The sequence below is a fragment of the Capra hircus genome, chromosome 17, assembly GCF_001704415.2.
Source record: "Capra hircus breed San Clemente chromosome 17, ASM170441v1, whole genome shotgun sequence".
In the NCBI taxonomy this organism is placed as follows: domain Eukaryota; kingdom Metazoa; phylum Chordata; class Mammalia; order Artiodactyla; family Bovidae; genus Capra; species Capra hircus.
In genome coordinates this window covers 58294257-58366345 of record NC_030824.1, presented here as the reverse complement: position 1 = coordinate 58366345, position 72089 = coordinate 58294257, and the positions used below count along the sequence as shown (strand labels likewise).

Sequence of the window (72089 nt, the reverse complement as noted above, 5' to 3'; positions counted from 1 at the left end):
TATATCCAATTGATAGGTGGTAGAGTTCAACTATGTCCTTACTCACTTTCTGTCTTCTAGATCCGTCTACTTCTGATAGAAAGAGGCTGGAATTTCCAAACATGACAGTGGGTCCATCTATTTCTCCTTAAAGTTTTATCATCTGTCACCTCATACAGTTTGATATGCTGTTGTTTGGTACACATGTGTTAAGATTACTATGTCTTCTCGGAGAATTAATCCCCTTATCATCATTATTATTATTCTTAATCATTATTATTGTATCATAATCATTATTATTAAATGCCCTTCTTTATTTCTGATAAATTTCCTTGCTCTGAAGTCTGTTCTGTGTGAAATATACTATTCCTGCTTTATTTTTAATTGGTATTATCATAGTATAGTTTTTCCATTTATTTACCATTAATCTATTTGAGTCTTTATATTTAAAGTGGGTTTCTTGCAGATAACATATGATAGGATCTTGTATTCAGATCCACTGACCTCTGTCTTTTAACTGGTATATTTAAACCATTCAGGTTCAAAATGACTGTCGGTACAGCTGGATTAACCTCTACCATATTTGTTACTGTTTTTTTTGTTGCCCTTATTCCTATTTATATCTTCCACTTTTTCTGCCTTCTGTTGCTTTCACTGAGCATTTTATATGATTCTATCTCTCTCCTTTCTTAGTATATTTCTTCAGCTTTTTAAAAAGCTCTTTTAGTAGCTTTCCCTAGAGTTGTACAACTATACATTTACACCCAGAGAAGGACATGGCAACCCACTCCAATATTCTTGCCTGGAGAATCTGCATGGATAGAGGAGCCTGGCGGGCTACTGTCCAGGGTCACAGTCAGACACGACTGAGCGACTCAGCACTAGTGCATACATTTACACTATAGCACGATACAGGCCTACCTTATAATAATAACATATTCCTATTTCCGCCTTCCTTTTACTTATATCATTCATCTCAGTTATATAAGCATACATACCCACACATATTATTGAATACATTGTTACATTATTTTTGAACTGTTATCTGTTAGATCAATAAATAAGAAAACTAAGTTTCATTTACTTATTCCTTCTTCAAGGCTCTTCCTTTTTATGCAGATCCAATTTCTGACCCATATTATTTCCTTCTCTGTAAAGAACTTTTAACATTTCTTGCCAGACAGACTTACTGGCAATAATTTCCCTCAGTTTTTGTTTGTCTGAGAAAGCGTTTCTTTCTCCTTCACTTTTCAAGGATAATTTCACAGGGCACAGAATTCTAGGTTAGTAGGTTTTTTTCTCTCAGCAACATTACACATATCACTCTGTTTTCTTCTAGCTTCCATGGTTTCTCAGGAGAAGCGGAATATAATTCTAATCTTGTTTCTCTATAGGTAAGGTTTTCCCCTGTGGCTTCTTTCAGAATTTTTTTTTTTTATATCTTTTACTTTCTGTACTTTGAAAATTGTATATCTAGGTATAGGGCTCTTTGCTTCTTTTGTTTGGTTTACATTTATCCTTCTCGATATTCCCTGAACTTCCTGGATCTGTGGTTTGGTGTCTGACGTTAATCTGTGGAAACTCTCAGTCACTATTGTTTCACATACTTTTTGTGTCTCTTTCTTCTTCTGGTGTTCTCATTACATCTTTTGTGTTTGTCTCATCATGTGTTCTCTGTTTTCTGCCTTTGTTCTCCTTGTCTTTCAGTTTTATACTGAGGTGGCCTCAAGTTCAGAGTCTTTATCCTCAAGCTATAAGCAGTTTACTATTAAGTCCAACAAAGGCATTCTTTATTAATAGTATACTGTTTTTCAACTCTAGCATTTTTTTTTTTGTTCTTTCTTAAGATTTCCATCTATGTGCATGTGTGTGTGTGTGTGTGTGTGTGTGTGCATGCACACACACGCACACACTAAGTCACTTCAGTTGTGTCTGACTCTTTGCAATCCTATGGACTGTAGTCCACCAGGGTCCTCTGTCCATGGGATTCTCCAGGCAAGAAGACTGGAGTGAGTTGCCCTGCCCCCTCCAGGTGATCTTCCTGAACCGGGAATTGAACCCAAGTCTCCTTTGTGTCCTCATTAGCAGGCGGGTTCTTTACCACCAGTGCCTCCAGGGACGCCCCTATATGAACATATTGCTCATCTATTCTGTTTTACCAGAGCCTTTAGAATATTAACCATCGTTGTTTTAAATTCCTGATCTGATAATTCCAGCATCCTGCTGTATCTGGTCCTGATGCTCTTAAACTTCAGATTGTGTTTCTGCCTTTTAGCATGCTTTGTGATTTTTTTTTTTTCCTGATAGAAGGACAAGATGTACCAGGCAAAAGGAATTGCTGTAAATAGAACCTTAATAATGTGGTGGTAAATTGTGGGGGAAGAGAAGCATTCTGTAGTCCTGTGATTAGGTCTCAGCCTTTTGGTGAGCCTGAGCCCCTGGGCTGTGAACTTCACAAGTGTTTCCAAGTTTTTTTCTCCCATCTTAGGTGGAACAGCATGGCTGAAGTGGGCTGGGTCTTTCTCTTTTCCCACATAGAAGGGTAGAGTAGACTGGAGTTGTCAGTTTTCCTTCTCCCTGCTCAGTTAGGCCATGCTAATACCCTGGCAGATTAGGCTCTGGTTGATGGACGTGAGTCTGAGTGAACTCCAGGAGTTGGTGATGGACAGGGAGGCCTGGCGTGCTGCAGTTCATGGGGTTGCAAAGAGTCGGACACGACTGAGTGACTGAACTGAACTGAACTGAACTGTCTTCTCCTGAGGGTTGTGTGTGTGTGCAGTCACTCAATATTGTCCAACTCTTTGCAGCCCCATGGACTGTCGCCCACCAGTCTCCTCGATCCAGGGAATTCTCCAGGGAAGAATACTGGAGTGGGTAGTGATGCCCTCCTCTGGGGGATCTTCCTGACCCAGGTGGATTTTTTACCACTTGAGTAAAGAATACTCTGGAGTATTTCAGAATGGTTCTTTTCCCCTTCCCCCTGCCGGAAGCACACTCTGATGTTTACTGTGGGTACCTGGTCAAGTTCCTGGAGGTAAATTTCATATAATATTGTAAGGATTACCCTACTCCTGGGTCTTTCTAGAATTTTTAACTCTCAGATTTGTCTACATTGTTGACAAATTGTTACATTGCATTGCCTGCATGCTCAGGCTTGTCTACTCTTTGCTACACTGAGCCTCCAGCAATCTGTCAATTCCTGTTCAGATATTCCAACCCTAAGCACTGGTTCCTGTGGCGGCTTCACCCGTGAGCCTCAGCTCTGGTAAGCTGTGACTCTTTGTATTCATCTCTGTCTTCAATCTTGGGAACCGTGGTTTGCTCTGGGTCATCACCTCCCTTATAGATCCAAGACAGTTGTTGATTTTTCAGTCTTTTCATCTCTTTAGCTTTTGTTAGGATGGAGTAGACTCTTTCAAGTACATTAGGTACAGAAATGGAAGCCAGAAGTCAGGGTAAACTTATACCTGAAGCATCCTTCTATGTCCACACAACTTATACTCTTAGAATCAGCAGGAACACCAAGACTAAACTAAAATTCTAAAGCTGTAAATTTTTCTCAAGGTCTAAAGAAGCTCTAGCATACTTTTAATAATTTTCTTGAGGTATAACTTACATGTCATAAAACCGACTCAACCCGTTTCATGATTTCAAGTAAATTTATCAAGTTATACAACCATCATCATAATACTATAAATTAGTATTACAGCATTTACATTACCCCAATAAGATCCCTCATGCCCATTTATGGCTAATGTCCTTCCCTACCTTCAGACACAGAAGACTTTTAGCTTACTTTATCTATAGGTTTGCCTTTATTGGATATTTCATATAAATGGAATCGTACACTATATGATCTTATGTGTCTACCTTCTTTTATGTAGCGTAATGTTTTTGAGATTCATCCGCATTCCATATTTTGTTCTTTTCAGTGATGGGTAGTACTCCACTGTATAAATAAAACAAATTTCATTATCCATTCACCAACTGATGGATGTCAGGATTCTTTCCAATTCTCACTATTATAGATAGTACTGTAGTGAATATTCATGTGCAAATCTTTGTGTAGACATATGTTTTCTCTTCTCTTAAGTGAGTTCCTGGGTTTCCCAGGCAGCACTAATGATAAAGAAGCCCCTGCCAGTGAAGGAGACAGAAGAGACGTGCATGTGATCCCTGAGTCAGGGAGATCCCCTGGAGGAGGGCCTGGCAACCCACTCCAGTGTTCTTGTCTGGAGAATTCCCATGGACAGAGAAGCCTGGTGGGCTACCGTTCATGGGGTTGCAGAGAGCTGGACACAACGGAAGTGACTTAGCACACACACAAGTGTGTACCTAGGTGTGGAATCGCTGGATCCTATTGTAAATGTATGTTTAACTTTTAAAGAAACTGTTGAGGCATTTTCCAAAGTGTCTGTGCTAACGTTACATTCTCACCAGCAATGAATGAAGGTCTGGTTTCTCTACATCCTGGCCCACACATGTTATTTTCTATCTTTGTGATTATAGCCATTGTGGGACTGCGATTATAGCCATTGTGGGACTGCAAGGAGATCCAACCAGTCCATCCTAAAGGAGATCAGACCTGGGTGTTCATTGGAAGGACTGATGTTGAAGCTGAAACTCCAATACTTTGGCCACCTGATGTGAAGAACTGATTCATTTGAAAAGACCCTGATGCTGGGAAAGATTGAGGGTGGGAGGAGAAGGGGACGACGGAGGATGAGATGGTTGGATGGCATCACCGACTCAATGGACGTGGGTTTGGGTGAACTCCGGGAGTTGGTGATGGACAGGGAGGCCTAGCGTGCTGCAGTTCATAGGGTCGCAAAGAGTTGGACATGACTGAGTGACTGAACTGAACTGAACAGATGTAAGGAAGTATGTCATTGTGTTTTAATTTGCATTTTGCTAATGACTAATCATGTTGATTTCTCTTGACTATTTTGATTTAAAAAGTAAGGAAAAAATTAAATTTGATTAAAAGTAAATAAAAATTGACTTAAAAAGGAGAAGAGTGTCGGTTTGGCATAATATGATGGGGTCTAGTCACCAGGGATGAGTCAAGGAAGAGGAATAGCATTTGGCAAATACTCATTATCTGTGCTGTTTTATGCTGATAAACTTTTTAAAGCAGGGTATCTTAAGCTAAAATCAATGAGTTCGATAATTATTTACCTAAATTCAAGAAAAAACCACTTTTTCACAGTGACAGAGCAGGTAGATACGAAGTTTATCTTGCACAGTTAGCTCTGATTATTTCTGTAAATCCTTAGCCTTTCAAAGCTCTATAAGACTTTTATAAATCCCATAGGCCTGCCAGAGGCTTTCACTAGTTTTTTGTCATTCTTCCTTTCAAAAATTATCTAAGAGAATCATTAATTATCAAGTTATATGATTTAAAAATATAAAAATTTTATAGAAAGTGATTTTGAGGCATTTGATAGATTATGGGGGGAAATGGGGATTAGAATTTGTGCTGGACCACTGTATGAGGGATATGTTGGGATTTTATGCCCATCTTTTAGCCAAACTTGTACATTTTTCTCATCAAGCTAGAAACAGCTCTCATTTTCTTCAGTCGTTTGTGGAGAAGAATACCAACAAGCTCGCATGTGCTGGTGTGTGGTCTGCTGATTTTTTTCTTTGCAAGGTAACAGTTGACAAAATAGAGCCCACAGTTCAACATTACCCTGGCAGTTTCAGCTGGCCTTTCAATAAAGGACATTTAACATTCCCCTAAATTGCCAGCGTGATCCGCCTCCCTGCTTCCGCTTCCTAGTCCTAGAACTGTAACCAAATTGGGTAGTTTTGTTGATGAAACTAACAATGTCAGTAACTGCCAGCAAATTCTATCTTACGTATTAGGTCCATAAATCTTGTGCCAACCCTGATGGAATGCTACAGGTATATGGTTTTAAAAATAAGTTACCAAGAAAGCAGGTGTGGGTTTGTGAGCACCTGCTCTTGCAGAATCTCAAGTTTGGAAGTATTCTGGGTCTTCTAATCATGGAGTCCTCTACTAGGTGCTGTGATAGTACAGCTTTCAGCTGTATTTGTGAATCTGTTTTCTTTTCTTAGATTTGGGGATCATGTGATCTTTGACCTTCCCATCCCCGTGTCCCTTGAAACTTCGAGTTCCTTAAAATGAAGCATCATGAACACAAAACATAATGTTGGAAAGTAAAGAAAAAATTGTTTTTAACCTTTTCTGAGTGCTGTGGTCTTAAACTCCTTTTGTAAAAGAGGATAATTTAGATAAAAGATTAAAAGACTTAACCAAGAGTCTGTGGACACCCTGGAGAGATCTAAGGTGTATGCATTGGTGGCTCGTAGAAGTGTCTTGATGGATATTTTTCTGAAGATAGGGCCTAGAGCTTTCATCAGACTTTTCGAAGTGTCTCAAAAAATATGAGGTGTCTTAAAGAAAGAATTGCTAACCATGGGGATAGATGACAGAGTGAATCTTTTCCTGACAGACCATTAAGAATAAAGCATTTAATGGCCTGAACATTAGGTGAGAATATCCTATCAATATGAAGTTTCTTGCATGTAATAACAGTATTATGGTTATATAAGATAATAATAGTATGGTTATTAGCAAATAGTATTAAGGTTATAAGCAAACATTGTTGCTCCTAGAGGTACATGCTCAAGTATTTAAAGATATACTGCTACTATGCCTGAAAATTTACACTCAATAGTTCTGCAGAGTATTACATACAAGTATCAATCAGGAGAGACTGCGATAAAACTATATGTTAACAAATGTGGGAAAATGTTAACAGTTGGTGAATCTAGGCAGGAAGTAGGCAAATACTGGTTCTACTATTCCTTCAACTTTCCTATGAAATAAAAAATTCATAAAGGATAAAGGGATAAGGCATTCATTTATCTGCTCAATTTCATAATGATGGACAAAGTGCTATTACCATATTTCATAGATGACTAAAACCAGGCAGAAAAAGATTCGGAAAACCAGGCAGCACCAGCTCAAATTACACTGAAGCCATGACCAAGAACAGCCCTAACAACGATGCCGTCTCCCCGTCTCCTCCCCACATGCTTGTAGCCCACCCCATAGGGAGGGCCAGGTTTGTTCCCAGAAGCCCGTGGTGCTCAGTCGTGTCCGACCCTCTGCGACCCCGTGGACTGTAGCCCACCAGGCTCCTCTGTCCACGGGACTCTCCAGGCAAGAATACTGGAGTGGGCTGCCACTTCCTTCTCCAGGGGAGCTTCCCCACCCAGGATCAAACCAGGGTCTCTGGCATCTCCTCCGCTGGCGGGCGGGTTCTTTTCCGCTGCGCCACCTGGGAAGCCTACTGATGTGCTCTCTTTTCCTCCTGGAGGTTATGCTTGAACAGTAAAGTATGCAGGGTAACAGATGGCATTTTGTGACCTTCTTAATAACAGGCTTAGCTGCCAATGTTCCCTTGTGTCCAGTCTCTGCAGGGAATTTGGACGCTGTTGCCTTACACTTGAATCTTTCCTGGCAAACACTTTTAACCATTTATTAGACTGTTTTCTAATTTCAAATTGAGCAAAACGAAATTCCCAACACCTGAAAGGGATGGTGGTAGTTCCTGGGTCTGGGGGCCTGTCCTGGGATTCGTTGGGGTGTGCTGGCCATCAGCTGGTGCACCTGGCATTTTTTAGTGTGGGGAGGACCTCAGTCCCAGGCAAACTGCTTTCCAGGCTGTCTAGATTTATGGGGTAGCCAACACAAGCTTTTTTCTTTCTCTAGTTTAAAAGAAACATATGCACTTCCCACGGCCAGGCAAACGAATTAGCCAGATAAATGAAGTCCTGGCATAGCAGATTCTCTGCCGTGACCGCCCACGCTGGAAGTGAGCTGGGGGACCCCGTGGCAGGGGAGGCTGGTTCTAAGGCATCTTCCCCCCTTCCTCGTATCCGTGGACAGCCATGCTGTCCATGGGAGGAGGAGGAAGAGGAGGGCAGGGATCAGGTTAACAGAGCGGTCCTGAGAGGAACCAGGGAGGACATTCGTGCTAAAGCCTGAGGCATCAGCCCTCTTCTCCCCCAACACAATGGACCCCCACAGCTTGTGCCTCCAGGGAGGGGAGTGGTCAGGTCAGTCCCCATCAGGCAACTGGTGTGTGGCGAGGTGAGAGAGGGGAGGGATGGGTGGAGAACGTGCTAGAACACTATCAGCACAGATGGTAGGAGTGGAAAGTGTGGAAACTCAGGGCGAGATGATCCAGGTGCCAGGCGCAGGATGGCGTGGAGTCACAGGCAGGAGGAGACAGAAATTACGTTTCTGTGAGGGCGAGAGGGTGGCAGGTGTGTGTGGCGGGGTGGAGGGCTTCATTCCGGGGAGGGGAAGCTCCCCCGTGCCTCTGCCTGGGATATGATGGCCTAGGTGTTGGGGAGCCTGGATGAGGAGCCGTGAGTCTCTCCCAGGACGGCTAGGGAAGGCTGGCTTCACTGCCATCTACCCACTTACCATGCCATCCGGGGCCAGCCTACTGCTCCTTCCCCAGGCAGACCAGCAAACCTGCTAAGGATTGCCGGATCCAGCAAACTGGATAAGCCCCCCTTTTCAGGCCTGCCCCTAACCCATCTGCCCCCACCTTCACTCTAGGGCCTCAGCCTCCAGGAGCAAAAAGCTTTGGGAATGATCCCTAAACAGCACAAGGATGCACCGTCCCTGTGACGTTATGGAAAGAAGGTGGACAAAGCTTGGAAGCAAGATACCCATACCACTAAGAAAGGGCCGGCCCTTGGACACCAACGTTTCTGCTCTCTTTCCTCCCTGCCACTCATCCCAGATCACACTCGCTAGCCCTTGCTTACAGGGCTGTGTCTGTTTCAGATGTGGGGTTTGCCTGGCTGTGCTTCCTTCCACTCATTACAGAACCTGGGTGCAGGGTGGAGGAGTGCATACGTCTAAGGTGGGTGCGTGCGTGCTAAGTCGCCTCAGTCCTGTCTCTTTTCGACCCGTGGACTGTAGCCCACGAAGCTCCCCCGTCCATGGGATTCTCCAGGCAAGAGTACTGGAGTGGGTTGTGGTGCCCTCCCCCAGGGGATCTTCCCCACCCAGGGGTCGAACCTGCGTCTCTTATGCCTCCTGCATTGGCGCCCCCAGGGAAGCCCCTACAACTAAAACCATATACAAAGTGCAACAGTGCCATATGCTGTTTTTTCACTCAATTTCTAAGGTATTTTATATGTAATACTTTAGAATCCCGCCACTAGACACACTAAAGCCTGCCACTGGAAACACAAGCTTTTGAAAGGTTGCTTCTATTAAAAACTACATTATAATTTGTAAAAGTACTTTTATAAATTTCCTTTGGAAAGATAAATTCTATGTAAGAAACTGTCTCTATAAGGAAATATATTGTGGGAAAGAAAAAGTCAACCATAGAAGGTCCATAAAAACCACTGTTCAACATACAATTAAAGGACACCTGGTTTGTGTTTACCCCTGGCCTGGGTGCTGGAGATAGAGACCAATGAGACAGAGAAATTCCTGCTCTCTTGAAGCTGATGTTCTAGAAGAGGAAAGACAATAAATGAGTAAACAAATATAATAATACATAGCAAACTAGGCATTAAGATGAAAATTAAAAATGGCAAGTGTGTGAAGAACTGACTTTAAAGAGAGTGGCCAGGGAAAACGTCTCTGAAGAAGTGACATTTACATTCAAACCTGAAGCGTACAGTTCAGCAGAGCTGGGATAATTGGGTTCCAGCAAAGAGAATGTGTGTGCAAAGGTCCTGAGGTAGGAAATGGCTTAGCAGTTTCAAGTCCCTGAGAGAAGCCAATTAACTGGAACAGAGTGATCAAAAAGCAAAAAGCATGAAATGGAAGAGGAGGATTTGATTGCAAGCGTCACAGGAAACCAAGTGACATTATCTTGTGTATGCTTGAAGGCCTCCCTGTGTGAAGACAGGACTCATGGGAATTCTGGCTATTCCTTTTATTTTCAGAAGTCTTTTGAGGTTTGGAGAAGTGAGAGTGAAAGAACAGGAGAAAAAGATGATGTTGAAAATGAGCACACTCTTGAAGGAACATGACAAGTCATCTTCATGTTGCCCTCTTAGAATATTCCTTGGTTCCTATAAGGATTCTCCTGGATGCTGTCATCCTTGTAAAAGGCCATAACACCATGGCACGTCCCTGGTGGTCCGGTGGTGAAGTCTCTATGCTCCCAGTGCAGGGGGCCCAGGTTTGATCCCTGGTCAGGGAACTAGATCCCACGTGCATCAGCTAAGACCTGGTGCAGCCAAATAAATAAATGATGTGTATGTGTGTGTTTAAAGGCCTATGCCATAAAGACAATTCCAGGTTGCTCTCTAGGGATCTGGAATTTGTTATGTGTGACTAGGGAATATTCCAAGAAAGAAGGCACATTCTCATACATTCTGTCTCGTCTGGGCTCTGATGATGTCAGTCTATGGATAACCTCTTCCCTGGCATATTACATCTCTTAGAACAGCTAGAATCAAAGAGGCCAGTGTACCCTTTTGCAAGAGTAACTTGCGCTCATCCTGGAGGGACATACAGAGGCACTCAGAACAAGAGAAGCAGCAGAGACCGCCTTGAGCGCAGCCCCAGAGGCAGCAGGGCCCACATCCCATCTCTCTTCATAAATCGGTTTTGCGGGAGAGGAGCTTTTTAAATAAAGCTTGCTAGAATCTGTCTTAGCAGAATGTAAAGAGAGAGGAGCTGCTAACCAATTTCCGTCTGTATTGCAGTTTTAAGACCCTGGATTTTAGTTTTTCTTAGTTATTGCTTTGTTCTTTGAACTTGAGAGATGAGCAGATGGTGGGGGGCGCCAAAGGAGGGAAAAGCCACAGCCACGTCACTTGGAAAGAAAATTAATAGTAACGCCAAAGGAAAATCCACCTTAGCGTAGGTGGAATAAGACCAAATCCTTTGAAAGCCAGTCTTGAAAAAATCTGAGGACATTTTTCCTCTGATGGTTGTGAATCACACTTAGGAACAGTCCCTCTGATTTGCGTATCTATTGAGGGACACATTCTACAAGGAGACCGTCAACAGACCCATGTCCACGAGCGGTGAGCAAATTTATCCAGTGGACTTGTATTGATTTGGCTTCACGTTTTAACTCCCTTCATTAGATGTTTCTAGCACAAAGTTGAGAAATCTGTATGCAGGTCAGGAAGCAACAGTTAGAACTGGACATGGAACAACAGACTGGTTTCAAATTGGGAAAGGAGTACATCAAGGCTGTATATTGTCACCCTGCTTATTTAACTTATATGCAGAGGACATCATGAGAAACGCTGGGCTGGAAGAAGCACAAGCTGGAATCAAGATTGCCAGGAGAAATATCAATAACCTCAGATATGCAGATGACACCACCCTTATGGCAGAAAGTGAAGAGGAACTAAAAAGCCTCTTGGTGAAAGTGAAAGATGAGAGTGAAAAAGTTGGCTTAAACCTCAACATTCAGAAACGAAGATCATGGCATCTGGTCCCATCATTTCATGGCAAATAGATGGGGAAACAGTGGAAACAGTGGCTGACTTAATTTTGGGGGGCTTCAAAATCACTGCAGATGCTGACTGCAGCTGTGAAATTAAAAGATGCTTACTCCCTGGAAGGAAAGTTATGACCAACCTAGACAGCATATTAAAAAGCAGAGACATTACTTTGCCAACAAAGGTCCGTCTAGTCAAGGCTATGGTTTTTCCAGTAGTCACGTATGGATGTGAGAGTTGGACTGTCAAGAAAGCTGAGCGCCAAAGAATTGATGGTTTTGAACTGTGGTGTTGGAGAAGACTCTTGAGAGTCCCTTGGACTGCAAGGAGATCCAACCAGTCCATCCTAAAGGAGATCAGTCCTGAGTGTTCATTAGAAGGACTGATGTTGAAGCTGAAACCCCAATACTTTGGCCGCCTCATGCGAAGAGCTGACTCATTGGAAAAGACCCTGATGCTGGGAAGGATTGGGAGCAGGAGGAGAAGGGCACAACAAGGATAAGATGGTTGGATGGCATCACCGACACAATGGACATGGGTTTGGGTAAACTCTGGGAGTTGGTGATGGACAGGGAGGCCTGGAGTGCTGCAGTCCATGGGGTAGCAAAGAGTCGGACATGACTGAGCGACTGAACTGAACTGAGCACACAGTTGATAATCCCAAAATTAGACGTGGAAATTTTCAAAGAAGCACAGAGGCCAAATTAAACAATGCTACCCTGACATACTGTCACCTCTTAATGACGAGAGTAGGCATCAGTTAAACTAAAATGACCATTTGAGGAAACTGAGAAAAGCAACATGGCAAAGTCTCCACTAGTAAATCATCATTATGAATACATTTGTACACTTATGTCTTTCCTACCTTTCTCCTACCATACTTTACCATAAAGACAGGAGAAGATAGGAAAAAAGCAATACCTATCATACACTGGTAAATTATTTAATTTCCCCTACACTAGACTTGGAGAAGAAGAAGTCTCCAAGTTTAGTCTTCTCTAAACTCAGAGAAGGCGATGGCACCCCACTCCAGTACTCTTGCCTGGAAAATCCCATGGACGGAGGAGCCTGGAAGGCTGCAGTCCATGGGGTCGCTAAGAGTTGGATACGACTGAGCGACTTCACTTTCACTTTTCACTTTCACGCATTGGAGAAGGAAATGGCAACCCACTCCAGTGTTCTTGCCTGGAGAATCCCAGGGATGGAGGAGCCTGGTGGGCTGCAGTCTATGGGGTCACACAGAGTCAGACACGACTGAAGCGACTTAGCAGCAGCAGCCCTAGACTTGTCTTCAGGCCAGGGGTAGGGGTGTGTGTGTGTGTGTGTGTGTGTGTGTGTGTTCAGTCGTGTGTGACTCTTGTAACCCCATGGACTGCAGCCCGCCAGGCTCCTCTGTCCATGGAATTTTCCAGGCAAGAACACTGGAGTGGGTAGCCAGTCCCTTCTCCAGACAAGCTAGGTAGTGTGTTTCAATTTTATGTTTATCACTGCAAAGGGAGAAAGAAAGTCTTTCTTGATTTTAATAGCACAGATGGTTTGCTGTCCTGTTCTCTTGCCTCAACAAACCATAGAGGGATGCATCAAATCCATTTCAAATGTACTATTCCCATATAGTCCAGTTTTATTAGGAAAGCCAGCAGAATAGTGATCGTCCAAGGCAGTGGTTAAAAACCTTGATTCCATTTTTCAGGAGAACTCCCTGAGGCTGCAGGATGGTTCTTGACACCATACCAACAACACATGGGCATACACTGAATAACAAATGTAACAGCAAGTATTAATAGAATATTTTACAAAGTGATTTAATATCCTCACCCGAGATGACTCTCATTGGTCTTATTAAACCTTCAAAGATTGAACCCAGAGAGATGGAAATTATACGCTGCTGCTGCTAAGTCGCTTCAGTTGTGTCCGACTCTGTGCAACCCCATAGACGGAAGCCCACCAGGCTCCCCTGTCCCTGGGATTCTCCAGGCAAGGACACTGGAGTGGGCTGCCATTTCCTTCTCCAATGCATGAAAGTGGAAAGTGAAAGTGAAGACGCTCAGTCGTGTCTGACTCGTAGTGACCCCATGGACCGTAGCCTATCAGGTTCCTCTGTCCGTGGGATTTTCCAGGCAAGAGTACTGGAGTGGGGGGCGCCACTGACTTCTCCAGGAAATTATATGGGAAAAACCTATTGTGTTTCTTCCTCAAAATCAGAGTGTGGGGTAGCAGGGCTGGCTGTCCCCCTCTGCTGAGTGCAGTTGTTACTGGACAGGGGCTGCCCAGCCCAGGAATCTGAACTCTCGTGTAGGTGGGGCCTTGTGACCACTTCCCCCACAGGAATGTGAGCATGTGAGATGTGAGTCACTTCCAGGCTGAAATGGTGGAAAAGCCATGTACCATCCCAACCCTTTATCCTCCCCCACCTGCCAGACAGAGATTCTGGGGCCCCAAGAGATGGTGGAACTCCCAGATGAATGACGTCTGTGTCCTTAGATCTAAGGTCTGTCTGCAAAACACCTTCCCGGGCCTTTGTATGAAGAAAAAAAACTATCTTTCATCATGTTGCCTGCATGCTCAGTCGCTCAGTCGTGTCTGGCTCTTGGTGACCCCGTGGCCTGCAGCCCGCCAGGCTCCTCGGTCCCTGGGATTCTCCAGGCAAGAACACTGGAGTGGGGTGCCGTGCCCGCCTCCGGGGGGCCTTCCCCACCCAGGGATGGACCTGCTTCTCGCCTGTCTCCTGCACTGGCTGGTGGGTTCTTGGCCACTAGCACCACCTGGGAAGCCCATTATCATGTTAAGCAACTGGAATTTGGAAGTTTATCTATTGTAGCAGCAAGCGTCATCCTGATTTAACTGAAGTGGGGTGGAGGTGGTAGTGATTAGTAAATGGAGTCTCTTAGTTGGTGGTTTGTAACGGTTTGGTTTCTCTTCCTAATTCTTTGACATACCCAGTAAAGCTCACATTCTGCTGCTTAGAGCTCCAAGCTCTGGGAAGAGGTACCTTCTGAGGAGGACGTTTTTTGCCCTGGAATAACTATTATTTTTAAGAGCGACTGATCCATAGTGGAACATGCTAGAGGCGCCTTGCCTTTAGTGGGTATATGGAAACTGTTCGGATGACAATCTCGAACATAAAAATTAGCAAGGGGCAACCTTGGCAAAACGGCTGTGCTCAGAACTGATCACACTGCACTCACCTTTAGCATCTGTGGTCTCCTGGAGCTCAGCCCTGCCAGCAAAGCAGTTTGGCAATGCCATCCTACAGAAAGCAAGTACGAGAAGCAAGGTATGAGCTTATGGGGTTTATAAGCCACAGCCTATGGGCTTTCAGGGATTTTCACTCATACTTTCATTTAATGTCTTCAACTTCGGCTTCTTTTCTTCCCCTTTTCCACTCTCCCAACAGTAAAAATCCCATTAAATCAACCCAAGTTGGACTTTCTCATTGTCTTTAGTGATTTGTTTGTTCCCCAATTTGTCATAAAAGGGTAAACTGTTCAACTTTTGGACATGAAAAGCTCAAACAGTAAGTTCATAATTGTTTTCACAGAATTTATGAGACTTTCCCTCGGGAGCTGTTTTCAAAATAAAATAAGCGCTATGAATGGAATAGGAAATATTACAGTAATTATGTTGGTTTCCCAGGAAAACTTAGAACTTAATAGCGGCGGGGTAACTTGGGGACTAGCAGATGCTGTGTCTAGCCTTCAAAACATATCTGTATCTCAGTTTCTCTGAATCCAGATATAATGCTCATTTTAGGCAAGCAGTTGGCTTGGTGGGAAGCGCAGTCATGAATTTCTAGAGGACGACTTTTGTTTTAGGGCCTCTCATTGAGGAGAGGAGGGTCTTCAAGCTCCGGGGACCTGGAACTATATGTGTGTTGGGGTAAAGTGGAATTATGTCAGCCTAGAGTCCTAGTGCGGGGGTGGGAAAGAGGGAGGATTTGGGGGACAGATGCATCAGGAGTTTGGAATTAGTAGATGCAAAATATCATATATAGAAATAGATAAATAACAAGGCTCTGCTGTGTGGCACAGAGAACGGTATTGGTATTAATACCCTGGGATAAACCATAATGGAAAAGGATATGATAAAGAATGTATACATATGTATAACTGAATCACTTTGCCACACAGCAGAAATTAACACAACATGGTAAGTCAACTATACCTCAAAAAATAAATTTTAAAAAAATGTAAAAAAAATAATTATAAGAATTCTAAAATGCTTCTGGACATGTACTGAGCCCACAGACTAGCCCTCATCACCCCTGAGACAGGGGCTGGTGGCCCACCCTGCGTCTTTCTTCTCCTTACCTACAGCAGCAACTGAATCACCAGGGAGTGTTAATTTTTAGCTGCACATTTGATTTTTTTTCTTTCCTGGTGCATGGGCTCATTTGCTCCATGGTAGGTGACATCTTCCCAGACCAGGGATCGAACCCATGTCCCCTGCAGTGGCAGGCAGATCCCTAACCACTGGACCACCAGGGAAGGCCACCAAATGCACGTTTCCAAGCCCAACCCCCGTAATTATTTTTCCAATAGGTTTGGAGCAGAAAGTCAGTCAGTGGGCCAGTTTCCTGACTTCTATGGAATCATTTCTTTGCTTCTCCTTTTACTTATTTATTTTTTACCATCCAAGCAGATACACCAAACACCGTAGTTTGGCTTGGGTTGTTCTTTTTTAAGAGGGCTTCCCAGGTGGCGCGAGTGGTAAAGAACCCACCCACCTGCCAGCGCAGGAGACCTAAGAGACTCGGGTTCAGTCCCTGGGTCGGAAAGATCCCCTGGAGAAGGGCATGGCAACCCACTCCAGTATTCTTGCCTGGAGAACCCCATGGACAGAGGAGCCTGGCAGGCCACAGTCCGTAGCGTCATAAGGAGTGGGATACAACTGAAGTGACTTGGCATGCACAATTTTTTGAAACTTCTATATAAATAGAATAACACACATATGTTTTGCATCTGGCTCAAATGCCACATACAGAGTTTGTGGCGTTTCAGGGTGCAACCATAGTTTGTTCATTTATACCGGCATTGAACAGTCACACCACTGTCTAGTCATTCTTTTATATTTGGATAGTATATTTTCTATGTTAGGCTTGTTTTTTAGTTTTTTGGCTATTGTGAAAAATGCTGCTGTGGACCACTTGTACATATCTCTTGGTGCATGTGTGACACTTTTCGGCTGGATATATACTTAAAATTGCTAAGTCCTAGGATATCTAAGAGTTGGACATGACTCAGTGACTTCACTTTCACTTTTCACTTTCATGCATTGGAGAAGGAAATGGCAACCCACTCCAGTGTTCTTGCCTGGAAAATCCCATGGACGGCAGAGCCTGATGGGCTGCCCTCTATGGGGTCGCACAGAGTCGGACACGACTGAAGCGACTTAGCAGCAGCAGCAGGATATCTGTAGCACCAACTTTAGAAAACAAGATCAAACTGTTTTCCTCAAGAAAACAATTCAGTGCATATACCCACCAGATGTACATGACAGACTTCACTGCATTATACTTTCACCAGCACTTTGTATTAATAATCTTTTTTAATTTTAGCCATTCTGGAAGTTTGCCTGAGTCACTTCATTGTGGCTTTATTTGCATGTCCTGATGGTTAACGTGGTCAAGGAACTTTTGATACATTTTATTGATCACATGCATATCTTGGTTTATGAATTTCATTTCAACCTCTCTTTCCTATTTTTCTAGTAGGTTGTCTTTTTCATACTAATTTGCATGAGTTTTTCCTTTTAAAATATTTTCATGTATTTATTTAGCTGTGCGAGGTCTTAGTTGTGGCATGCAGACTATTAATTGCGGCCTGTGAACTCTTAGTTGCAGAATGTGGCCCTGACCAGGGATCAAACCCAGACACGCTGCATGGGGAGCACGGAGTCTTAGCCACGGGACCACCAGGGAAGTCCCAGGTTTTTTTTTTTTTAATATGTATCGTAGTTGTGAGCCCTTGGTCAGTCACTGAGTTGAAAATCTCACCTTCGTATCTGTAGCTCAGCGTTCATACTTTTAAGGGTGCATTTTGTTAAACAGGGCTACTTTAAGCTAGTCTCATTTACTTATTTCTTTGTGGTTAGGACTTTTTGTCTTCTGTTTAGGAAATCTTTGTCAACCCCAAGATCATCACGATATTCCTTATGTCATTATCTAATGGGTTTTTGCTATTTTTGCCTTTCACACTGTGGTCTCTAATTCATCTGGAATGAATCTACCTGGAATTGCAAACATGACCTTTCTCCACTGTTCTGCCACCTTTTACATAAATAAGTGCCCGTATATGCAAGGTTCTGTTTCTGGGCCCTTTTTTCTGTTCCAGTCGTCTATTTGTTATCTTGGTGCCATAGTGCCATTCTGCCTTAATTATTGAGGCTTTATGGCAAGTTTTGTTATCTGTAGAGGAAACACGCTTACTTTGTTCTTTTTAAAGAGTGTCCTGACTATTTCCTGGCTTTGAACCATCTTGTCAAGTTCCACAGAAACATCTATTGGAAATGTATAGAATCTGTAAATCAATTTGGGGAGAAATAATATTTTTTATAATATCCAGTCTTCCAATCCATGAACATGGTTCATCTCTCTATTGACTTAGATCTTTATATTCTCTCACTAAGTTCTTATAGTTTTCTGTGTGGAGATCTTACATATCTTTGACTATCTTTATTCTAAAATCTTGACATATTTTAGCAAAGTGGCATTTTTTAAAAATTTCATTTGAAAACTTCCTGGTAAGCACTAATTTTGTTTTGTAGTTCCTAACATTCATGAAAACTTTGTATTGTGCTCTTTCCTTTATTATAAAAATGTTCGCTTTATTATAAAAATATTTCTGATCTCCATTCTCTCTGTGTCACAGGCATACCTTATTTTATTGAACTTGACTTTCTTGCACTTTGCAGATACTGTGTGTTTTACAAATTCAAGGTGTGTGGCAAGGCTGTGTTGTTAGATGATGGTTACATTCTATCTTTTTTAGCAACCAAGTATTTTTTTAATTAAGGCATGAACATTGTTTTTTAGACATAATGTTATTGCCCGCCTAATCAACTACAGTATAGCATATGTATAACTTTTCATGTACTGGGAAACCAAAAACTTTGTGTGACTTGCTTTATTGGGATGCCCACTTTATTAGACCAAACCCATAGAATCGCCAAGGTCTACCTGCACTTTCCTATTGCTGCTGTAACAAACAAATGCTCCCTATTTGTCCTGTGGCTTTTTAGTAAGCCCTGGCACAGTGTCTCTTTATTTCAGAAGCATGATGCAACATGACAATGCTTTTTCACCCAGGGATTTGCCTCTATTAGTACTAATGCAGAAAGGAAAATCACTGCTTTTCAAATAATTTGGGACTCTCCTGAAAGGTTCAGTTAGGGCTCTCACAGTTTGTATACCTCAGAGAGTCCAAGGTTGAGATGGGGAGGCAAGTATTGCCTCGAAGTTTCCCCCAGGGGAATCTGGCCCCCGCTGGGGGGCCCAGAGATGCCTCAAAATTCACAGAATTAGCGAAGGGATTTCCAAAGTTAATTGAGGCGCCAACAAACTTGAGAGCTATTGAAAATGCAGACTGTGTAGTTCATCGGAATAGACCAGACGAGGTCTCCAACTGGAAAGTACCCCAGAGACATTTCAGCTTTAAGGACTGTTTTGGCAATTTGGAAAGCCCTGGAAGGCAAAATAACTGACATTCATAAGGGTTAGTCACCAAGTTGTGTCTGACTCTGTGCAGCCCTGTAGGCTGTAGCCCCACCAGGCTCCTCTGTCCATGGGATTTCCCAGGCAAGAACACTGGAGCGGGCAGCCATTCCCTGCCCCAGGGGATCTTCCTGACCCCTGCATGCAGGGGTCAAACCTGCGTCTCTTTTGTCTCCCGCATTGGCAGGTGGGTTCTTTCCCTCTTGTGCCCCCTGGGAAGCCCATCTTAACCAAATACGCATTACCTTGTAAAAGCAGTTGTGCATCAGTTTTAGAAGGACTAAACAGAGAATGACAATCATAGTTTCTGCGGGTAAATGACATTTAGCTCTTCTTCCTGGGTCAGGAAGATCCCCTGCAGAAGGAAATGGCAGTATTCTTGCCCGGGAAGTCCCATCAACAGAGGAGCTTTGCAGGCTACACTCCATGGGGTTGACTGAAGCAGCTTTGCATGCACACCCTCTGACATCTACCCAGGAAGATATACAGAGTGGAAGTCTGGGAAGTGTTTCAGGGTTGACAACACCCTCCTCCTTCTGGTATCATTCTCATCTAGTCGGAGAGACATAGCCAGGGGCAAATCACAGAGCGATCTTACTTGTGACGCTCAGGCCAGGGCTGTCCTGCTCTAAGTCGGCCGCCCGTGGACTTGTCCAGCTGCTTTTTCCTGTAACTGCCCATGTATGTTGTCACAGACAAATCCGACCACCTGGCTTCATCCTGCCAAGATGCTGCAGCCTTCCGTCTGATCACATCAAACTCTTGAGAAGTGAGAGGGCTGAAGGGCAGAGGAATTTGCGGTGTCAAGTAGAAGAAGTGTGACATGGCCCGCTTGGAAGGACAGCTTTTCGAGCCCTCTCCGTCATGCGGAATTAATTTCCTTTTTGTAGTGGGAAGTCATCAACCCGGCTCAGCAAACTTTGTGACTCTGACGGCTCACAGAATGCAGAAGCTGCACTCAAAGTTGCCAAGCAACAGGTCCCACAATTCCACAAGTGCTACTTCCCACCTCCGTCCAGTTTTACTTAGCAAATTTAGAACTTTCTGGCTTTTGCTCTAAGTGATACACAGCTACAAATCCTGGAAAGAAAGCAGGTGGCCACTGGTTTTATAAATAAGTGAGTCCTGCTCATGATGGTTTAAGGCGTGGAGCGAGAGGACAGTGCCAAGCATGCATTTCTTCAAGGGTCTGAAGGCAAATGTGTCCTGTTTGTGATGTCAACAATAGCAGCTGATGCGAATGGCTTCTCGTGTGTCATAGAGCAAAGGTACCGAAGCTGGTGGCCCTCTGGAGTCGCCCCAGGGGCTGGTAAAATAAGACCCCACCCCCAGCCATAGATTCTGATTTAACTGGTCTGGAGTAGGGCCTTGGCTTGACTCATTTTTATTTTATATTTTAAACTTCTTATTTTGTATCAGGGTATAGCAGATTAACAATGTTGCGGTGGCTTCAGGTGAACCACGAAGGTAATTTTTAAAAGCTTACTCCTGGAAGCTTCTAGAGAGCAGCTGAGGTTAAGAATTAAGGTCATTGAAATGCCACTGTGCATCTTTTTTTAGATTGAGAAGTCATAGCACCCTATCTTCTGTTCACCTGATTCCCTGCATCCTTCACTAATAATTACTCTTAAGCTGGTTAGCACACCTGCCTCTCCTTCTCTGCACTAACAATTCACTGGCAAATTGAAATAGATCTTTCCACATGTGTCTTTGCTCTTAGCACTTCTTGGAGCAGAACTTCTCAGCCCTCTGTGCTCATTCACGTGACCTGTGGGATGCTTTATAGAAACAGAGGTCCGATCAAGGTCACCTTGACCAGCCCTCCAGGAGCGGATCCATCATCAACCTTAAAGAGTCTCCATAGGTGGCTGGATTAGCATCTACTGGGTGCCTTAAACATGCAGAGGCTCGCCTGCCCTGCACAGACTATAGGAATAAAGCCCCGGAATCAACATATTGGGTTGGCCAAAAAGGTCATTCGGGTTTTCCTTACCAGTTTATGGAATAATCCAAATGAACTTTTGGCCAATCCAGGATTTCTATAGTTACATGAGGGTGTGGCCGTTGATTTTAAATGCTGGGAAGACTGCTCCAAGAGCTGAATTTCAACAATCTTGTAAAGTGAGGCTGACATGCCACAGGGTATGCTTCTTTGAGAGTAAAATTACTTGCAGATACTTGTTAGTATGTCAAAGTAGGAGTATCTTTCTTTTAAAATTTGAAACGTGGAACATAAGCATCTTTGCTGTAGAAGGATTAGGCACATGGCTGCCAGAGCATGCTGCTTTTTCTTGGGGAGTGGGAGGTTTCTTGGAGAAACCCAGATGAAAGACGAAGAAGATGGAGATAGAGTGAAGGAGGAAAATGGAAACCAGGCTGCCCAGTGCTTTTCAATGCACCCAGTGGCGCGTAGCAACTGCTTTGATGCTTAAACCTTTAGCCATTCTAGTAAAAATTGTGGTTTAAAAGCCTCTGCTAGCATTTACTCAGCAATTGAAAGTCCTCCAAAAATGGAACTATTGGGAAACTATGGGATGCGAGGTGGAAAAGAAAAGCTCCCTCAATTTTTTTGGAGGGAATAACTTTAAAAATACTTAACTAGCTAAGTTTACTTGGTGCAGTTAAGATTTAAACTTGTTGATTTTAAAATTGCTGTTACATCTGAAATAAACTTATGTGATATTCTGGCAAAAACAAAACAAAACAAAACAAAAAAACCTCTGCTAGTTAAATATTGTTTTGAGGCAGGAAAATAAATAGAACAGATTGTGAAACATTATTTGTAGAAAACATTAAAAATTTTTCTGCTTAGACTATGTGGAGACTTTCCTTACACTTGTCTGTAAAGAAGTGTATGATAACATAAACTCTTCAACAAATAATTATGGTATAAATGTACCTTATGATCACATTCTTGTCCTTTATCTTTATTTATTTCCTTTTTGCTCCCCAACTCGATTACGATATCATTTTAACAATTAAAACCTTGAGAACCAAGAATAGTGAAACTTAATAACTTAAGTGAAAAGGTTTAGTATCGGTTTCTATAGGATTATAGCTTGGTTCATCAGTCTATTAGACATTGGATAAGTCTGCTAAAAATCGGTTGGACTTGAAATTAGAGGATAAATAGAACAGACTAGTTGAGTTTATTGTCGTGAGTATTTAGTCTATAAAACCCTATAATTCTTTGTTCCCGTTGTATCAGATGCTTCACCTTTCTTGGACGCTGGTATTCAGGACTGATTCGTATCGTTTGACTTCCATGTTGATGGTCTGCGTGAAAAGCTTCCTTTTGTAACTAAATTATGGCAAGCTACGTTGTTCAGTCCCTGGTTTGTTAAATGTGAAAAGACATAACCAAGCGCACAGTGACAATGAACTCGAGTGCAATTTAGTGAAAATAGAAGCTTCCTGAGTAAGTGCCCTCATACCCCATATTGCCAGCAGGTGGCGCACATGTCACCTGATGCAGGGATAGGGTATTAATCGCCAGATCTTGACCAGGCTTTTGTCTTGACAGGCTGATTACTTTAATGAGCTGTTAATAGGTATCAATTAATTAATAGGAGTTTCATGGTTAAGTAAGTTTAGAACAAGTTGGGATAAACATGGTTCTTTGCTGCAGAACGTTAGAGCCTTTAACATTTCCATGTGAATCTTTCAAAGGGAGCAGCATTTCTAAACTTATTTAACCACAAAACTACTTTTGTTGGGTGGAGAGCATCTCTGGGAATTGCTGTTTTGGAGGACAGTTCAGGAACTTTCAGGGACTTCTCCAGTGGCTCAGCGGCCCAGCAGTAAAGAATCTGCCTGCAATGCAGTAGATCTGAGTTCAATCCCTGGGTCGGTCAGATCTCCTGGAGGAGGAAATGGCTACCCACTCCAATATTCTTGCTGGAAAAAAATCCCATGGACAGAGGATGCTGGCGGGCTACAGTCCATGGGGTCACAAAGATTCAGACACAACTGAGTGACGAAGCACAAACCAAGCAGGGCAGAAACTTAGCTAAAGATCTCTACAGCTAAGATGGGGGCTGGTCTCTAGTCTCTGGAATTTACTACATCTTGACAAGATCTCCAGCCTAACCACAGGTAAACTAGCTCAAATGGTAAAGAATCTGCCTGGAGATGTGGGTTCAACCCCCTGGGTCAGGAAGATCCCTTGGAGAAGGGCATGGCAATCCGCTCCAGTATTCTTGCCTGGAGAATCCCATGGACAGAGGAGTCTGGTGGGCTACAGCCCCTGGGGTCACAAAGAGTCAGACATGACTGAACAACTAACACAGACACACCAGCCTAAACCACTGACAGCCTGGCCAGAGGGTGAATCAAACAGTATTATTTCTTAATTCAGATGTAACATCAAACAGTAAAGTACACTAATATACTTTATATCGTGTACATCCATGGAACTACGACCCAGATGTATCACCCTTGTTTCTTTCCAGTCAAAATAGCATGTGTATGCTGCTGCTGCTAAGTCGCTTCAGTCATGTCCGACTCTGTGCGATACCACAGACGGCAGCCCACCAGGCCCCCCCATCCCTGGGATTCTCCAGGCAAGAACACTGGAGTGGGTTGCCATTTCCTTCTCCAATGAAAGTGAAAAGTGAAAGTGCACGTTGTTGTTGTTCGATAGCTAAGTCATGTCTGGCTCTTTGCAACCCCATGAATTGGAGCATATCAGTCTTCCATGCATGTCCTTCACTATCCCCAGAGTTTGCTGAAACTCATGTCCATTGAGTCAGTGATGCCATCCAACCATCTCTCCTCCGTTGACCCCTTCTCCTCCCACCTTCAATCTTTCCCATCACCAGAGTCTTTTCCAATAAGTCAGCTCTTGGCATCAGGTGGCCAAAGTATTGGAGCTTCAGCTTTTAGCACCAGTCCTTCAGCCCTTCCAATGAGCATTCAGGATTGATTTTCTTTAGGATTGACTGGTTTGATCTCCTTACAGTCCAAGAGACTCTCAAGAGTCTTTTCTAGCACCACAATTCAAAAGCATCAATTCTTCGGTGCTCAGCCTTCATTATGGTCCAACTCTCACATCCGTACATGACTTCTGGAAAAACCATAGCTTTGACTGTATGGGCCTTTGTCGGCAAAGTGATGTTTCTGCTTTTTAATACACTGCCTAGGTTTGTTATAGCTTTTCTTCCAAGGAGCAAGCATCTTTTAATTTTGTGGCTGCAGTCACCATCCGCAGTGATTTTGGACCCCAAGAAAATAAAGTCTGTCACTATTTCCAGTTTTTCCCCATCTATTTGCCATGAAGTGATAGGACCAGATGCCATGATCTTAGTTTTTTGAATGTTGAGTTTTAAGCCAACTTTTCACTCTCTTCTTTCACTTTCATCAAGAGGCCCTTTAGTTCCTGTTTGCTTTCTGCCATTAGAGTGGTAATATCTGCATATCTGAGGTTACTGATATTTCTCCTGGCAATCTTGATTCCAGCTTATGCTTCATCCAGCCTGGCATTTCACATGATGTAGTCATCATAGAAGTTAAATAAGTAGGGTGGCAATATACAGCCTTGATGTACTTCTTTCCCAATTTGGAACCAGTCTGTTGTTCCATGTCTGGTTCTAACTGTTGCTTCTTGACCTGTATACAGGCTTCTCAGGAGGCAGGTAAGGTGGTCTGGTATTCCCATCTCTTTCAGAATTTTCCACAGTTTATTGTGATCCACACAGTCAAAGACTTTCGCATAGTCAATAAAGCAGAAATAGATGAGTTTTTGGAATTCACTTGCTTTTTCCATGATCCAGCAGATGTTGGCAATTTGATCTCTGGTTCCTCTGCCTTTTCTAAAACCAGCTTGAACATCTGGAAGTTCACGGTTCACGTATTGCTGAAGCCTGACTTGGAGAATTTTGAGCATTACTTAACTAGCGTGTGAGATGAGTACAATTGTGTGGCAGCTTGAGCATTCTTTGGCATTGCCTTTCTTTGGGATTGGAATGAAAACTGACCTTTTCCAGTCCTGTGGCCACTGCTGAGTTTTCCAAATTTGCTGGCATATTGAGTGCAGCACTTTCACAGTATCATCTTCCAGGATTTGAAATAGCTCAACTGGAATTCTATCACCTCCACTAGCTTTGTTCATAGTGATGCTTTCTAAGGCTCACTTGACTTCACATTCCAGGATGTCTGGCTCTAGGTGAGTGATCACACCATCATGATTATCTTGGTCGTGAAGATCTTTTTTGTACAGTTCTTCTGTGTATTCTTGCCACCTCTTCTTAATATCTTCTGCTTCTGTTAGGTCCATATCAACACTCAGAAAATGAAGATCTTGGCATCTGGTCCCATCACTTCATGGGTAATAGATGGGGAAACAGTGGAAACAGTGTCAGACTTTATTTTTGGGGGCTCCAAAATCACAGCAGATGGTGACTGCAGCCACGAAATTAAAAGACGCTTACTCCTTGGAAGGAAAGTTATGACCAACCTAGATAGTATATTCAAAAGCAGAGACATTGCTTTGCCAACAAAGGTCCATCTAGTCAAGGCTATGGTTTTTCCAGTGGTCATATATGGATGTGAGAGTTGGACTGTGAAGAAAGCTGAGCGTCGAAGAATTGATGGTTTTGAACTGTGGTGTTGGAGAAGATTCTTGAGAGTCCCTTGGACTGAGAGGAGATCCAACCAGTCAATCCTAAAGGAGATCAGTCCTGGTTGTTCTTTGGAAGGAATGATGCTAAAGCTGAAACTCCAGTACTTTGGCCACCTCATGCGAAGAGTTGAGTCTTTGGAAAAGACTGTGATGCTGAGAGGGATTGGGGGCAGGAGGAGAAGGGGACGACAGAGGACGAGATGGCTGGATGGCATCACCAACTTGATGGACATGAGTTTGGGTGAACTCCAGGAGTTGGTGATGGACAGGGAGGCCTGGTGTGCTGCGATTCATGGGGTCACAAAGAGTTGGACACGACTGAGCAACTGAACTGAACTGAACTGATGTGTGTGTTCATACAGTAGTGTGTATGGAGTTCAACAAACACACACACAGGTCACTACTTTTTTTGATTTTCATCACCATAGACTAGATATGTCAGGGAGAAACTTACTGATGAAACCCATATGATTCCAAAATTAAACCCAGGAAGAAACCAAGTAATAGAAATGCCCAAACCCACCAGGATTCTCTTGAGAAAAAAGACCCATATGAAGCTTGAGCTTCCATCTCAACAAGAATCTGTCTCCTGCCCATAAAGTGCCTAATTCTGATATTTGGATAAACACTACCAGCAGCTGACTGAGCATATGCAATGTGTTATAGTTAATAACTGTCTGAGTCTGTCAGTTATGATAATATTAATTTTCAGTCCTTGATCTTTTAATAATTCCTTCAAACTTACCCACTGTGTGATTTGGAAATTTTAGTAACTTATCAAAAACTGTGGTAGGTGGTCTACAAGACATAGAAAACAAGGAGCTAGTTGCCACCAGAGTTGGATGGAAATAAAAGAAGGGTAAAATACAAAAGAACAGGAAATAGAAACTGATAAAATTAGTGAAGAGAAGCCTAAAGGGAAGGATCTTTTTCTTTTCTTTCCTGAAATTTATTGGTTATGTTTACCATTTGAAAACTGAAATTGATTACAAGGTGTAGACACTGTGATCCAAATTTTGTTTAATAAAAAGTTTATGTATGTATAAGAAAAGGCCTAGTGGGCTATGTACGCAAATGTTAATACTTATCACAGCTGAGTAGCAGGATTACATGTGATTTTATATTTTACATTCCTTTCTTTATTTTCTAAATGTTTTGCAATGAATATATGTAACTCACAATCAGAGTCAACATGTTATACTACAAAAATGAAGGCAAATGGAATACATCCATATATAATCAATCTCCCTAATCCTGCAGAGGGTCTTTTTGAGTTTACATTTATTTTTCTCTTCCAATTCGTGTGTGTGTGTTCATGGGGATAGAGGGAATAGGGAAGTAGAAAAAGATCAGGTATATAATGGACCCCAAGCAATTATCCTTCAATTAAAAATAAATCAACACTTTTAAAAAGGGGATTGATCTTAGTGGATTAGTTGCTAAATGCTTGAAGACAAATAAAAGGTGATTAAACTCCTCACAGCTTTTACCAAGTTGAATCCTACATGGAGATCGCGGTGGGAGTAGGTGGAAGGCACAAAATAAAGTTGTTAAATCATCAGTTAATGCATGTTTGTTGGTGAGCAAAGACCAGAAGAGAAATGCTCTTAATATTTACCTGACCCTTCATTCTCTGTTCACTGAGGCGGGGTTATTTGCCTATCTTGTTGGCTTAGTCAAGTGGGAATCTAAGTTCTACTCCCTTTTTCCTGTTAATCGCACCGTGTGCTGATTTGGGGTCCACAGGTTTAGGGGCATGCACAAGGCCGGAGAAAAGGCTACCCTGGAACGATCAAGGTTAATACTTCATCCCACCTCCTTTGTGTACAATATGAACAGCAACAGGTTTATAATGTGCCCAGGTATTTACAGGCCTCTGTTAGCAATTCTGAGGTTATCAGGACCTCAGAACAGTATTTTGTGCTACAGAATTTTGAGTATTCCAATAAACGTAATTTTAGGGTGCTCTGGGGATTTGGCCTAATTCAATGTATTCCTGCCCTTTGGATGTACCAGTCTTTGTAAGGACCGTTCACTGTGTAGCTTTGTCTCTGTGGCTATGTATGAGGTTTACTCAAAATTTGTTCACTCTTCCACTCATTGAATAAACATTTATTGTGAACCTGCTCTGGGCCACTGAGCAACACCACCTATTATTTTGCACTGTACAGCCTACTTCCTACAAACGCAGTGATATACGTTATACCAGTGGCATTATTCCTGCCACCCTGGTTAGGATTTGTTCACTAATGAAGAACTATTTAAGCAGAGAAGTGTGTTAAAAGGCAACAAACACCGTACAAATTTAATGGGAAACACTTTCTAAATATTGGGAAGTAGGCAAACCATGTATAGTGAAGTCACTTTTGTTGTTGTTCTAAGATGTTCTATTTCTCCAACAGATTATTTGAGAAAAATTAGTTTGAGTTAAATGTTCATATTGCAAATACTGGGTTGGCCAAAAGTTTCCATTCAGGTTTTTCCATAAGACAGTATGAAAACAAATCCAAAGAAACTTTTGGCCAGTCCAAAGTCAAATGCCAGGGCCTGATGCTAGAGAAGCTTCATGCACATGAGACAGCTTTGAACAGAACCAGAGTGAGTTCAGGAGGGCAGGGCACTGGAGTACCCGCCAGCCTGCCTGCACCCTCTGCTGGGCTTCACTCTTGTCTCCCGGCAGGACAGCCTGGAGCAGCTAGACATTTCAGCGTGGCTTTCCCGCTGCTTGTGGCTAAGTGCTTTCAGACACCTCTGTGACGTCCCCACTCCTCTCACAGGAACCCCACCTCCCAGGCTTGTACACTGTCCTTTGGGATAGTCAAAGCCAGATACTGAGTTCAATACCAAGGTATGGTAGAAACTGTAGAATGTAAACAGAAGGCTGGTCCCTTGACAAGAGAAATAGCAGAAGTCTCTCGTGATCCTTTTATTCTGTGGGTTTTCAAGGTACTGAGGGAAGGCAGAACTGGGAGGTCAAGACTGTTCTTATTTGAAGGGGGGATGGAGTGCGGTAAAATCTTTGCAGAACTTTCCCTCTTTGAGTTAGGCTCAGACAGGAATTGATGATGATATGAGTTTGCGAGCGACTGAACTGAACTGAACTGAACTGAGGGCTGCCTTAAGAAAGTACCACAAACTCAGTGACTTAAAACAACAGAGATGGGGACTTGCCTGGTGGTCCAGTGGCTAGGACTCCACGCTCGCAATGCAGGGGGCCCAGGTTCCATCCCGGCAGGGAACTAGATCCTCCATGCCACAAGTAAAAGGCTCTGAATGCCTCAACTAAGACCTGGCATAATAAAGAAGTAAATAAATAAATGTGGTTTTTGAAAAACAGAAAGGTAAGGTCTCAGGTCTGCAGGCTATGAGTCTGAAATCAAAGTATCAGCAAGGCTCAGGCTTCTCTGAAACACAGAGGAGGATCCCTCCTTGCCTCTCCTGGCTGCCGGTGGCTTCCCGGCCATCCCCAGCATCCTCTGGCTTGTGGCTGTGCCACTCCAATCTCTGCCTGCCTCGTCACCGGCGTTCACTCTGCGTCTTAGCCCCCGCGTGTCTGTCTTCCTGTAAGGATACCAGTCACACTGGATGGGGGCCCATCCAGCTCCCATATCACCTTGTCCTGGCTAATCACATCTGCAACACTGCAGAATCACACTTTATAATAATATATCAATCACATTTGTTTACATATCACCTTATTCCAGAACAGATTAACCTATGTTCAGTAGACATTTGTTTTGTCTGTCTGGCATTCCACTGGGTTCTGCAACTAATGACTCACGTGTCTTGGGAGAACGGGTCTTCCCCAGCCCCAAATGCGCATGCGTGCTCAGTCGTGTCTGACTGCTGCTCCGCGGACTGCAGCCGCCTAGACTCCCCCGTCCGTGGGATTTCCCAACTGGAACAGGTTGCCATTTCTCCTGCCAGGGGATCCTCCCAACCCAGGAATCGAACTCGCGTCTCCAGCAACTCCTGCGCTGGCAGGCAGATCCAACCCCAAATAGTTCCAATCAGCTACGACAGCCCACAGCACTGGCCACGGAGACAGACATGTGGCTTGTCGGGCAGACCAGTCCGGTGCTTCCTCAAGACTCTCAGAACTGAGTCTCTGGAGATAGGGCAGTTCTTCCTCTGGGCCTGGGTGCCGCTGCTTGCCATTTCTCCAGCCAGGTGGAGGCAGCTAGAGAATGGCCTCAAAACACAGAGCGGAAGAGATGCAGAATCCCAGCATTGCTTGTGGCCCTGAAGCTCGCTGCAGCCCTGTTCCTCTCCCTGAACGAGTAGATGAGCCAATACACTCCTCTTTTCACCCAGGCTAATAGGTTTCTGTCATTTCTAGACAAGAGTGCTGGCTAATACAGATGCTAATATTAAATTTTGGGAGGCTTGGTTTTTAATGTCTAAAATATTATCTTCAACCATAAGCAGAAAAATCTACTGGAAAAGAAATACCGTGAGGCACCATTCTCCAAAAGAGTTAAATATATTAGGTTACCATGAAGAAAGGTCTTAAAGATAACATACTAAGCAGGATCTTACCATCTGAATTATGTACAAATCTCTTACTCATTCTATACAACAGAGGTAGCCATGAATAAAGACAATATCTGAACCATCTTACAGAAAGTATGAAATGAGGTTCATAAAATACTTTGGGCAACTGGAAAATAGTATTTTTAAAATCTAATGTATATAATATTTTACATTTGGGGATAGTGAGTTTAGATACATTTCTTAATATTCCTATTGCTCAATTTCTTTTTCTGTAAAAAGGGGCCATGATACCTTCAAAGGGTTGTTGACAGAATTAGCAATCATATACAATAAGTCCCCTACATATAAACCTTCAAGTTACAAGCTTTCAAAGATGTGAACATGTGCCTGGTTCCAGCAAGGAACCAGAACCTGTGCCATAGCACGAGGCCTGGGTGCAATCGGAGCTTGCCCTTCGCTTGCTACTGCTGACCACCCTTCAGCTCCACCATCTCCCACCCCCTCTCCCTCCTCCAGGAACTCGTCTTGCCTGTTCACTCGGTGCCAGCCCCTGTATGCCAGCTGTTGTGCTGTACTACTGTACTTTCTAGGCTCTGTACTGTAAGATTTAAAAGTGTTTTATTTTTTGTTTGCTTTTTATGTATTATTTGTGTAAAAAGTATTATAAACCTATTTCAGTACAGTGCTATATAGCTAATTGTTAGTTGGGTACCTAGGCTAACTTTGTTGAACTTAGGAGCAAACTGGACTTACAGATGCACTCTTGAATTCCCTCATACGTAGGGGACATACTGTATACGTGAAGCTGGGAGATACGATTCCACTGAAGGTGATACTTCCAGACAAGGAGAGACTGATAGACATGCAGGAGCTGATAGACATTTTGAAAAGGGGGCTGGTGTGGGAGAAGTTTTCTGCAGAGATTGTGGGCTTGCGTGCTGGGGAAGAGACAGGAGGGCGAAGGTCAATGAGAGTTGCTATGATAGTTGGTCCTGACCCCAGCCTGATGGACCAGTCCCCATGAGAGGAGAGGCAAGGATTCTATGTTCTGGGAACACAGCACTATCTTGGCAACTTACGAGCTTCACAGTTTAGGAACATTTAAGCAGGCAGCATTCTCCTACAGGAAGAGCCCCAGCCAAAATAGTGGAGCCCAACAGAAGCCTGTGGGAGTAAGCTGCACCTGAGAGCTGAGCTTGTTTGTGAATCAGTGAGGAATCCCTGCTGCTGCTGCTGCTGCTAAGTCGCTTCAGTTGTGTCCGACTCTGTGCGACCCCATAGATGGCAGCCCACCAGGTTCCCCCGTCCCTGGGATTTTCCAGGCAAGAGCACTGGAGTGGGTTGCCATTTCCTTCTCCAATGTGTGAAAGAGAAAAGTGAAAGGGAAGTTGCTCAGTCGTGTCCGACTCTGTGCGACCGACCCCATAGACGGAAGCCCACCAGGCTCTTCCGTCCATGGGAGTCTCCAGGCAAGAGTACTGGAGTGGGGTGCCATCGCCTTCTCCGGAGGAATCCCTAGGACTTCCAAGATACTTGAGGGGACCGTGGTCCTGCCTGATGTGATGGAATACTGAGTCATCAAAATTCAGGTGTAAAAGCAACTTTCCTCATAAGAAGAGAGTGTCGATCCTGGGTTTGATATGTAAGAAGATTTGACACTGAAGTATGGGCTTCCCTGGTAGCTCAGATGGTAAAGAATCTGTCTGCAATGCAGAAGCCCCAGGTTCAATCCCTGAGTCAGGAAGATCCCCTGGAGAAGAGAATGGTAACCTAGGCCAGTATTCTTGCCTACAGAATCCCATGGACAGAGGAGTATGGCGGGCTGCAGTCCATGCGGTCGCCAAGAGTCAGACACGACTGAGCAACTAACACTTTCACTTTTCATGAGCCTTACTTTTAGTAAATGGCTTTACTGTCACCCTACGACACCCCCCTGTGGCATTCTAACTGCAACTCAGATTGGCCAGGTGGATGGTACAGGCTGCATGATTGCCTCTGTGTTAGTGAACAGCAGCATTAATCGAGATGAAGCATTTGGACTTGCTGAGAGTGGAAAAGTTCACTGACTTGGATGTGCCCACATCTCATTCTGTCAAGAAGTTGGGGTGCCTCAGCAAAGTTAATAACCTCCAGGTTACTCCTGTGCATCAAACTTTCAGGTAAATATCTATGTACTTTGACTCATAACAGGATCATTTACATTTTACATGATGACGTTGAATTTTTTCTTGGAAGAGAAAAGGCATCCAATATTATATAACTGCTTTTGTGCCATTCCAATACTCCATTATCAAACATGCCCCTGATGACCCCAAAAAGTGAACTTCTAAAAATGTCACAGGGAAGAATTATCAACATATATTCACGTCACATGGGTGTTAAATTTAGTAACCAAAATGAAGTAACCTACAATGTAATTAGTAATTAGAAGTAATTAGTAAGCTACAACGAAGGAAAGAAAACCAAGTAGTCTACAGCTCCATTCTGATGGTTCTTTTCCAAGGAAAATTCCAACTTGTTCATCTTACCTGAATAACGATGGTGACATTTAGTGAGTATCCAAATACACTGTGAGTCACACTGTACCCCAAGATGTATCCCTGGATGAGGAGACTTAGACTTTATAAGGAGTTACAAAACGGCTGACTTGGAAAGCATGTGTGTTTCTGAAGCCCCATGTGGATTTCCCAGGCTCCGGGGGCAGCTGGGCTCCACCATCTGCATGGATCAGTCATCCCTGCTTCTCAAAGTCCTTGCAGTTGGCCAGTTCTTGGCAGTAGCACTGTGACTTCTAGGATGGCAATCTACTGGGTGAGTGCAATGTTAGAACTGCTTTCACTGCTTCTTCCTGCTATTTTTTGCGTTAAAGACTGGATTACATAAACATTGAGGACCACATGTGCACTGTTCATGAGCTTTTGTCTCCAGCGTATACTGGGTAATAGGGACAAAGGCTTAGGGGAAGAGGTAAACAGCCAGCCTAGTGATTATGGAGAAAATTTCGTGCTAGGTTGTATTGTGGCAGCCACTGTTAACTACGGCTATACCTCTACGAGAAAGTCCAGACATTTTAATGAAATTTGGTATGGTTTTAGAAAAATGTCTGTCAATTCTGGAGCTCAGTTTGGAAGACAGCACATTTTTACCCATCTACAGAAATTAATGATAATGTTGCTTTTGACAAAAGTGAAGGTTCCAAATAGGAAAAGGAGTACGTCAAGGCTGTATATTGTCACCCTGCTTATTTAACTTCTATGCAGAGGACATCATGAGAAACACTTGGCTGGATGAAGCACAAGCTGGAATCAAGATTGCCAGGAGAAATATCAATAACCTCAGATATGCAGATGACACCACCCTTATGGCAGAAAGTGAAGAGGAACTAAAAAGCCCCTTGATGAAAGTAAAAGTGGAGAGTGAAAAAGTTGGCTTAAAGCTCAACATTCAGAAAACGAAGATCATGGCATCTGGTCCCATCACTTCATGGGAAATAGATGGGGAAACAGTGGAAACAGTGTCAGACTTTATTTTGGGGGGCTCCAAAATCACTGCAGATGGTGACTGCAGCCATGAAATTAAAAGACGCTTACTCCTTAGAAGGAAAGTGATGACCAACCTAAATAGCATATTAAAAAGCAGAGACATTACTTTTCCAACAAAGGTCTGTCTAGTCAAGGCTATGGTTTTCCCAGTGGTCATGTATGGATGTAAGGGTTGGACTGTCAAGAAAGCTGAGCACCGAAGAATTGATGGTTTTGAACTGCGGTGTTGGAGAAGACTCTTGAGAGTCCCTTGGACTGCAAGGAGATCCAACCAGTCCATCCTAAAGGAGATCAGCCCTGGGTGTTCTTTGGAAGGAATGATGCTAAAGCTGAAACTCCAATACTTTGGCCACCTCATGCGAAGAGTGGACTCATTGGAAAAGACTCTGATGCTGGGAGGGATTGGGGGCAGGAGGAGAAGGGGATGACAGAGGATGAGATGGCTGGATGGCATCACCGACTTGATGGACCTGAGTTTGGGTGAACTCTGGGAGTTGGTGATAGACAGGGAGGCCTGGCGCACTGCAATTCATGGGGTTGCAAAGAGTCAGACATGACTGAGCGACTGAACTGAGCTGAAGTCAGGTTTATTTGTTTTTCCAGAAAAGAATTATCCATTTGGGATAGAGATGAGCTCATTTAATTCTTACAACAACCCTAAGAGGTAGCAACTCTCCATTGTTAAATATTTATTTAGCACTTACTATGTCCAGGTACTGTCTGTATATTAACTAACACAGTTCTTTCTCTTTTTTAATAGTTATTTATTTGGCACATCGAGTCTTCACTGCTGCATATGCAAACTGTTAATTGTGGCATGAGAGATCTCTTTCCCTGACCAGGGGTCAAACCTGAGCCCCCTGCATTCGGAGTGCAGAGTCTCAGCCACTGAACCACCAGAGAAGTTCCAAGACAGTCCTTTCGACAACTCTGGGTGAATACTATTATCAATCCCATTCATTAACTGAGGCACAGTGAAATTAAGTAGTTTGGCCAAACTAAAATTAGATGATGTGAATCTGTTTTGTGAAACAGAGTGTCAACTGTAACACCTCCAACACCACCTCCCAATTACTGTGGGCTTCCCAGGTGGCGCTAAAGGTAAAGAACTCGCCTGCCAACGCAGGAGACTTCAGAGACAAAGGTTCAGTCCCTGGGTCATGAGGATCCCCTGGAGGAGGGCACGGTAACTCACTCCAGTAATCCTGCCCGAGAATCCGAGGAACAGAGGAGCCTGGCGGCCACAGTCCACAGGATCAGACAGGACTGAAGCGATCTAGCATGTAGCACACACTAATTACTGAGCAATTTAAATACACTCTCATTTCAATCATTCCAACAACTCTATAAAGTAGCTATGCGTGTGTGTGCTCAGTCGTGTCTCTTCGTGACCCCACCGACGGTAGCCCGCCAGACTCCTCTGTCCATGGGATTCTCCAGGCAAGAATACTGGAGTGGGTTGCCATTTCCTCCTCCAGGGGATCTTCCCAACCCAGGGATGGAAGCCACGCCCTGTGTCTCTTGTAATGGCAGGTGGATTCTTTACCACGGAGTCACCTAAGCCCATAAAGTAGCTGTTTTTGGCCCTGATTTTACAGATGAGGAGGTCAGTGCATACAGAGGAGTAATAACTTGCCTTCCAATCATATAGCTGGTTAGTGACAGAGCTGAGACTTCACTCTGGGTATCTAAGTCAAAACCTGTGTTTTTGACCAGGTCAGGGGTCCAGCATGCTAAAATCAGAGGTGGGGAGGAATGATGGCATTTTTGAACTCAATAAAAGGGAACATGAATTATTTTTAAAGGCCACAAATATTTTACTGTATTATACAGCATATATATACTTTACTATATTATACAGCTTCTAGTATGGCAAATAAAAAAATGTGAACCTTGCAAATTGGTCTCTATATCATGGCCAATTGTATAAAAACCACACAAGAAACACAAGGAAGGTTTTCTAATGCTTTTTATGGCTGTATATATAACACATAAAAGCAGTTCAAGCTGAGAAATAAATGCACAGAAAAATTCAGGCCTAACACATGCCACCCTTTCTCTGCCTTGCTTGTTAACAGCGTGTCTGTGGCCTAGTGCGGCTCCCATTGGGCCACAGATGACAGGGCTGCTATTCCCTGTAACCGCTTACTTACTATGGGAAATTACCGAATTCCTTCTCTGGAAGATTCTAGAAACAGTTTTTCATCTGATAGGGTGGTCTGATAGTGGTCCTTTTTAAAGTCAGGTAAATTGACTGTGTGACCTTTTCAATTTTCTCCTAATCCTAAAATATCAGGTAGGTATGCCAAAAACACTAACCTTAAAAAAAAAAAAAGTAAAACAATGTTGGCTAAAATAGTAATAATGGAGAAATTTTATGGTTAGAAATAATTTTACTTAAATGTACATAGTCATAACTATCATCAAATACTATAAAATATATTCAAAGAATTAACTAGAGCAGGTAAAGACTATCATAAAATATCGTAAGATTATGATGTAATTAATAAGACCATGGGAAAAAACGGAACTTTTTATAAGGTCTGCACAGCTTCATGTACTGTAACTTTAACAGAATGATAATGTCAAGCAGACTTTGAGCATTTCCAGTGCACCATCACGACAGCAAGATGATTTTCCTATTAGCTCATTTATCCTCACCAACCCTATGAAGTCACCATGTCAGTTCCATTTTGTGTGTTAGTTGCTCAGTTGTGTCCGGCTCTGCCACTTCATGGACTGCAGTACACTAGGCTCCCCTGTCCATGGAATTCTCTAGGGAAGAATTCTAAGCTGGGTAGCCATTCCCTTCTCCAGGGGATCTTCCCAACCCAGGCATCAAACTTGGATCTCCTGCACTGTAGGCAGATTCTTTACCATCTGAGTCACCATGTTCACCAGGGAAGAAACTAGGAAACTCAGAACGGCAGGCGTGTGTGTGTGTGGCTGATTCACTTTGCTGTACAGCAGAAACTAGCACGACACTTTAAAGCAATTATATTCCAATAAAAATAACAATAAATGAATAGAAAAGGAGGTCATTTGTCCAAACTGACATAGCTGGTAAGGAACTGATCTGGGTTTAAACTCACCACTCCCAATACCAGAACCCAAGGTCTTAATCACTGTGCCATGCTTCCTCCAGAGGACAAAACTGGTTCTTCATCATCAAGAATCAGTACATTTTTAAGATGCTAATATGAAGTCAAACGGCCAAGGAGAAAGAGAAGCAGAAACTCTGATAACATTCAAACTGAATAACCCTTCAATCGTTTTGACCTCACTTGGGCCTTTTCACGATGTACTCTCGACTCCTGGGGATTACTGGACCCACATTATTTGCAGCTGATTTCTCCAGTTCCCTTGGGCTCTCCTGCCTTCCGCGGGGGATCCTCAAGTCTAGACGAGCAGAATTTAAAGTTGTGTTCACATCCCTACACATTCCAACTGCTGTGCTACTCATGTACACGGCCACTTCAGAAATTCCTGGAACAGTCTGGTATGCTAAATGTCGTGATTTCCAGCTCTTAGAAACCCAGTGTATATTATTCTAGCTTCAAGGAAGATTTCAAAAATGCAGTCACTCTGGCTTACATTTTCTCTGGAAACTCAGAGAACAGAGAACCAAAGAAAGCATTTTAAGGTACATCTTTCTGTCCTCAGCTGTCTCTGCTTGTGACTGCTGAGAGACACCATCCTACAGGCCACCGTGTCAGGGTATAAGAACAGAAAGAAGTGGAGCTGAGGAACACACAACATGTACCTTGCAAATGCTGCTGACCGCCTGACCTTTGACATCTGCGTCTAATGCTCTTCGGCTTTCCAAGCACGGTTCACAAATAAGGAGGCCGAGGGGCACCACGAGAGAATTACTGGAAAGACAAGCACACGGGTGACTTTTAATATTAAAATACTTTATTAAAAGATATATTAAAATCACTGTGTAGGCTGCACTTCATTAGTGTCTGCTTTTAAAAGCTTTCAACAACAGGTCTGCTGCTAGTCCTGGGGACAGGGCCCCACTGAGAACCCTCTTTTCCAGAAGAGGAATCTGTTCCCGGACTGCAGGGTGGGTCCTGAAATGCTCTATGACGTTCTCCTGAATGAGGTTCCACATCCAGACCTTCTGCTGCTTCTGTCGCTTGGCGGCCAGCTCCCCACTGACAAGCATCACCTCCTGGAATTCTTTCATTTTATCCCACATTTCAGTGATCCCCTCTCCACTTCGGGCAGAAATACGAATTACCTGTTGAAAAGGGAAGAACCAGAATTATTGTACTCATAATGACAGAAAACCCTTTTGTGGGGACACTGGCATTTGCCAATTAATATTTACAGTCTATGGAAAGAGATAAGTGACAAAAATGAGATCTTTTATCACTGTGTCAAAGTAAATATTCTGAGAATATACTAAGATAACTTACTAAGATTACTAAGTGCAAAGCAGAAATCAGACACAGATTCTAGGTCAAGTTTTTTTAGCTCAGAGGTTTATTTTGATCAAGGATTGCTTGCACGGTCTTTAAAGGTCACAGAGGTGAACTGTGGGAGGGTCACTGGGATGAGATGGGCAATGCTACGCAGGTTTCCTGGAGGCCTGAGTGCCATACAATGAAACCGAGTTGAGAACACAGCACTGTCCCGTCAAACGGCCTGATTTGGCAGGTGCTATGACCTGAGCATCAGTGCCCACACAGACAAGGTGGCTCCAGACACAGCAAAAAAGACAGGATGCTGGGAGCCAACAGCAAGAGACGTCACCATCGTTCTCATTATAGTGAAGACAGCTGATTCTTTAATAACATGGTGTCCTTCTACAGATAGAGTGTACCCATCAATATCACTGCATCACTTACCACTGGATTTTTTTTTCCTTACTAAAAACATCACCCAACAAATATAATGGGAAGGAAAGTTACCATATCTAAAGACTTCTCTCTCTTACTCAAACTCTAATATAGATAATTAAGTCATTAATTGCGCCATAATCTTAAGGGTGGATCTTTTCAGAATGGATTTGCCATCACTTCCAAATAGCTCCAGCCCAGCATTAAGCAATCTAATCTATCACCTCACATCCAGTTTTTGACATTTGGTGGTTGACGGACTGTATTGAAAATCATAACTATGGGCTCTGGCTTTGGCATAAGTTTTAAAACTGTGATCTCACATTCAAGCAAAGATTGACTGTATGTCTAGCTTGGGACTTACATCCTCTCTTCTGATGCGCACAGTCTACTTGGGGAGAAAAATGCAGAACGGAACGCAAGCTAACCTTTGGTCTCCAGACTCCTGAACGCCTGCGCAGTAATTTCAGCGCGCTCACATACTCTGCTTGTATCCTTCGAGCTGGCACGATCAAGTCTCCGTCGGATTTGGTGATAGCCACCAGATCAGCCATCTCCACTATTCCTCTTTTGATGCCCTCGTGAGAAAAAGAGAGGAAAGTGACTTATCCCAAATATTTAATGCTAGAAAACATGGGACACCAGTTCACGCTAGGGTTTTGAAAGTCAAATACTGTAACTGTCTCTGCACCTTCTACTAGGAATCACAATTATTTGATGAAATTTACTCAAAAGCATCACATCTCAGGATTATGAAAGTCATTTGTACTATCTCTTTCAAACTTGGAGACTAACATGCTGGAATACATTCAGAATTAGAGTAAATGCATCATTCAGACACAATGTGATTGAGTGACAGTTCACACGGTCTCATGATGGATTCCACTTCTCCCAGAGCTCACCCTGCAGGAAGCAAAATCATCATCATTCAGGTGCTCCTAAAGAAAACACCCTGTCACTAACATATGCATTTCCAGAAACAAAGTCTTTGAAGTTTCCCTTAAATGGATGCAGCTTTTTTTTTTTTCTATTTGCATCTGAGGAAAAAATAACCTGATGGCTAAAAATGTCTCAATCTCTTGATTTAAATTACACTGTATGAAAACACTAGAAAAATCCTAAGGCCAAACCTTATGTGGAAAATGAATATTTTGCTATCTAAGATTAAAACTCCTTTTCAAGCATTTTAAAATATAACTTTCAATGATTAAATTCTACTAATGTTTGTAAACTGTAGCAACCGGAGTCTGATGTCACTAGTTTTTCAGAATTTTTCAACTGAAAGTGGGGCGTTGTATAATAAAGAATTTAGTGGAGGACAGAGGAGCCTGGTAGGCTACAGTCCACGGGATCACCAAGAGTAGGACATGACTTAGCAACTGAACAGTAGCAGCAGCAGCAGCTGGCCTTTGTCCAAGGTTCCTGGGAGGTAACCTCTAGAGCCTTGTCGTCTCCCGAGTGACAGGAGCGACTCCATTATTCACAGTGAGTGCCCAGAACGGTGCCTGAGTTTATGCAAAGAGATCATTCGGAATGGGGGCTGACTGCACCAGAAAGTCACCCACATGATTAAGGGGCAGGGGCTTTGAGCCACGTGAGAGCAGCCTGACGGCCTTTGGGGGGTGGCGGCTGCAGATTGAGTTTCCTCACATGGATGGCAATTTGGTCAATCACACCTCCATAATAAAACCCCAACAAAAACGACCGGCACTGAAGCTCAGGAGAACTCCGTGGCTGGTGATACACACAAGTGTGCCAAGAGGTAAATGTGTCCTGAGGACACAGAACCTTTGAGGCTGTGACCCTTCCAGACCTGTCTCTCTGTGTCTCTTCATTTGGCTGGTCTTGATTTGTCTCCTTTATAATAAAACTCTTACTGGTGACACAGTGCTTTCCTGATCTGTGAATCCTTCCAGTGAACTACTGAACCCGAGGGGCAGTGTAAACCCCTACCTTTGCAGCCAGTCAGAGGCATGGGGGGCCTGGGAACCCCAGGCTTGCTGCTGGAGTCTGGAGTGAAGCCAGTCTTGTGAAGGGTGAGGCCCCACTCTGTGAAGGCTGTGCTAACTCAGGGAGTCAATTCCAGACAGGCACTGCAGGCCAGAGGAGGAACTCTATTCTACAATACACAAACTATATTAGTGGGATCCCAGTTTAAAACCAAAGGCATCTCTCATGCGGAGTATTTCAACCGAATATAGCACAAACCGCCATGGAACAGTCTCTTGGCTGGAGCTACTGCTACATTGGCACACTCGCACATTACAGGTAGAAAGTCTGAGCTGTATGATTAGCTCAAGGTCATAAGTTCTACAACTGTAAGTCGGGAAAAAAATATGCAGAGTTTGCCTGCCTTAGGTATTTTAGCCAATGTGAATGATATTTCTTCCCCTACACTAATATCAACTTAATTGACAAAAAAATCACCGCATCGGGAACTTGTACTTTCAGAGATGTATACTTTGTAGTTTGGCAGGGGGTGCTGAAAAAATCAAAACAATTACCTGTAATTCATCTCCTCCCGCTGGTGGCAGTAGTAAAATGAACATGTCAACCATGTCAGTGACAGCAAACTCCGACTGTCCCACACCTGAAATTTTAAGTCACAACTGTCTACTAAAACAGTCACAAAAATCTGACTTTCTCGACTACCCTGAGCATTGCTTCCATTCCAGTTCAGGAATCACTCAGCATCACAAGCTCAACCTGATCCCACTTTAAACACCCTGAACAATGTATTAAAGGCCGCTGCCTCACCTGATGAGCAAAGCTGTCCTCCCCACCTCGCCCCCGCCCCCACTCCCACCGGCTCAGTCTCTGAACAGGGAACGTGGAGACCTGCGCTTCCTCCTCGCTCGCAATGCTCCTTCTCGGCTTCCCTTCTGTGGGTGGACAGCCGGAGTGCTCGATTCTAAGCTTAGACCAGGCCTGTCGACAGGGCAGCTTTCTTGCCTCCTCACCCTTCTATCAGCCCTGCAAACCCCACCATGGATCAGCGCTACTGTCTGCGTCTCTCCCAGAGAGATCCCTGGACGGTGTGGACGGGCGCCGCCAGAGGGTCATGGGCTCCAACGCCAGCGCCTTCTTCCTCGCGGTCCAGGAAAAGCGATGGCTGTCAATGCAGCTTCCTTCCTGTTTCCCAAACTGCAGTGCCCTGCGATGGGGCCACGCGCACTCACTCCTCTGATTCTCAGTGGAAGGCCCTCTAGCCCCTCTGTTACTCAACTTTAATTCTCCCTTTAAAACTGAGTTCCTCTGTCACCTCATCTCCAAAGTCTTCCCTGATCCCATAAATCTGAGCGAGGCTGTGTCACAAACGCTGATCACACAGTAATACAACAGACTGTCTCTCCATAGGAATGTGAGGGTCTCAGTTTTTCCTTTTCAGTATATTCACTGGGTACAACTATGTCCTAGGGATATAAAGATAAAACATGATGTGCCCAGGTACATTAGCTTTCTTAATGAAAACATGTTGTAGACATATGACTGCCTTAAGAAAATGGGGTGTTATGTTTTTTGTTTGGTTGTTTGGGTTATTTTTTTGGCCACGCCACAAGGCTTGTGGGATCTTAGTCCCCAGCAACTGAAACAGGGCCATGGACGTGAAGGCGCTGAGTCCTAACCACTGGACCACCATGGAATTCCCAAATTGGGTGTACAGTAGTGTTTCCACAGGTCATCCTAATGCTGACAGTTCTCCTCTGGGCACTGAAAACATACCACCTCGTGTCATTACTACACAGATATAAGGCTTATCCTTTGCCAGACTGGATGAATCACAAGCAGGAATCAAGATTGCCGGGAGAAATATCAACAACTTCAGATATGCAGATGATACCATTCTAGTGGCAGAAAGTGAAGACGAACTGAAGAGCCTCTTAATGAGGGAGAAAGCAGAAAGTGAAAAAGTTGGCTTGAAACTCAACAATCAAAAGACTAAGACCACGGAATCCAGTCCCATCACTTCAGGTAAATAGGGGAAAAAGTGGAAGCAGTGACAGATTCTCTTTTCTTGGGCTCCAAAATCACTGCGGATGGTGACTGCAGCCATGAAATTAAAAGACGCTTGGTTCTTGAAAGGAAAGCTGTGACAAACCTAGACAGTGTATTAAAAAGCAGAGACATCACTTTGCCAACAAAGGTCCATATAGTCAAAGCTACAGTTTTTCCAGCAGTCATGTACGGATGCTGGGAGTTGGACCATCCAGAAGGCTGAGCACCAAAGAACTGTGGTGCTGGAGAAGACTCTTGAAGAGTCCCTTGGACTACAGGGAGATCAAACCAATCAATCCTAAAGGACATCAACCATGAACATTCATTGGAAGGACTGATGCTGAAGCTGAATCTCTAATACTTTAGCTACCTGACGCGAAGAGCCGACTCATTGGAAAAGACCCTGATGCCGGGAAAGACTGAAGGTGGCACAGGATGAGACGGTTAGATAGCACCACTGACTCAATGGACATGAGTTTGAGCAAAGTATGGGAGACAGTGGAAGACAGAGGCGTCTGGCAGGCTGAAGTCTATGGGGTTGCAAAGCGCTGGACACAACTTAGTCACTGAACAATAACGACAAAGGATTATAGCCTACATACTCGTATCTCCTACAGAGTCTGAGAAAGCTTATATTTAATTATCTTTTTAGTAAGTATCTGTTGAATGAACAAAATGAAATTAGTTGTCGCTCATCTCTACAGAACATCCATTATAATCGTGCTTTATTGCCGGGGGCCAGCATGAGGAACTCCGCCCATGGCAAAGGTCATGAGGAAGGAGGCTTGGCATTCGCAAAGGCGTGATCAAGCCTCAGGAAACCCCCTGTTCCCGAGCATCTACCCCCAAAACCAGAGTCTACCTACTTTACTGTTTCATGCTCTCGCCTACACCTCTAATTTATGGGGGCTGTTCCCCACCGGTTCTCTCGGAGAAGGAGTAAACGTGCAGCTCCAAGTCAATAAAAATTCCTGGGCGTGACAAGAGTGTTGCAGCTTACGGACTCCTCTGAAGGTTATCTAGCCCGCCTGTATAGGTTCATCCGGCCACATGTGATTGTTTACAGCCTCCCAACCTGAGAGGCACGAGATGTTTTAGACTTATTAAAGGCAAATTCCTTTGGTAAGTTGGAAATTGTCAGTATAGTGGGTTGGTTAGGAATTATATTGGTGAAGGGTTTTTTCATTTGTTGTGCCAACAATTGCTGCTAATTCCCTGCCCTGGGTGTGACAAGGGTGTCTCAGGTCAAACCTCTCTGCTGGCAAACTAGCTTGTGTGACAGGATTATCCTGTTTACTACCTCCCAACCATAAACAGCACAGAGAGTTTTGGACTATTTTGAGAGTCTTAATTAGCATAGGGCTTTTCTCATTGTTGAGTCAATGATTGCTGCCAGGCCTCCATATCCTTAGGCACCTGGGAATATATTAATCAATGTATTTGGAATATAGAAAAGGAATATAGTAGTTTTTAAGGTTAACAATATTAGACTTTATGAGTTAATGAATTTTCTCTTTTGTAATAGATTACTGTACTTTGTTATAAATCACTGTGTCCTTGCTATGTAAAAATGTAACTTTATCACTATCTTAAGACTAAATAGATCTTAAGGGGAGCACTGGTGAAAGGATTTCATTTGTTGGGCTGATGTTTGCTGCTAAATCTCCATATTCCCTGCCCTTATAATGAATATAACTAGCATATAGGAGAAATAAGTATTAACCTTTAAGCATATAGGAGAAATAGGTATTAACCTTTTAAGATTAATCATGTTAACCTTGGGTTAAATAAATTCCTTTCTTGATTGTAACTCACTACACCCTCACCCTATAGGAATGCAACTTTATTTGGAGGGTGGTGCCTGGTTTAAGAAAAAACACCCTTGGAAAAAATAAGTTTTTTGGTTATCAGAAAGAAAGGGTCATAAAATGTCAGCAGGTCTCATGGCCAGAAGATGATGTAAAACCCCTAAGACCTTTTTTTAAATACATTTATGTGAAGCACCTGATTTTGATAAAGGTCAGGACTGCTGACCCCCACGTGACTCTGTATTCATCCCTATGTGTAACAAAAGGTATATAAGCAAACCCAAAATAAAGAAATGGGATCAGTTTCCGGAAAGACTGATTCCCCCATGTCACTTCTTTCTTGCTCTCCGTTTTTCTGGCCAAATTCCCATCTGGTGCATGGGTACCCACCAAACCTACTAATTTTGCCTGGGCTTCTAAGATCGGACCGGGGTGGGCCTCAGTGCCTCCTCTCCTTCAGGAGAATGGGAAGACGCCTGCAGCCTACGTAGGTGGTGATTGGTATTCCATGTAAACCAAGTTATTCAGCCTCTGCTAATTTTTTCTCTGCTAATTTTCTAATCCCTCTCTCTCTGTAATTAAATAAGTTATTTCCAAGGATGCCAACTCCGTCCCCACCTTCGAATCACCCTGGATCCACCGGGGCTGGACCCCTGGCACTTTATTGTTATGAAACAGAAAACACTCACCCACAGTTTCAACAAGAATGACGTCATATCCGCCTCCTTCACACAGAAGAATAGCTTCATTTGTGGTCCTCGTCACACCTCCTAAAGTGCCTCTAGTAGGAGACGGCCTGATGTATGCATTCATATCTCTAGATAACTCAGTCATTCGGGTTTTGTCACCTAAGAGTGATCCTGAAACACACAGTTACATTTTACAATCACAGAATACCTATAAGGGCCAGTGATCAATCAGTCAGTTCTTAGGGGAAATGCTTTAGGACATTTCTCCCAAAATCTCAAACTATATCTCATACTATTAAACTTTCTTCCAACACAGTGTATTCTAATGATACCAAATCAAACTGTTTAACATTTCCAGCCCCTCAAATGGCTGACTAGCGGTTCAAATCTAGATTCTTCAGCCCTGCACTGGAGGCCCTGAGATTGCCACCTAATTGCTTGTCCAATTCAGCTTCTACTAATCCCCAAACCAAGCTTCCATTTCAGCTGGCGTGGTTTCTTTACTGTCATCTTAACGTGTTTATCAGTATCTAGAGATATGTGCACTTGCCACACCTGGGGGTTGGGTGTCCTGGTACCTGGCAGGAAGAGACCAAGGATACTGCCGAACATCCTTCAGTGTGCAGGAAAACTGCCCACAACATAGAGGGCCATTTAAAGAGAAACTGCTTTAATCTGTGTTCGTTGTCTGTAGGCTCATTTCTTACATATTCTGTACACCTAATGCTTGTTCATGATAGGCAATTACTGCAATACCTATTAAACAGAACCGGTGCTGCTTCAGGGCTTACTTGCAGGTATTTTGGCAAACATCAGTACCTGCAAATTCTAATAGACTGAGAGCTCTAGAACTAGTGAGATTACCTTGTATCTTCTTTTTGTTAGTACATAGTAACATTTCCCAAGTTTGATCCCTGGGTCAGGAAGATCCCCTGGAGAAGCTAATGGCAACCAACTCTAGTATCCTTGCCTGGAGAATTCCATGGACAGAGGAGCCTGGCGGGCTACCGTCCATAGGGTCGAAAAGAGTCAGACACAACTGAACAACTAAGCACATAATAACATCTGAAGTGGGTGGGTGCTGTGCTAACCTGAATTTTAATTTCAGCTTAAGAGGTGACTTTTCCAAGGCTGATGCTAAACACTGAAGCGTTCCTTAAAGAGATGATCTTTTCTCTGATGAGTCCAATTTCAAATTCTCATAAGTTCTAATTCTAGAGCATATACCTATGACAGAGCTCAACTACCATATTTACTGCACATAAAATGTTCTAAGGTAATTTTCTGGGTGAAATAATCTCTGTGTAAGTCAACAATCTGCCAAAGCTATACTTTAAATTATTATCCTATTATTCCCTACACACCAAACTACACATTTATGGAATTACTGTCCCATATAGCTGTCTGTCAGTAAATCCAAAACTGTTGACTGCAGGCCCTTAGGGAGGTCTCCAAATTTCCACTGCAGGGGGCCTGTGATTTCAAAATACAATAAGGATTGACAATAGGCTTCTCAAACTTCAGTTCAGTTCAGTCGCTCAGTCGTGTCCGACCCCTTGTGACCCCATGAATCCCAGCATGCCAGGCCTCCCTGTCCATCACCAACTCCCGGAGTTCACTCAGACTCACGTCCATCAAGTCAGTGATGCCATCCAGCCATCTCATCCTCGGTCGTCCCCTTCTGCTCCTGCCCCCAATCCCTCCCAGCATCAGAGTCTTTTCCAATGAGTCAGCTCTTTGCACAAGGTGGCCAAAGTATTGGAGTTTCAGCTTTAGCATCATTCCTTCCAAAGAAATCCCTGGGCTGATCTCCTTCAGAATGGACTGGTTGGATCTCCTTGCAGTCCAAGGGACTCTCAAGAGTCTTCTCCAACACCACAGTTCAAAAGCATCAATTCTTCGGCACTCAGCCTTCTTCACAGTCCAACTCTAACATGCATACATGACCACAAGAAAAACCATAGCCTTGAGTAGACAGACCTTAGTAAGCAAAGTAATGTCTCTGCTTTTCAATATGCTATCTAGGTTGGTCATAACTTTTCTTCCAAGGAGTAAGCATCTTTTAATTTCATGGCTGCAGTCACCATCTGCAGTGATTTTGGAGCCCCCAAAAATAAAGTCTGACACTGTTTCCACCGTTTCCCCATCTATTTCCCGTGAAGTGATGGGACCAGATGCCATGGTCTTCATTTTCTGAATGTTGAGCCAACTTTTTCACTCTCCTCTTTCACTTTCATCAAGAGGCTTTTTAGCTCCTCTTCACTTTCTGCCACAAGGGTGGTGTCATCTGCATATTTGAAGTGATTGATATTTCTCCTGGCAATCTTGATTCCAGCCTGTTTCTTCCAGACCAGCATTTCTCATGATGTACTCTGTATAGAAGTTAAATAAGCAGGTTGACAGTATACAGCCTTGACATACTCCTTTTCCTATTTGGAACCAGTCTGTTGTTCCATGTCCAGTTCTACCTGTTGCTTCCTGACCTGCATACAGATTTCTCAAGAGGCAGGTCAGGTGGTCTGGTATGCCCATCTCTTTCAGAATTTTCCAGTTTACTGTGATCCACACAGTCAAAGGCTTTGGCATAGTCAATAAAGCAGAAATAGATGTTTTTCTGGAACTCTCTTGCTTTTTCCATGATCCAGCAGATGTTGGCAATTTGATCTCTGGTTCCTCTGCCTTTTCTAAAACCAGCTTGAACATCTGGAAGTTCATGGTTCACATATTGCTGAAGCCTAGCTTGGAGAACTTTGAGCATTACTTTACTAGCATGTGAGATTAGTGCAACTGTGCAGTAGTTTGAGCATTCTTTGGCATTGCCTTTCTTTGGGATTGGAATGAAAACTGATCTTTTCCAGTCCTGTGGCCACTGCTGAGTTTTCCAAATTTGCTGGCATATTGAGTGCAGCATCATCTTTCAGGACTGGAAACAGCTCCACTGGAATTCCATCACCTCCACTAGCTTTGTTCGTAGTGATGCTAAGGCCCTCTTGAATTCATATTCCAGATGTCTGGCTCTAGGTGAGTGATCACACCATCATGATTATCCAGGTCATGAAGATCTTTTTTGTACAGTTCTTCTGTGTATTCCTGCCACCTCTTAATATCTTCTGCTTCTGTTAGGTCCAGACCATTTCTGTCCTTTATCGAGCCCATCTTTGCATGAAATGTTCCCTTGGTATCTCTAATTTTCTTGAAGAGATCTCCAGTCTTTCCCATTCTGTTGTTTTCCTCTATTTCTTTGCATTGATCGCTGAAGGCAGCTTTCTTATCTCTCCTGGCTATTCTTTGGAACTCTGCATTCAGATGCTTATATCTTTCCTTTTCTCCTTTGCTTTTCGCCTCTCTTCTTTTCACAGCTATTTGTAAGGCCTCCTCAGACAGCCATTTTGCTTTTTTACATTTCTTTTCCATGGGATGGTCTCGATCCCTGTCTCCTGTACAGTGTCACAAACCTCATTCCATAGTTCATCAGGCACTCTATCTATCAGATCTAGGCCCTTAAATCTATTTCTCACTTCCACTGTATAATCATAAGGGATTTGATTTAGGTCATCCCTGAATGGTCTAGCGGTTTTCCCTACTTTCTTCAATTTACATCTGAATTTGGTAATAAGGAGTTCATGATCTGAGCCACAGTCAGCTCCTGGTCTTGTTTTTGCTGACTGTATAGAACTTCTCCATATTTGGCTGCATAGAATATAATCAGGCTGATTTTGGTGTTGACCATGTGGTGATGTCCATGTGTAGAGTCTTCTCTTGTGTTGTGGGAAGAGGGTGTTTGCCATGACCAGTGCATTTTCTTGGCAAAACTCTATTAGTCTGCCCTGCTTCATTCCGCATTCCAAGGCCAAATTTGCCCGTTACTCCAGGTGTTTCTTGACTTCCTACTTTTGCATTCCAGTCCCTTATAATGAAAAGGACATCTTTTTTAGGTGTTAGTTCTAAAAGGTCTTGTAGGTCTTCATAGAACCATTCAACTTCAGCTTCTTCAGCGTTACTGGTTGGGGCATAGACTTGGATTACCGTGATACTGAATGGTTTGCCTTGCAGACGAACAGAGATCATTCAATGGAATGCTATTTTCAAATGTTTATGTACTGTTGCAATGATAAGGTAAGACTGGAGTGTCCTGTTTATCTTTATGTAGTTTTTTCTTTCAAAGTCTGTATTTTCACCTGAAAAGATGATCATTTTTGGTTTGAGAAAAGTCAAAAACCACACGGCTATGCGGCTTTAATTAGACTACCTTTTTTAAAAAGACATTTATTTTTAAATTTTTATTTACTTTTTTGGCCACACTACACAGCATTTGAGCTCTTAGCTCCCCAACCAGGGATTGAACCTGTGCCCCTGGAAATGAAAGTGCAGAGTCTTCACCACTGGACCACTAGGGAAGTCCCAGTCAGATTATCTTATGTCACCATTTCTGCTACTTCCATCTCAAGCTACTGTTTTCTTTTGCTATTCCAAGTATGATAGAGTGTTTATGAAGGTGAGGAGAAAAGCCTTTGCACCTATATGGAAATAAAGACCACTGTAAATAAATTCTTTATACCTTATTAGTACTTTACACCTGCTAGTACTTACCTTTAACAAAGTTCTTAGACTATAAAAAAAGATAATGCACTGACATGGATTTAATCTTGAACTTTACAAGTATAAATTTTATTTTATGGTTAACCTTTTCATTATAGTGAATCAAAAACTGTGAATGTTATCAGCTAAATTTCTCAATGGGTGGTAATAGGAATTGCTATCCACCTGTCTGCTGATCTAAAGCCCCTAAAATATGATGATGATATCTTTATTTTTTTAGCATTAAACCCACAGGATATAAAACAACCCTTCCACAAAGCATGCTGAATTTCCCCCTTCACAACACGCATTACCCTGTAATGGCTTGTGTGCACCTATTTTCCTCACAAGATATAAAGTTCCACAAGGCCAAGAGGACTGTGTCTTATTCACCATTAAATAACACAGCATGTTCTTTGCACAGGGTCTCGCTGTATGTGCTAAAATACTTGTTAAATGAGTAACTGCATGTGAGATGCTTAAATCATAAAGAGAAGGGAAGAAAAAGCTTTCCTGAGTATTTACATAGCATGCTTTATGTTTCCCTTAAATGACCCTTTTGGGAACTAAGTTTATCCATTTTACCTCTGATGAGCTGCAAATTAAGCTTTGAGTGACTGCATGACCTCAAATCAGTAAGTAATTGCACAGCACCATGTGCAGCGTACTGGGCTAAGTGCCGTGCGGAACCGCAGTATATCACAAGGTCCTTCTAAGAGCTTTCTGTGTAACTGAACAAGTAGTAGAAACAGGTGACAGGTTAGATAGGGCATGAAGATTTTTTTTCTTTAAGCTTAAAAGAAGTTACAACAATATGAGGAAATGAGTGAGCGAGACGTCATTTTCTGTACTTCGCAGGGGTTGATGCAGGCAGGAAAGCCAACAGGAGGGAAAAGGGGCTGAGCCCCAGGTGTGACAGAGAAAGCACTGACATTTGCTTTTGATTATCTTCAACTTCTGGCACTTGTTCTCCTAGTTCTCTAAGCACCCAGCTTACTCCTGGGGGACCTGGAAGCTAACTTCCTCTGGAAAACCCGACGACCCAAACCATTTCCCTCAGTCTCCACCTTGCCCCCTGAACTCTCTACTTCACTGATACCAAACTCAAATCTGGTTCAATTTGCCTCTAAACTGTAACAGAGAGCTGGCCCCAGGAGCCCCTGCTCTGCAATTTACAAAGAAACCAGTGATACTCACCACCACTAGTACAAGAAGGGCCCACGCCCCTGCTGTGCAGTTGATAAAGAACCTGTGATACTCACCACCACTAGTGCAAGAAGAAGGGTCCACAGCCAGCACAGATAATTTGTGTCCTCTCTCAGTGAGCATTTTTCCAAAATATTCTATAAAGGTTGATTTCCCAGCACCAGGAGGCCCAGACAATCCTACAGTGGAGAGTTTGTAATTTAATGAAATAAATGAAATCAGCACAATAAGTTTTATTAGACTAAAATCTTAGGCTTCCATTTCTCCTAATTTATTAAAACCACCATTAACTCAGTTTAACATTTCCTAAAGCAGTAAATGAAAATCTACCTATTTATCTACTCCCTGAGTAACAGGGATACACAGAGGAAATGATTCTGAGTTCCATACGTTCACCAGATTCACTTGTAAAAATTACTAAATGTGATTTTCTTTTTTACTATAATGTAGATCTTTGGGGGCTGATTCCGTTTCCTATGTTGTTACTGTGCTCAATTTCTACAGTATCTGCCCACCTCTTACCACGATCAGCAATTATTCCACCCACCCCAATGCCATGTTCCCATTTGAAAAACAACTCTTTACTCCAGAAATTCCCAGTAACTGAGAAACTAACTTTCTATTTATGAAAGATAATTTTTCATCTCACCCATAATTCAAAGAAATAATATAAACTGAATCCTGGGGAAAAAATTATATGAAGAGAGAAATACCCCTATTTGGAGGGTCCATAGAGCTTGGAAGGTGAAAACATAAACTCTGAAGCCAGTTGGCCCGTTCTGTTTCTAGCCTTGCCTCTCATGAGATGTGTAATCTTGGGCAAGTCACTTAATCATTTTGTATGCTGAGTATTCTGTGCCATAAAATGGATGTAAGAGCACCTTTAGGTTATTGTGAGGATTAGATGAGTTAATTTTGCAATATGTTTAGAATAGCACATGGTGTCAAGAGAGATATATAACTATGTTCAATAAAAACTATAAAACATAAGGACTTAATTGTAACTACACTCAAAAGTATGCATGGCATATGGTATGCTTGGCTCCATACCATAATTTTGAGGGCAGGTCTCTGTCTTAATGGGTACTGAATAAACATTTGTTGCTTTAATTTATGTTGGTGATAAAACAACTGCAACAAAGACCCAGGTTTATCTGGCCTCATAAGATCAAGAAGGAAGAACCAGAAGAGTGCTGTAAATTTCCATGAAATTAAAAGATGCTTGTTCCTTGGAAGAAAAGCTGTAACAAGCCTAGACAGCATATTAAAAAGCAGAGACATTACTTTGCCAACAAAGGTCCAGATAGAAGAATTGATGCTTTTGAACTGTGGTGCTGGAGAAGACTCTTGAGGGTCCCTCAGAGAGCAAGGAGATCAAACCAGTCAATCCTAAGGGAAACCAACCCTGAATACTCATTGGAAGGACTGATGCTGAAGCTGAAGTTCCAATACTCTGGCCACCTGATGCAAAGGGCCAACTCATCAGAAAAGACCCTGATACTGGGAAAGGTTGTGGCAGGAGGAGAAAGGGGTGACAGAGGATGAGATGGTTGGATGGCATGACCGATCCAATGGACGTGAGTTTGAGCAGACTCCAGGAGACGGTGAAGGATGGAGAAGCCTGGCGTGCTACAGTCCATGGGGTTGCAAAGAGTCAGACATGACTGAGCAACTGAACAACAACAGTTAGGTGTGAGTTGCTCATTAACTCTAGGTATTTCTAGACATTTTCTCTTCAAAGATTCTCTACAGCCAATAAGTAAACACTTGATCATAACTGGAATTTCTCTATGGGAGTTTGCTATTTTATCTGTCTACAATACATAATGATTATTAACATCCAGTGTAGTACCTTCAAAAAGAGACACCTCTCAGTGAGGGCAGAAGAATAAGATGTAGGAAAAATGTGGACTAGTACAAACAGCAGTTGGTGAGCTCTTTTTGAAATTATCTTTAAAGTATTCTGGCACCATTACCCCCAAAATCTAGGTTTTAGGCTCTATACTGCAAATAAACTGAGATATGAGTATAATGTAATGCCAATCCATTTTTAAGTGTATTTACTCACTCCTCAAAAACGTCCTGCACTTTGTCCACCACTTCTACTTGTTTTAAGTGGGAGGGTTGGTTGGAATCACTTAAGTCTGCCATCATGAAAAGCACGCATCCTACCCAAAACTGACCTGCTTAATTCCTTCTGGTCAAGCACATCTACATTGTTCTAGACTCCAGGATTTTGAAAATATAACAAGCTTATTTGCAATTACAGAAACAGGTCAACTGTTCACGAGATCAAGTGAACATTTTAGACAGTATATGAACATGGAGTCACCTTTAAAATACATTTGGGTATTGAGATGACTATGCTTAGAGCCATTTCCGAAACTCTTAATAAAAAAGTATCTGACAGAAGTGAAACTGGCCTGGAGAAAGACTAATGAAACACCTAAGAAGCATAATTTTGAAATGTGATAAGGACAATTATGGTTGATATAATCCCAACCACAAGGAATTCACTTTAGACTATTAAGCGGAAATCCTGCTGAGAGAAGGGACGAAACCAGTGGACACTTCTTCCTACACCTGTTTCTACTCTAGAAGCCACAGCAAAGGAAGTGTTAGTCGCTCAGCCACGTCCAACTCTTGAGACCCCACGGACCATAGCCCGCCAGGCTCCTCTGTCCATGGATTTCTCCAGGCAACGATACTGGAGTGGGTTCCCATTCCCTTCTCCAGGGAATCTTCCCAACCCAGGGACTGAACCTGGGTCTCCCACATTGGAGGCAGATGCTTTACCATCTGAGCCACTAGGGAAATCCATAGCAAGGTCTCTGCCAAAATAGAAATCTCATATTATTCTCTTAAAATACAGAGCCTTGGTTCAAATGGCCATGGCATTTTCCCTCCACACCAATATAACAAGACTAATGTTTGCAAAGAAAAGGCCTCTAAAAGTCATTCCAAACTTCTGCAAGGAAAAAAAAAAATCCCCTTTAAATCATAAGCTATTTAGACTTATTTTAAAAGAAGAGAATTTTGAAAAATATGTACTGGAAAAAAAAAAAAAAAAAGACTGACCCACTCGAAATGCTAGTGGTTTTCCTTTATTTAATTTTTCTTGTTCTCTGTTGTGGGCTAATACTTTCTGAAGAAGCACCTGAGCTAACTCCTTTTTCCTGCTGTGTGTTGATTCTATAAGAGTTATGGCCTCCGCTAAACAGGCTCTTTGGCCTTGGATTAAACCAGCATAGAGCTTATCCACAAGTCTTTGTTCTTTATCAGAAAGGCCTTCTGTGTGTTCCTCTAAGGTTGTCTGCAAACATAATTTTCTTGTTAAACCATTCGATGGCAGCATCCACTTTGCCCAATGGAGTCCAGGAGAACTGAGCAGCTGAGCACACGGGATTCCAGATCCGAGGTGAGGACTTGGGTGAAAGATGAAGCGGTAACGTCGGAAAGGTGTTCTCAAAAGGCCTTTTAGGAAGTGCTGGTGAGGACGCTGGAGCAGCATGGGGATATTCATCATGCTTGTAATTGAAGAAAACGCTGGACGGTTTTTGGTTCAATGTGATTTGTGACTCCCTAAGAGAGGGGGAAAAAAAAACGTATTTCACCAGTTCAACATCCAACTAAGATATTAAAGTGGTGAAGTGGCAAGCTTAGTGTCCTCCCTAGATTCCAAAACACACAGAATCACGGATTTTGATAGTACAAAGGCATAAAAGTTTCTTTCCAAACTTAAAGAGTGAAGACTCCCACCTTGTCCAGAGTTAATATTCAGAGTCACCCAAACCATGAAACTGTTGCTCTGCTGTGAAGTGCACAGCACATTAAACTTTTCTTTTAAACAAAAACCAAACTGATCCCCTCTCCCCCAAAAACCCACAACCTATTAGGATAGAAACTTTATATAATGGTTATTTTCTTCTGTCTGCAAGCCTTTTATTTATCGTAACAATTTCCTCAGATTGAATATACCTTATTTTGAAACTCATTCAATAGGTTAAAAAAAATATCCCCTTTTTATTCATCTCCCCAAAAGCAAAGTGCCTAGCAATACAGGCGTTGAGGTATAAGTTTAGATCCATGTACATATTCAACGGGCTTCCCTGGTAGCGCAGCTGGTAAAGAATCCACCTGCAATGCAGGAGACCCTGGTTCGATTCTTGGGTTGGGAAGATCCCCTGGAGAAGGGATAGGCTACCCACTCCAGTACTGAGGCTTCCCCGGTGGCTGAGATGATGAAGGATCCACCTGCAATGCAGGAGATGTGGATTCAGTCGCTGGGGTGGGAAGATCCCCTGGAGGAGGGCATGGCAGCCCACTCCAGTGCTTGTGCCTGGAGAATCCCATGGCCAGGGAAGCCTGGTGGGCCACAGTCCATGGGGTCGCAAGGAGTGGGACACAACTGAGCGACAGAGTGCAGCACAGCACGCATTCAACAGACTCACCTGGAACACAGACAGACGCCAGGGATGGTCTGACATTCCACACAGACCACCACAACCACCGCCACAAGCCTTTGCGGGAAATGAACTGAGGGCTTTCTGGAACCCGATCCACTGTGGGGATGCTCAAAGTATGGAAAGAACCACTTGGGTGCTCATGAAAACTACATACCCCAGCCCCAAGAATTAGAATCTCTGTGGGTAAGCACACTAAAGTCTGAACAACTATGGAACCGGACAGGGTGTTTTATTTAGATGTACTGATATTCTGCTTCAGACTGTATTAGACAATGAAGGCTCACAGGGTCCACTGAGAGTCAGGAGAGTGCAGAGGTTATGGGCCACGGCCACTCGGCATCTCTGCCACTTAAGCAACAACGACCTTGGGCAAGCCACTTAACCAGTGTGCCTCAGCTTCCTCTCGAGTTAAGAGAACAGATCAAGGACTAGGAAAGCTGTGAGAACAAAACGAGTTAATTCATACAGACAGCTGGGGACAGTGCCTAGCACAGAGTAAGAGCTTAATACACTTCATTAGCTTAATAAACTTAATTAGCTTTTATTCTTGAGATGCCAACTTATAAAACTTTAGTAAAAATTATGTCAGGCAAATGACATATAATACTTAAGTCTGCATTCATGAGTATTTGAAATTTTTGGTTTTCAAGTACCATGTAGCAAAATGAAATAAATTACTTTATTGCCCTAAAGTACCTCTCTAAATTATATTCCAAGGCCAGCAGAATATTAATTTTAACTAAATAACAGTTTTATTAGGAGAAAAAAAGAAACATTTTAAGATTTTTTTATCGTTAGAACTAGAACTGCTCATCATTTTTCTATTAGTCTTATTCTAAAAGTACAATTTAATTTAAAATGTGTAAAAATGTATCCAAAAGTTCAAAACATCCACTACTACCCTTCACAAAGGGTAATTTGTGAAGAAATACACAAAGAGACATTTAAAACAAAAACAGTTAAGAGGGACTCTCTTTTGGAAGCTCTCTTCGAGACGTTAAACACACTTCTCATCCACACCACTATCACTACCAGCAAACTGGACATGCACAGGCAAGGCGATTTTCTGAGCAGTACTACCGTCCACGCCCCATGCCAGGTTACAAGAATAACAGTGATGATAATGTTTTCGATGGTGGTGACAATGATATTTTATTATGCTCCAGTCACCGAACTATAAACTTCTATATTAGCACCCGAAGGCTGCTGCAACAAGTTACTGTAAACTCAGTGGATTAAACCCACAGAAACCTATCATCTCATGGTTCTGGAGGTGGGAAGTCGGAGACCAAAATGCTAGGAGGACATCGCTCCCTCTGAAGGCTCTAGACGGAGACTCTTCCCTGCTCCTCCCAGCTTCCTGGGGCATCAGGGGCTCCTCAGCTCATAGTTAAAAGACTCCAATATCTGCCTCCTTCTTCACATGGCCTACTCTTTGTGTCTCTCTTCTGTGTGGGTATTTGTCACTGAATTGGGCCCATTCAGATAATCCAAGATGGTCTCAACCCAAGGTCTTCAACTTAATTATATCTGCAAAGATCCTTTTTCCAAAGAGAATCACATTCTCCAGTTCCAGAGATTAGGACATGGACAAATCATTTTGGAGACCAACATTCACTCCACTACACCTCCTTTGGTGGACTGCCTCATTATCTTACCCTAAATGGTCTAAACCCAGCACTTCAACAGCTCATAGTACTTCAAACACTGTGTTCAGAGAAAGAGCAATGCACTGTGAGAACAGACAAGGTCATGGAAAAGAACTTTCCTGGGGCAGGAGAAGGTTCAAAGTCACCGAAGAGTCAATGCCGGGGCTGGGTGTGAAAGGTTAAATAAAGCTGCAGAAGGATGAGGCAGGCCTTCCAGGCTGAGGACGTACTTATACAGAGGCTGGGCTTGGTCTCTACCACATCAGAGACGACTGAGGAACTCAAAGAAGCAGACACACTGGGCATATGTATTGGGTTGGCCAAAAAGTTTGTTTGGGTTTTTCAGGCTGTTACAGGAACACATGAATGACCTTCCTGGCCAACCCAATATATGGAACTAGTGCTGCCCGGGCGCAGGAGGGCCAAGAGGAGCTACTCCACATTCAAGGTCAGGAGGGGCAACCTTATCCAAGGTAAGGAGCAGTGCCTGCACTTTGCTGGAGCAGCCATGAAGAGTTACCCCACATCCAAGGTAAGAGAAACCCAAGTAAGATGGTAGTTGTTGCAAGAGGCCATCAGAGGGCAGCCACACTGAAACCATAATCACAGAAAACTACTCAATCTAATCACATGGACCACAGCCTTGTCTAACTCAATGAACCTAAGCCATGCCGTGTGGGGCCACCCAAGATGGGCGGGTCATGGTGGAGAGGTCTGACACAATGTGGTCCACTGGAGAAGGGAATGGCAAACCACTTCAGTATTCTTGCCTTGAGAACCCCATGAACAGTATGAAAAGGCAAAATGATAGGATACTGAAAAAGGAACTCTCCAGGTCAGTAGGTGCCCAATAAGCTACAGGAGATCAGTGGAGAAATAACTCCAGAAAGAATGAAGGGATGGAGCCAAAGCAAAAACAATAGCCAGTTGTGGACGAGACTGGTGATAGAAGTAAGGTCCAATGCTGTAAAGAGCAATACTGCATAGGAACCTGGAATGTTAGGTCCATGAATCAAGGCAAACTGGAAGTGGTCAAACAGGAGATGGCAAGAGTGAACGTCAACATTCTAGGAATCAGCGAACTAAAATGGACTGGAATGGGTGAATTTAACTCAGATGACCATTATATCTATTAGTGTGGGCAGGAATCCCTCAGAAGAAATGGAGTAGCCATCATGGTCAACAGAAGAGTCCGAAATGCAGTACTTGGATGCAATCTCAAAAATCAATGATCTCTGTTCATTTCCAAGGCAAACCATTCAACATCACAGTGATCCAAGCCTATGCCCCAACCAGTAACACTGAAGAAGCTGAAGTTGAATGGTTCTATGAAGACCTACAAGACCTTTTAGAACTAACACCCAAAAAAGATGTCCTTTTCATTATAGGGGACTGGAATGCAAAAGTAGGAAGTCAAGAAACACCTGGAGTAACAGGCAAATTTGGCCTTGGAATACAGAATGAAGCAGGGCAAAGGCTAATAGAGTTTTGCCAAGAGAATGCAAACACCCTCTTCCAACAACACAAGAGAAGACTCTACACATGGACATCACCAGATGGTCAACACCGAAATCAGACTGATTATATTCTTTGCAGCCAAAGATGGAGAAGCTCTATACAGACAGCAAAAACAAAACTGGGAGCTGACTGTAGTTCAGATCATGAACTCCTTATTGCTAAATTCAGACTTAAATTGAAGAAAGTAGGGAAAACCACTAGACCATTCAGGGATGACCTAAATCAAATCCCTATGATTATACAGTGGAAGAGAGAAATAGATTTTAGGGACTAGATCTGATAGACAGAGTGCCTGATGAACTATGGAATGAGGTTCGTGACACTGTACAGGAGACAGGGATGAAGACCATCCTCACGGAAAAGAAATGCAAAAAAGCAAAATAGCTGTCTGGGGAGGCCTTACAAATAGCTGTGAAAAGAAGAAAAGCAAAAAGCAAAGGAGAAAAGGAAAGACATAAGCATCTGAATGCAGAGTTCCAAAGAATAGCAAGGAGAGATAAGAAAGCCTTCCTCAGTGATCAGTGCAAAGAAATAGAGGAAAACAACAGAATAGGAAAGACTAGAGATCTCTTCAAGAAAATTAGAGATACCAAGGGAACATTTCATGCAAAGATGGGCTCGATAAAGGACAGAAATGGTATGGACCTAACAGAAGCAGAAGATATTAAGAAGAGGTGGCAAGAATACACAGAAGAACTGTACAAAAAAGATCTTCATGACCAAGATAATCACGATGGTGTGATCACTCACCTAGAGCCAGACATCCTGCAATGTGAAGTCAAGTGGGCCTTAGAAAGCATCACTACGAACAAAGCTAGTGGAGGTGATGGAATTCCAGTGGAGCTGTTTCCAATCCTGAAAGATGATGCTGTGAAAGTGCTGCACTCAATATGCCAGCAAATTTGGAAAACTCAGCAGTGGCCACAGGACTGGAAAAGATCAGTTTTCATTCCAATCCCAAAGAAAGGCAATGCCAAAGAATGCTCAAGCTACCGCACAATTGCACTCATCTCACATGCTAGTAAAGTAATGCTCAAAATTCTCCAAGCCAGGCTTCAGCATTACGTGAACCGTGAACTTCCAGACGTTCAAGCTAGTTTTAGAAAAGGCTGAGGAACCAGAGATCAAATTGCCAACATCCGCTGGATCATGGAAAAAGCAAGAGAGTTCCGGAAAAACATCTATTTCTGCTTTATTGACTATGCCAAAGCCTTTGACTGTGTGGATCACAATAAACTGTGGAAAATTCTGAAAGAGATGGGCATACCAGACCACCTGACCTGCCTCTTGAGAAACCTACATGCAGGTCAGGAAGCAACAGTTAGAACTGGACATGGAACAACAGACTGGTTCCAAATAGGAAAAGGAGTATGTCAAGGCTGTATATTGTCACCATGCTTATTTAGCTTATATGCAGAGTACATCATGAGAAACGCTGTGCTGGAAGAAGCACAAGCTGGAATCAAGATTGCCAGGAGAAATATCAATCACCTCAGATATGCAGATGACACCACCCTTATGGCAGAAAGTAAAGAGGAACTCAAAAGCCTCTTGATGAAAGTGAAAGAGGGGAGTGAAAAAGTTGGCTTAAACCTCAACATTCAGAAAACTAAGATCATGGCAGCTGGTCCCATCACTTCATGGCAAATAGCTGGGGAAACAATGTTAACAGTGACAGACTTTATTTTTGGGGGGCTCCAAAATCACTGTGGATGGTGACTGCAGCCATGAAATTAAAAAATGTTTGCTCCTTGGAAGAAAAGATATGACCAACCTAGATAGCATATTAAAAAGCAGAGACATTACTTTTCCAACAAAGGTCTGTCTAGTCAAAGCTTTGGTTTTTCCAGTGGTCATGGATGGACGTGAGAGTTGGAGTATAAAGAAAGCTGAGAGCCGAAGAATTGATGCTTTTGAACTGCGGTATTGGAGAAGACTCTTGAGAGTCCCTTGGACTGCAAGGAGATCCAATCAGTCCATCCTAAAGGAAATCAGTCCTGAATATTCATTGGAAGGACTGATGTCGAAGCTGAAACTCCAATTCTTGGCCACCTGATGTGAAGAACTGATTCATTTTGCTGAGAAAGATTGAAGGCAAGAAGAGAAAAGGATGATAGAGGACGAGATGGTTGGATGGCATCACCAACTCAATGGACATGAGTCTGTGTAAACTCCGGGAGTTGGTGATGGACAGGGAGGCCTGGCATGCTGTGGTCCATGTGGTCGCAAAGAGTCGGACACGACTGAGCGACTGAACTGATTTTCCATGTTAGGATCCTCAAAGTTTGCCATGGAGTCTGACATACTGCAATTATTTAAAGAATGCTAATCTGATCTTATTTCATTTCCCACCTGCCTGTCACTCAAGAGTGTATGAACTATTTCGAATACTTTATTTCACTTTATTCTCCCAGATAATTCCATGAGGACAACTGGATAGTTATTCTCATTTAATAAGAGAAACTAAGAGTGAGTTAGCTGACTACAGTCATAGCCGGTGGACTCAAACCCAGGTTTTTGACTCTCTGTGGCATTTTCTTCTCCATATATTGTTTTAGAATAAAGGAGCTACCTTGGGAAATAGATATTAGTAACTCTGTGCCTCCCAAAGTGGTAAGAAGCATTTTCAGTGTACAGTGATGGGGCATCATTAGGAGGAGCCAAAGAACAAGTTACATTTAAAATATTTAATTAACTTAATTAAAAAATTTTTTAAATTAATTCTTTAATTAGTTCTTACCATGACAATCTCTTACCCAACAGAGCTATGCTCTTCAAAAACAGGAAAGTAATACAAAGAGAAAGAGAGAGAGAAACAAGATCATAAAGCATTCATTCAACAAAGTAGTTTAGCACTGGGGATGCAACAGTGATCTAACAGAACAATAGTTCTTGCCCCCATGAGGCTAACATCCAAGTAAGGGAAACAGACAACAAGCTATGAATGAGAAGGTCAGTGTGGCTGCAGGTGAATGAGTGTAAGGGAGAAGGCCAGAGAGGGGGTCAGATATAGGGCCTTAAAGATGACTGGAAGGAATTCGACTCTGAGTGAGAGGGGAGGTCAAGGGACAGAGGAGAACCCAATTTGACTTCCCTTCAGATCTGATGCAAGAACAGAAAGGAAAAGAGCAGCTAAGAAACTACTGCAAAAATGCAGATGAGCTAACAGTGACCTCGACCAGGTAGGCTGGAGTTAGATGCTGGATGAATTCTGGAGGAGCTGGCAATATATGAGATATGGATGGGAGAGAAAGAGAACACTTAAGGATGAGGTACAGGTTTTATCTTGCACCAACATCCATTGATCATAGAAAGAACAAGGGGATTCCAGAAAAACGTCTACTTCTGCTTCATGAATAAGCTAATGCCTCTGACTGTGAGGATCACAACAAACTGTGGAAAATTCTTAAAGAGACGGGAATACCAGACCATCTTAACTGCCTCCTGAGAAACCTGTATGCAGGTCAAGAAGCAACAGTTAGAACCGGACATGGAACAATGGACTGGTTCAAAATTGGGAAAGGAGTACGTCAAGGCTGTATATTGTCACTGTGCTTATTTAAATTCTATGCAGAGTGGTGGCGGTGGTGGTTTAATCTTTAAGTTGTGTCCGACTCTTGTGACTCCAGGGACTGTAGCCTGCCAGGCTCCTCTATCCATGGGACGCTCCAGGCAAGTATAGTGGAATGGGTTGCCATTTCCTTCTCCAGGGGATCTTCCCAACCTAGGAACGGAACCCAAGTCTCCTGCACTTCAGGCAGATTCTTTACCAACTGAGCCCCTTCTATGCAGAGTATATCATGCTAAATGCTGGACTGGATGAATCAAAACTGGAATCAAGATTGTTGGGAAAAGTATCAACAACCTTAGAAATGCAGATAACAACACTCTAATGGCAGAAAGTGAAAAGGAAATAAAGAGCCTCTTGAAAAAGGTGAGAGAGGAGAGTGAAAAAGCTGACTTAAAACTCAACATTCAAAAAACTAAGATCATGGCATCTGGTCCCATCACTTTATGGCAATTAGATGGGGAAACAATGCGAACAGTGACAGATTTAATTTTCTTGGGCTCCAAAATCACTGTGGATGGTGACTGCAGCCATGAAATTAAAAGACACTTGCTCCTTGGAAGAAAAGCTAGACAAACCTAGACAGGGTATTAAAAAGCAGAGACATCACTTTGCTGACAAAAGTCCGTCTAATCAAGGCTATGGTTTTTCCAGTAGTTGTGTATGGATGTGAGAGTTGGACCATTAAAGGGGCTGAGCATCAAAGAATTAATGATTTTGAACTGTGATGCTAGAAAAGACTCTTGAGAGTCTCTTGGACTGCAAGGAGATCAAACCAGTCAATTTTAAAGGAAATCAACCCTGAATATTCGTTGGAAGGATTGGTGCTGAAGCTGAAGCTCCAATTCTTGGCCACCTGATGCCAAGATTCCACTCACTATGACTCTGATGCCAGGAAAGATTGAAGGCAGGAGAAGGGGGCACCAGAGGATGACATGGTTGGATGGCATCACTGACTCAGTGGACATGAGTTTGAACAAACGCCAGGAGACAGTGAAGGACACGGAAAGTCAGAGAAGCCTGATGTTCACAGGGTGGCAAAGAGTCGGACACAAACTTGTGACTGAACAACAACAATAAATATCAGTAGAATATAGATTTTGCTGTAACATTTAGAATAGTGATTTCTTACAACAATTTATTTGTAGTTTTCCTCAGAAAATCCATGCCAGCTATCTGACAAGCTTATGGCTTATATTGTAGGATTTATAACAATTTGGGATTGTAAAGTTCCCTGTCCTTTCATGCCAACAGAAATCTGAAAAGGTCTTTAAATGAAAAGAAAGAGCCAGGAAGAGGATAACATTTTAGGTCATTCATTCTTTGCCAAAACTAGAAAGCTATCCACATGTATATAATTCCAGAATTTTATACTTTCAAATCTCTCCCTGAGGGCTGATTTTCTTGGTGCTTCCAAACCCTCTGGACCTTCTGAAAGGCAGAGCAGCAGCTGCTACCTTTTACTCAATGTTGATAATGTGTGAGCTATTGAGCAGGCATTCCCTCAGCTAAGCCTCAGAACAGCAGACGAAAGTCCATTTCACAGGTGAGGCTCGTAAGGCGAGGCTGACTGACCAACGCCTAACAACCAGTGGCAGAATCTGGGGAAACTGCAGATTTCATTGAGCCAGATCTATACAGTATCTAGATTCTTGCATCAGAGAAGGCACAGTGGCACCCCACTCCAGTACTCTTGCCTGGAAAATGCCATGGACGGAGGAGCCTGGTGGGCTGCAGTCCATGGGGTCGTGAGGGGTCGGACATGACTGAGCAACTTCACTTTCACTTTTCACTTTCATGCATTGGAGAAGGAAATGGCAACCCACTCCAGTGTTCTTGCCTGGAGAATCCCAGGGACAGGGGAGCCTGGTGGGCTGCCGCCTATGGGGTCGCACAGAGTCAGACATGACTGAAGCGACTTAGCAGCAGCAGCAGCAGATTGTTGTATAGAAAGAGGAGTGGCGCCATGTCGCATTAAGGGAACATCAAATAATCATATTTGGTTATGGCACAGGCTGTTTGTGTTGTTCCTTTCTCTCTCTTTGGCTTAGGCCAAAAGGAAAACTTAATTTACATTTTCTGTGCAAACCTTATCAGTAGGAGATCCTAATAATGTATTAGGTGAAAGAACAGACCCAATTTCTAAAATTTTTAATGTTTTCTTGTTCTACACAGAATAATTCCACTTGACAACTAAATGCAAAATATACTTAAACCCATTAATTTCACAAAACCAACAGGATTTTAAAGAAGTCCGTAAACTTTTTAAACGCCAGCACAGAGGAGTTCCCTCTATATTGGTCCAGTGGTTAAGAATCCGCCTGCCAATACAAGGGACATGGGTTCAACGATCCCTAGTCCGAAAGATTCCACATGCCTTGGAACAATACAGCCCGTGTGCGCTTACTGCCAAAGCCTGCAAGCCACAGAGTCTGTGCTCTGCAACAGGAAGCCACCGCAAGACCTGTGCACCACAATGAAGAGCAGCCCCTGTTCACTGCAGCTAGAAAAAGCCCACACGCGGCGATGAAGAGGAAGTGCAATCGAAAAATAATAATACATAAATAAATCACAACAAAGGCTCTTGCTCACAGTTTTTAAAAAGCGCCAATATGACTCAGCCTTCTATGAGCACCTTTCTGCCTGTATGTACCTGTCACAGACAGAATAGACTAAGTCTACTGGAGTGGCAAAATCATGCAGGCCCAGGTGGCTCAGTGATAAAGAACCTGCCTGCCAATGCAGGAGACCTGGGTTCAATCCTGGTCCGGGAAGATCCACTGAAGAGGCAATGGCAACCCACTCCAGTATTCTTGCCTGGGAAATCCCGTGGACAGAGAAGCCTGGCAGGCTACAGTCCATGGGGCTGCAGAACAGTCCGACACGACTTAGCAACTAAGCAACAACAGGGAGAAGGACTTCCCACCTGCTCATGTATCTAAGCACCCTTTCCTGCTTTCTTAGGGAAAGAAATCAAAGAAGCTGGCCAATAATCAAACTGTTACAACGAAGTTTCACAATTCCTAAGAGTATGGTTTCATCCTACAATTTTACACTGAGCAGGAAAATAAAAAGAAATTTTGTAGCACTTACAACACTCAGTAAGATACCTCAAAGCACCAATATTCCCCCAGAAAGTCTACTTATTAATATATAATGAAAGCACCAAGTAGGCAAAAATACTGAAAGAGGTTGGGTAAGTACATCCCCTCTCCTGCAAGAGGGTTCATATGGACAGCAGAATTGTAAGGTGCGTGGTTTCACACTTGTTTTCCTCTAAGTATCTTTTACATCCATTCCATTCTCTTACCATCACACCCAGATTTCTCTAGTATAATGGCTTTCAAACTCTGACAGAAGTTCATAGAAAGAAACACACTTACACCACTCAATACACAGACATATACCTGAAACAAGCTTCACGAAACATTCTTTATCCCTATTACATGTGCTATATGCTAATACTTTTCAAGTTTTTCTTAAGATAAAGATTGTAATCTACCAATGGGCACAACCTATTATAGCCATTGCTATGGCCAGTATTTTTAACAAATTCGTCTTTATGGAAATTTAAAAAATTTGTGCATCAAAAGACAATGACAACAGAGTAAAAAAGCAACTAACAGGATGGGAGAAAATAGTTGCAAATCATATACCCGACATGAGATTCATATCCAGAATATATAAAGAACTTCTGACACTCAACAACAGAAACAACCCAAATCAAAAATGTGCCAAGGGCTTGAAGAGGCAGCTCTCCAAGAAGATGCACAAATGATCAATAAGCACATGAAAAGAAATTCACCATCATCAATCATAAAGACAATGCAATTTAAAACTACAATGAGATACCACCCCACACTCATTAGACTGACTGCTAACTATGGCCATTATTAATTCATCTTCCATACCACCACTTATCCTCATAAAATGTAAAACTGACTATATTACTCCCCTTAAAATACTTTAAAATGCTTAAAATACTTTAAAAGTTCCTTGTGTATCATTTGTTAAATTTTGTTTCCCCTATGATTTAGCCATTCATTCACTGAGCAACTATTTACTGAGAGTCTACGGAGCTCCGTTGCTATCCTAGGAGCTCTGTTAAGGCCTTAGCATTCATTAGTATACGGGTCCAACATGGTTCCTAACATGAAGTTTATAATCCAGCCAGGACAGTCATTACATAAGTTTCATATTCTTTATGAGTGCTCTTATCCACCTGTCCAAGTGAATTCATCCCCCTCCTCCACTCTTATCATATTGCTATAACTATCCTGATCTGCACGAAGGTCCCAGAAAAACTCAGTCTTTTATACATCGTGGCCATTGTTCTTGATGTCTCGTCTTAGAATGCCTTAATCACCTCGCAAATTCCTCCTCAGCCTTGAAGATCAACTTAAAAGGGTCTCCTCTAAAAACATTTCTGTGGCCTCCTTTCTACACTCCTTCAGTCACCATTTCTAACTCTTGAAATCAGCATTACAATGCTGATCACATCATTTTGTGACCATTTTTTAAAGAGTGTCAGTCTTCCTAGACTGAGTTATCACTGGATCCACGACATAGTTTATCAGTCACGGAATAAATGAATGAATGCTATAATTTCGTATGTATAACTCCATTATGTTGATTACTTAGTTGACTGATGTTTGAAAACTTACATTTTTCTAGATTTCACTGTATATTTTTAGGACTTCCTTCTTAAAGTCTGATTTCAATATATGGATGTTTTCCTTCATTAAAAATTTGTTCGGCAGCAGCCAGTCTGACTTGGAGTATTTGTCTTGAAATTGATCCAATGAATATTCTTAATTTCAATAACTACTCTGGCAAGAAACAGCAGAGAGGATTTCCAAAATCAATACATTAGGTCAGCGTCTGCAGCACAACAGTTCATACAGGCAAAGTGGTGTTACACCATGTGTTTCCATTTCTCCATGCTAATTACCTTTGATGTGAAGCTAGGCTGCCCGATGCCATCCATCTCTTTACCATCTCCCACCACCCCCATGCAGGAGACCTAGGTTCGATCCCTGGGTTGAGAAGATCTCCTGGAGAAAGAAGTGGGCAACCCACTCCAGCACTCTTGCCTCGAGAATTCCATGGACAGAGGAGCCTGGAGGGCTCAGTCCGTGGGGTCGCAAGTTGGACCCGGCTTAGTGAATAAATCACCACCACCACCCTCATTGGAGACTTTACTTCCTCCTTTTCAAATAATTTTCAGAAAATCTGGGTAGAACAGAATGGCTTTTTAAATAAGCAACTTTTACCTAGGTCATTGTTACAGAAGAGTGAGAGAGAACATGCGCTGAGGTCATGCAGGGAATATTCTAAAGTTCTCTGTCCGCCTTACCTTTGATCACTCCTCCAGTTAGGACTGATTTCCCAACTTCTACTTCAAGGTTTCAGTCTTCTGGGCGAGTCTCGATTTTTCTAAATTCTATCACCAGCCAACGTTTTGATTCATTTCCACTGCTACTACCCTAGTTCAAATCTGAGCTAGTCTTAAGGGGCTCTGATAATCTCAGAGCTATAGGACCTGGGCAATCTCTACTACTCTCCATGTGAAAATATTAAGACTTACACATCAGAGTCAGACTATGAAATGAAATTGTGTGCATGAGGGGGCCTGGCACCAACAGGTGTTAACCAACTGTAAGGAACCTTTTCTTCTTTTTCCTCCCTTCCCCAATCCTCCATCTCGGACGACACAGCAAGACTTATACTGAACCATGAATGTGATCTCCTTACTAATCCACCTCAAATTCCTCCAATAGTTTCCCCCATGCTAGGACAGTAGTTCTCAGTGTGGTCCCCAGACCAACAGCAACTCCAGCAACTGAGAATGGATAAGAGGGAAATTCTCAAGCCCCACCCCAGAACTTCTGAAGCAAGAACTCTGGAGGTGGGGGCCATGCTTGCCACTATCTCACAAACCTGCCAGGTGATTATGACGTAAGCTCAAATTTGAGAACCAGTGCCTAAGGATACACTCTAGTCTAGTATTTTCAAGGGTCTCCCAAACCAGTTTTCCTCCATTTACCGTACTTGCCTTCTCAGACTTCTCTTAAGGAGAGTTTACTTACGATCTTCCAAACCTACTATTCACTTTCCAACTGGGATTTTACTCACTGGTTACATTCTCTTTTCTTTCTTTAAATATTTATTTACTTAGCTGCTTCACATTTATTCTGCAGCATGCAGAATCTTTAGTTGTGAGATCTTAGTTCCCCTACCAAGGGACTGAACGCAGGGACCCCTACATTGGCAATGCAGAGTCCTAGCCACTAGACCAACAGGGAAGTCGTCACTGGTTATATTTTTCTCCTCCATGACACCGCTCCTTTCCAACCCAGCTTAAATCCCACCGTTTTCTTAAATCCCTTCCTGACACAGTTTCCAGGAACTTTTTCCTCTCTTAATTCCAATTATTTCTGAGTACTCAGGTGATAATCTGCAGGTGTCACAAACTGGCTGTTCCTGGCCCATAGAGGCTATGTGAGTGCATAAAGGATTGGTTGCCAATAACAATAAAAATCAAGAAATATTACAAAGATAGAGATTTTTGGCCTGTGATGGGGAAAGTCAGATCTGTGCATGAGGGACCCACATTCCCACATGGCAACAATCAGTGGAGGGGCACATGTTTCCAGCAGTCACCAGCTCTTTCCATGCCAAATATAGGTTTTTAGACGTCTTCAAATATCTCAAACCGTAACTTACATTTCTTACGCAAGTTTTTATGGGTTTTTTTTTGGCTCTAATAGAATACAACCCTTAAAGGAACTGAACTGTCCTGGTTTTCATTACTTCTAACACAAAACGATATGGGTTTTCACTATACAAAAGAATATTCTGGACATTGCTGCTGCTGCTTAAGCCGCTTCAGTCGTCTCCGACTCAGTACGACCCCATAGACAGCAGCCCACCAGGCTCCCCCGTTCCTGGGATTCTCCAGGCAAGAACACTGGAGTGGGTTGCCATTTCCTTCTCCAATGCATGAAAGTGAAAAGTGAAAGTGAAGTCGCTCAGTCTTGTCCGACTCTTTGCGACCCCATGGACCTCAGCCCACCAGGCTCCTCCGTCCACGGGATTTTCCAGGCAAGAGTACTAGACCCCCAAACAAGTAGAAATGTACACAGGCTTTTGGGAAACTCCTGGTTTTCTACCAATTTGGAAAAGCTATAGTAGTGTTTGTTTTCCAAAGTATATTAGGGCACAACTCTCAAGGTAATTAAAATTTTTCATGCCATTTTGGCTTAGACTGTCTTTCAAAGTAACAATTTGTATTTATCTTTCATAATGATAAACACGAATTACTTAACACAGTATGTCTGCTGGAAGAGACCTAGCCCACGCCCAGCACAGCATTTCACCGAACCTTGATGCTGTCTCTGTGACTTCCAGTCTAAGCCCTATTTTTATTTACTGATTTTTATTCCGTTAAAGACGAGGTTTAACCTCCCTCTTGGGTAGCTGCTACACTGAACTGCAGTGCCTTTTTACAGGCCACCGTCTGGTTAACCATTTGCCAGCGGCAAACTACGAGCCACTTTATGAAAACTGTGTTACTGCGGCACAACGGTAAAATCACAAGCTTGTCCAAAATAATGAAAAATGTAACACGCTGTTCACAGAGAATCTCCTTTTTCAGCAGAAAACCAACCAACCTTCCCTGTGAATCCATTTTGCCGACGCTTGCTCGTCCACACGTTTCCCGCACCCCCATCATCATCGGACTCAATCACAGTCTCCTCTCCCTCTCCCTTCCCCGAATTCTCCAGGGGGCGCCCCAGACGCAGAGCTGAGCCCCCGGCGGCCTGAGGCACGAGCCTGGTCCCAATCCCGACGCGGCGCGCAACCCCCGCCCGTACTCACCCGCCCGCGGCCGTAAAAGTACAGCGCCCTCCTGCCCCGCCCCTTCCGGCGGGCCGCTTCGCCCCGCCCCGCGCTCTCCCGCGCGCAGGCGCGGCGGCCACTGCCGGGTGCCGGGCCCCCGGGAGCGACCCGGGGCTGGGCGGCGGCGTGGGGCGTGGCCGCCGGATTGCGGTGTGTGACGGCGGTCCAGGGACCCCGAAGGCCTGGCGGCGTTCTCGAGCTTGGGGAGGTCTGCGGGGCGACCCCGGGGCGCCGGACATCTGTCTGAGAAGTGCAGCAGAGAAGGGCGGTTGACAGTCTTTAGGGATAGCTTTTGCCCTCCTGTAGGTTCACATCGGCTCCAAAGGCGGAGAGTTAAATCCTTTCTGTCCCGGCCTCGGCGCTTCGCGAAGCCGGGGAGATGGAGCTCGAGACCGGTCCGGATCCGCGCAATCAGCGGCGGTCCCAGCCGCAACCTTTTCCTAACGCTTCCTGGAAGCTTAAAAGTGTATGGGTGTACATATGTTCCCCCATATATATATGTGTAGTCATGTATTTATATATTTATATACCTATGGCTGATTCATATTGATGTATGGCAGAGGCCAAGACAATATTGTAAAGCAGTTATCCTCTAATTAAAAAAATAACTATATGGGTGGAAGGTGAGACATGGGTTGTTTGATAATATGGTGAAATTAAGAGAATTAAAACTCGGCAAACAATTTCCAACCTGTGGGAGTGAATGCTCAGTGTTCAGTTGAAATACAACTCGAGTTTTTAAAGCATGGCGTGGTTTGTAACAGCTGAAGGGCTCGCAGTTTTTTCTCTTAAAAGTTACCTATTTGTACTGATTACTATTTCCTAATTTGTACTAAAACCAAGGACCCACGCTCACCGCCGCCGGAAAGTCACCCGAAGAGGGAAGGCTCTCGCCTAAAATGGGGGTGAAAACGAACATGGTTACCATTTGCGACCTCACTAGGCGTCAGAATAGTAACTAAGTTTTTTGGAAACCTGTTAGATCCGTTGTTGTTGTTATTGTTTAGTAGCTAAGTCGTGGTGGACTCTGGAACCCCGTGGACTGTAGCCTGTCAGGCTCCTCTGTCCATGGGATGTCCCGGGCAAGAATGCTGGAGTGGGCTGCCATTCCCCTCCCCAGGGGATCTTCGCTGCCCAGAGATGGAACTGCTCCTGTTTTCTGCCTTCTGGTCTGGTTTGTCCCTTTGGTTTCTCCTGGTTTCTGCCGTTGCCAGGTGGATCTTTACCACTGAGCTACCAGGAAGAGTGAGCTTCCCTTGCGGCTCAGTTGGTAAAGAATCCGCCCGCAGTGCAGAAGACCTGGGTTTGATCCCTAGGTTGGAAAGATGCCTTGGAGAAAGGAAAGGCTACCCACTCCAGTATTCTGGCCTGGAGAATTCCATGGGCTGTATTCCATGGGGGTCCCAAAGAGTCGGATACGACTGAGTGACTTTCACTTTTCACTATCACGAGGAAGAACAGTAAAACCTGAGCGTGTAGGACTTTTAAGAAATACTGGCATCTCCTATATGTTTGCTGTAATGTAGTAAAGACAATCATTAGGCAACAGCAGGGATCAAATTACAGTGAATAAAATAGTCATAAATAGGTTCCTAATTATAATAATACAATTAGTGTCTGGAGCCGAAATCCCAGGCCCCCGCATATGATTTGCATAATTGCATGCCTGTGGGAGGGATTAGACCTTCCTCTGCTATTTCTTGATTCTTACTGAATATGGAACAATAAAAAATGAGTTGTCTTCCTTATCATCTTTATTATTCTTATTTAGACTAAAAGACAGCCACTTTTATCCCAGAGTAATTGTAGATCTAAGAAAAGTCAATTACAGAAACTAGAACTGAAGGCTAAGGGAGAGGGGCTGATGGAAAGAACATGTAAGCAGCCAAATCTGGTTTTAGATCTTAGCTCCTGAATAACATAATGATAGAATTTGGGATGGAGAAGGCAATGGCACCCCACTCCAGTACTCTTGCCTGGAAAATCCCATGGACAGAGGAGCCTGGTAGGCTGCAGTCCATGGGGCCGCTAAGATTCAGACACGACAG

General features: G+C 43.2%; 1 protein-coding gene across 1 annotated transcript; it reads right to left on the bottom strand.

The window, feature by feature from the left end:
* On the bottom strand, positions 37708-70004 carry MMAA (methylmalonic aciduria (cobalamin deficiency) cblA type). The gene is made up of 7 exons (XM_018061579.1): positions 69813-70004; positions 54017-54520; positions 50995-51117; positions 45155-45325; positions 41166-41251; positions 39090-39239; positions 37708-38060 (listed from the first exon to the last, which is right to left on the bottom strand). The coding sequence occupies exons 2-7, from the start codon at positions 54462-54464 to the stop codon at positions 37773-37775; spliced, it is 1266 nt and encodes a 421-aa protein (XP_017917068.1). The 5' UTR covers positions 54465-54520; positions 69813-70004; the 3' UTR covers positions 37708-37772.

What these genes read in the sequence shown, in the direction of transcription:
- MMAA (XM_018061579.1), bottom strand. Translation starts at nt 54,464, where the DNA reads ATGATGAATATCCCCATGCTGCTCCAGCGTCCTCACCAGCACTTCCTA. An exon ending in TTCTTCTTGCACTAGTGGTG is followed by an intron (nt 45,326 to 50,994) that starts GTGAGTATCACA and finishes TGTGTGTTTCAG; the next exon opens with GATCACTCTTAGGTGACAAA. An exon ending in CGGGAGGAGATGAATTACAG is followed by an intron (nt 39,240 to 41,165) that starts GTAATTGTTTTG and finishes TTTTCTCACGAG; the next exon opens with GGCATCAAAAGAGGAATAGT.